We start from the raw sequence: 71,107 nt of genomic DNA, 5'->3' as shown, positions 1-71,107 counted from the left end.
CATACTTCTCTTATTTGTGTGTACCTTTGATGTATGTGGCTTTCATGTTCAATTACTGTGTTAAACACAGTGGTCTTCCTTTTCAGGGCTTTGTGTAGCAAACGTTGACTTTCATCCTTCGGTTAAATCTAATTAAGAAAATCAACTGAAGGAACTTCCCATAAAAGTGAGATGTTATTGTGTGCTAATGAAAGGCAAATTGTCCTCTTGTTACCCCAGTCATAAACACGAGGCTGCATTCCCATCAAAGGGTCATAATTATCTGTCCCCAGAGCGGTCCCATAAGTATGGCATTCTATTGTCAGGTGTCAATGAAGGCCCGAACACGCAGTCTGCCTGCAGAGTACCTTCTGCTGAATAGTTGACATGACAGTCTTGGTTAAGCTTATCCAACTTTAAGACCCTAAATGGCTCTACCTCCTTATAGCAAAACCATTTATTGTGTGGCCTCCACGTGGAAGGGCCCTTGCGTTTTTATACATCCAAGGATGTTCTTGGAAAAACTTTGGGAGGGTGGAGTGGGAGTAAGTGGCAACACAGAGTTCTGCTTACTGTCCCCACAGCTGGAGGGGCTCAGTGAGGCCAGCCAGTGGGTCTTCTCTCTCCACCAGCCCTAATCGCATCAACCTTGCCCTCCTTCACCCCAGTTTTCTCACCGAACGATTGGCAGTACGGAGTCCTTTTGTCCATCCCTCCTGCCTAGATAGTCTACCCCAGACCAAGTGCATCAGACCTTGGTGGTATCTCTTTGTGAAGAGTCAGCTGGATCTCAGAGCCATGGCATGGCATCCAAAACACCAAGGATGGAATTTTTCTTTCACTTGGTCACAAACCATTCTCTTGTCTTACCCGTAGGTGATGGGCCTTCCAGAGCTGAGTTCCTCAGATGCCCACTGTCCACCCTCTCTTATCTTGCTTTCTTCAATTCTCCTTTATCTTCTTACAGAGGGTTATTTTTTAAGTCCTCAATCCAGGCCAATCTCTTCTCAAAGAAAACCCTGCTATCGCTAAGACAGGGATGTGTGTGTGTGTGTGTGTGTGTGTGTGTGTGTGTGTGTGTCTATATGTGTGTGTTTCTGTGTTTCTCTCTCTCCCTCTCTTTCTCTCTCTGTGTATGCATCTATGGGTGTGTGAATCTGTATGTGTGGGTCTGTGTGTCTGTGTTTTGCATCACAAAGCTTTTCCTTTGTCTTATAAAACAGTGTCCTAGGCTTTAATCAGAGATGCTTTCTTGGCTGGGTCACAGCTGCCCCCAAACAGCAGGAGAAGGAGTGGTCTCTAAGTGAGTTCAAAACCAGTTAAAAAGAGCCTCCTTCATATCCTCCTCACCGTCTTCACTGGCATGAACTGGGGCAGGTTTCATCACCAGAAGCAAGCATTGCACCACAAGATAAACTTTTATTTTGAGAGAGAGAGAAAGAGAGTGTGTGTATGTGTGTGAGTGAGGGAGAGGCAAAGAGAGAGGGAGAGAGAGAGAGAGAATCCCAACACAGGATCCTGACACCGGGCTCAAATGCACAAACCATGAGATCATAACCTGAGCCGAAATCAAGAGTCAGACACTTAACCAGCTGAGCCGCCCGGGAGCCCCTGAGCACTATTTTTTTTTTAAACTGTAGCGTCCAGCCCTTCCCTGGAATTTCTTCCAATCTAAGAGTAACCCAAATTAGACTCTTTCCTTCTTCCATTCCCTTCTACCCGTAAGAGCATTTCCTCTGCTGGGGGGCACCTGGGTGGCTCAGTCAGTTAAACGTCTGACTTCTGCTCGGGTCATGATTTCACAGTCCATGAGTTCAAGCCCCACATTGGGCTCTCTGCTGCCAGCCTGTCAGCGCAGAGCCCGCTTCGAATCCTCTGTCCCCCTCTCTTTGCCCCTCCCCCACTTGCGCTCTCCCAAAAATAAATACTAAAAAAAAAAAAAGAGTTTCCTCTGTTCATCTTCATATAATTGTAATATCCACATATAAGTAATTGATCATTTAAAAGCCAGTAATCCTAAAGAATAACCTTCAAATGGGAAAAATACCAGAGTTAACCGGAATGTGTCTTTCCCTTGAATTCTTATATTATTACTTCTCAACCTTATCTGCCAACTTTGCAGTATTTGAGAAGTAACCTGTGACATGCCGATGAAGCATCATGTATTCGGTCGATAGGTACTCAGTGCCTGGCTGCTCAGAGGTCCATATCCCCACCCAACGTTTAGCTGGGGCTCATGGGCACCAGGGCCTGTCTCTGTGAGCTGCAGGGTGCTCTCTTCCCGAGAATCTTGTCTCCTTAACTTTTTCCTGAGCTGTTTGAGATTACGCCCATGCTCATCCCTCTCTCCTCTCCCACACCCGCCCCCTGGCAGGCTCTATCTCCTCCGCAGCTACTTGTAATTTTAAAAATATGTTATTTAGGGGGCACCTGGGTGGCACAGTTGGTTAAGCGTCCGGCTTCGGCTCAGGTCATGATCTCGCGGTCCACGAGTTCGAGCCCCACATTGGGCTCTGGGCGGTCAGCTCAGAGCCCGGAATGACACTTTTGCTACAGAGTGAGTTCCTCCAGGGTAGGGACGGTGCCTGACTGGCCCATGCTGTTTCCGTATCAGCGGACCTTAGTACTTTGCAAACATGTTCTAGATGAATAAGTGAACATTGAATGTACCGTCTGGTTTCCCCACCAACCATAAAGCCTCGCTTTATTAAAAACTTCCCCAGAAAGAATTCAAGGTCACAGAATGCTACAAAATTTGAAAATAAACAAACTTCATCATAGCTCTGGCAATACAATTAGCAGACCTCTAGCTTCAGAAACGATCTTTTGATTCAATTCACTATGTTTAGTTCTATATAAAACATACCGACTTTTTTTCCCCAAGATGAATGTTATTCTAATTATCTATCTAAAACTATGGTCAAGAGCAAACTTAATTATAAGTGCTCCTCTATGCAAAGACATCCAATGCTTGCCTAAGACAGAAAGAGAACCTTTATTCCAGAGGCAGAGAAAAGAATCTTGTCTGGGAAAATTACACACAGATAGTCCCAGCAACAATTGTGAAGATCTATGTCTTTTCCGTTCAATGCCTGGCAAGCAAGGCAGCTGAAGCTGGTCTCTGGGAGCCAAGAGCACCAACTTGGCTGACCTTGACCGGGACCCAGTCCAAGGCAGGGCACTGCCTGTAATGTAAGGGCTTCCAATGACAACCGATAAGTCTTGATACATTCAACAAGGAAAACTTACTAAATTTGTCCCTTTTTACAAATTTGTATTTTTAATAAATAAGGTATAGAAGACGATAATTCAGGAGCAGCTGGGTGGCTCAGTCGGTGGAGCGTCCGACCCATGACTTGGCTCGGGTCATGATCTCACAGTTCATGGGTTTGAGTCCCACATCGATCGGGCTCTGTGCTGATGACGCCAAGCCTGCTTGGGATTCTCTCTCTCCCTCTCTCTCTCTGCTCCTCCCCCACTAGTACTCTCTTTGTAAAAATAAATAAACATTTAAAAAAAGAGTATAGGGGTGCCTGGGTGGTTCAGTTGGTTGAGCGTTCGACTTCAGCCTAGGTCATGATCTCATTCTTCCTGAGTTTCAGCCCCGTGTCGGGCTCTGTGCTGACAGCTCAGAGCCTGGAGCCTGTTTCAGATTCTGTGTCTCCCTCTCTCTCTCTGCCCATCCCCCACCCATGCTCTGTTTCTCTCTCTCTCTTTCTCAAAAATAAATAAAACATTAAAAAAAATTTAAAAAAGATTATAATTCAGTTAGAAGGTTGATTTGAGAGCTGATTTTGAATATCAAAGACTTACTCTGTAGTTTAAACCGTAAGTTGCCTGCTGGTCGATGCTTACTCAAAAGTGAAACCCATAAAATCAAAGTTCTACAATGATAAATGAGACAGCTTCTAAACGGTGGCTCTGAAAATGAAGCTTTAGCAGGGCTACAAGATCTATTTGTTCAAGTGGATTGCTGCTATCTCTTCCCCCTGCTCCGAAGGGGAATCTTCTCTGTTCCTCTGCAGGACCGGCACTGGCCCCTAGAAATGGAGAGACTTAGAGCAAATCACAGCTAATGTAAAAATGCTTCCTAGAACCACTCACAACCACCCTGCATTCTTATAACGGTCTGTCCGGGTGTGCAGACTCCCAGGGTTAAACCCAGAACCCACTAGGTGGAAATCACCAGCCCCCTTGTCTTTCTGTCCCCACTCTGATACTTGGTGGGTGGCAGAAAGCCAAACAAAGGCAAAGAGAAGCCACACAGGGAGTGTCCTTCAAAGGTAATGAGGCCAGTGGGGAGAACAGAAGTGAGCCGGGGCTGTGTGCCAGGTCAACAGAAGAAATCGGGGTCAAGCCTGTGGGAATACTGGAGATGTGTGCTACGGCTCCAAAGGAAGAACTGAAAACATGAGCTCGTGTGACAAGAGAGACCGGAAACATGAGAAATAGAAGCTTGGTTTCTAAACGGGGACAGGGGAGGTCACAGTGGCTGCGTGAGGGCCCTAAGGCAGAGTTGCATTCCTTGGGGAACAGAGGCGTTTGGAAGCAACAGTACGAGAAGTGAGGTGCCTGGTCCTAGTCTGCTGGGGAACACGAGCGCCTTCGCTGAAAGTCTCAGTTTTTGCTTTTTGACTTTTCGATTTCAGCGAATCCTGCCTTTTTCCAAGCGGTTCCAAAGCACCGATGGGGACAGCACCTCACTCAGTTATTTGTTCCAATCCCGGCGATTTGAACCAACCTTGAGATTCCCAGGTTGAGGATCCAGGGGCGGATTGTGAGAAGTACAAAGTCCTCAAGCAAAAGATCCTCACCTCACCTCCCACCGAGTCATCTGCTTCTGCCACCTTTGGGCTGTGACATCCCCACCTTCAGCCCCCAGTCCTCCCCACGTCCCCTCCTGTCTGGGGATGGGCAAAGCACTGGCCTGAGCCATCAGTCAGAGCAGGTGGGGCAAACGCAGGGCCTGCGCCAGGAAAGCTGGGCTCCCAGCCCTGGACTTGCTACATTTTCTTCTGTGTGAAGAGGAACTACTGAAGTCGTTGAAACAGGGAGTGGTATTGTCACACCGTGACACGGCAGGATGACTGGCCGGTAAGAACAGGTTGGCCAGTCGTCCAGGCCAGGGAAAGGGCCAGTGGCAGCAGGGATGGGAATGTAGGCTCATGTGGGACAGATTAGGAATCAGCACACGCCCTTCTTTGGGATTCTGAGTTCTAGAAGTTCACTGCACTAAGAATACTTTATAGGGGGGCCTGGGTGGCTCAGTGAGTTAAGTGTCAGACTTTCGCTCAGGTCATGATCTCACGGCTTGTGGGTTTGAGCCCTGCATCTGGCTGTGTGCCGACAGCTCAGAGCCCGGAGGCTGCTTCGGATTCTGTGTCTCCCTCTCTCTGTGCCCCTCCCCTGCTCACGCTCTGCCTTTCTCTCTCTCAAAAATGAATAAATATTAAAAAAAAATTTTTTTAATTAAAAAAAAAAAAAGAATACTTTCTATCCTAACATTACTACCGCCTTGATTATCCCAGGAGGTCTAGTGTCATCACTGGGAGGATCCCCTAAATACCTGTGACCAAAAGATAAGGTCACTTGGAGGCCATGGGGAGGGCGAGTGCTTGAGAGACTCTCAGCCTGGCTGGCAAGCTCTCAACTCCTCCACGGACCTGGGCATGAGCAGCTGCATTTCAAGACAATCTCTTAGGCCACCGTACCTTCTTTAAGCCCAGTTGTGTTCGGTTGCCTACCGAAGTTAGGTGGTCAAAGAGATTTACAGGAGAAAAAGCACAAGGCAGGCACAGAGCTGCTCTTGCATATGCCGTAGTGTCCCTGGAATGTGGGGACAGCATGTCCTGCTCCCGGACGGAGCTCATGTTTACCAGAGGTGCCAGCAAAGGCTGGACTCAGTGGCTCTCCTTGCGCCTGACTTGCTTAGACCGCGGAGGATTTGCAGTCCCGAAGCCCGTGGACTTCCAGACGAGTCAGCTGCGAGGGCTCTCAATGTCCTCTGTGAGCTCAGAGAGGATTTTCTGCCCACAGTCTTAAAAACTGTCCTTTGGAAAGAAAATACAACCAGCAGTAATGATGAGGGCACTGTCTACCAAGCGCTCAGCCTGTGTCCGTTCTGGGCTAGGTGGCTTGGAGGTATTTTTGGTAAAACTGACAACAGCTTCGCAAGATAAGCCCTCAGTGTGCTTATCTGCTGCTGCTTAGCAAACGATCCCAGAGCTCGGTGGCTTCAAGCAACGATTGTTATTTATGTGTCTCATGATAGTGTAAAAAGGCATTTAGATAGGTACGGTCGGAGGACCTCACCTCTGCCTCGCGACGTGGGGGACCCCAGCTGGGGTGGCCCACAGGGCTGGGAGCCGCCGGCAGAGCTGGGGCGGGCTGGGCATCTCCCCCTCCACGCGCACACAGACCATCTCCTGGTAAACTCAGGAGTCTACCCATCATGGTGGCCTCGGGGTGGTTGTGTTCAGGGCTCCAAGACTGGCAGGAAGTAGTTGCTGCCTGGAACAGCACTGCCGCCTCCACGTCCTACTGGCCAAAGCGGCGAAGCACACCTCCCCACCCTGGGTTCAAGGGAGGAGGGGGCACAGACTCCACCTCCCAGTGGGAGGAGCGCCAGAGATTTGACTGCCATTTTGAATCCAACACGCTATTATTATGCTTATTTCATAGAAGAGGAGACTGAGGTTCAAAGAAGTGAAATAATGTACATCGTAGAGGAACACAGCTGAGACTGGCACGTGGAACTGCCTCGAAGCCTTTTCTTTTTCCAGTACCAGCCCTGTTCTCTCAACATGTGAACATTTGGTGAGCAGCAAAGAACTCTTCCGACCGAATCTAGAAGAAAGCATAAGAACTCCCTTCGCCACCGCCACCTTTCACCCTCTGTCACTAGCTGTAGGCCGCCGGTCCCAACATACAGCTGTAGAATCTAAAGTTTCCTTCAGTTTGAGAGGTTGTTCGAGGTAAAAGACGAGGAAAAATTACCAATGAGCAAAATCACCAATTGAAATGAGAACTACCTGGCGCGGGATAGGTTTCTCTCCACAGAGGATAGAAATATATTTACATTATGAAATACACTGCAATCCAATGGGAACCCCTTGTTATTATTAGATTTCCTCTTGAGAAGGATTCATAAGTGAAAACATAACTTGCTATTTTAGTATTTTGTTTTTCGGGGGAGAAAAAACCCTTTGCAAAAACAAATTTAAAAGGAAAACCTTATCCATTTCAAGCACTTGTTTATTTTTCTTATTTGCCATGCTAAAACCGTCTTCTTTCAACCTCTGATTTTGTTGGGAGCTGGGAGATGAGGTTTTGTTTTGTTTTGTTTTTTATCTTCTTCTTCTTTTTTTCTTCCCCCCCAAATCTGGAAGGTCTCCTTTCTAATGTGGGCATGACTAAAAAAGCCTTACCAGAGTCTATTTCTGAGCCCACGCCTTCCTCTGGCAATGGCTGTGGCCCTAGAGCTCCCCCCAGCGGGAAGAACGGGAACCGCGAGCAGAGGGGAGCTTGGTGCGGGCTGTGTAGGTTCACCGGGATTGCAGGGGCCCTACTGATGCCTGTGAACATGATTCGTCTCTGGAACTTTTACGTCTCTTTACTAGAATGTGTCCCACCATAGTGTTATTCTATCTTCACAGCGACACGAGAATCTCGAGAAAAAGGCTGCTTTTGCAACTCTAGTGCACTTTGTGGGCTTGGAATTTTCAAGTTTGAGTAAGCTTTCCATCATAGACTATAGGCACTTTTTTTTTTTTGCCTTCTTTATTACTATTTGTTCATTTCTAATCACACAAGCAGAAGGAAGCTGCCTGTATGTGATCAAGAGGCATATTCCTGAAGATTTTCAACCAAATCCAAACTTTGCCTGGCTTTAGATGGGACTCGACGGAGGAGGGGTGTGTTGGCTCATTCACTCAGCAGTTGGTCTTCTGCACTCCGATGGGGCCTTGGCATTGCGGGTCCCTTGTGTTCCCTGGAATAGGCCAGGAACACACCCTGCCACACCAACGTGCTGCTTTGCTTTATCTCTCTATTAGCCACGCTCCTTGACCGGAGAGCCCACTGGCTCAAGCCATCGTGCCTGCGTGTCTTCATTCAGCTGTCACCTGCCCAGTCAGGTAACTGCTCCCACCCTTGTGCGTGCACGGCTCCAGCTCTCTTCTTGCTTTATTTTCCAAGAAGCACAGATCCCACCTAGCATTCCAGCTGGTCGCCCAGGCCCCCACCCGCACCCTTCCCTCCCCAGCATATAAACTCTGAGAGCACCAGGCAAGTCTGCCGTCTGTTGTGTCCACAGCTGTACCCCCAGGGCCTGGAACAGTGCCTGGCACACAGAAGCCAGTCCACAAATATCTCTTGAATGAATGCCTAAAGAGTAAACAGCATAGGGGCGCCTGGGTGGCTCAGTCTGTTAAGCGTCCAACTCTTGACTTCAGCTCAGGTCACGATCTCAGGATTTGTGAGGTGGACCCCTGTGCCCGGCTCTGCACTGAGTGTGGCACCTGCTTGGGATTCTCTCTCTCCCTCACTCTCTGCCCCTCCCCCACTCAAGCATGTGCTTTCACTCTCTCTCAAAAATAAACTTTGAAAAATGTTTTAATGTTTGTTTATTTTTGAGGGACCGTAAGAGACAGAGCGTGAACGGGGGAGGGGCAGAGAGCTATGGAGACATAGAATCTGAAGCAGGCTCCAGGCTCTGAGCTGTCAGCACAGAGACAAATGCGGGCTTAAACCGTGAGATCGTGACCTGAGCCAAAGTGTGACGCTTAACCAACTGAGCCACGCAGGGCCCCCTCAAAAATAAATTTAAACAAAAGGGTCAATAGCATGAACTCAGTCTGCAACTCTTTGGTCCTGACAGGTTCAAATTGTGCAATTCTTGAGGAATTTTTAATGTGGAAGATGCATGCTATTTGTAAAATTTCATTGATAAAGTCAATGCTGTGTTACTTCAAATTTGTCTAATTTATATTTGCACAAAATGTAGCCACACGAATGTATTCTTTTGCAACAGTATTTAAATTATTACAATTGAAGGCTAAAGTCATCTTTACAGGTGTATCTTTGGGATGTAGTTTTAAAAAGAACATTTTCAGGATGAAATTAGGTTGTCTGCAAGCAGGCTAATAAAATATACAGTAGGACTCTACTAAGCCGATTTGGTAAATTGGTTTCAACTTTCATTCAAAGATAACTATCAGAGTAAGTTCTACATCTTTTCTCTTCTTACAAGTATTATTTATCAAAACAACTGTGTTGGTTAAGGGGGATTTTAAAAATCTGTTACTAAGCCCATTAATGCTGCAGATGTTTCTAGCTTTACTGTGCTCTGAACTCTTGGGAAACGCTGCCTAACTTTGTGTACAAAATAGTGAGAGGTATCACTTTTATGTGGAAAGTTCAGTTATGAAGGCAGCGTGTTGCCGGAGTCTGGCTCTGGACCAAAAGTAGCAAATCACTGCTGTTTGGAGGGCCCGCGGCTCTAAACGCCTGTGCGAGTGGCGCCACCGTGTGTCTACTAGGGAGAAGTACAAGACCACCTCAAGGAGGCAATGAACTCGGAAAGTCTCTGTAAGGTCCACTTACTGCCTCTGGCAGGGATGTTTCCTTCTCAGCCATTTGGCAACTTCTGTCAGTCGTATCTAATAAACTCCCCAATTTTTCAATGACTAGTGAAATTTCCAAACACTAACAGATATGTAGTAAAACGTGCTCCGATTTTTTTTTTCTTCAGAAATATTTGAACGTCTATAATTGATCCATGCGCCTAAGTGGGTGTATTGTGTGAGTTGTTATTAAACGACTACAAAACAGGTTCCATTTTTAAGTCCACTAGAGTGGCTCGGGTATAGATTTTGGAGTCTCATGGTTCTGGGTTCAAGTTCTGCCTTCCCATTTACTAATTGTGTGATCTTAGGCAAGTTACTTAGCTTCTCTGAGCCTCAGTTTCCTCATATGTGAAATGGGATCGTTATCGTGCTTCTGAGGTGGTGCACATGAAATGCTTCGTAGGGTTTCGGGGCAGATTTTAGTTGTCCTATTGAGCCGTTTGTCTCTCAGCTGCCAGGGACTGCCAGGGTGGGGGTCTTAGCGGCTGGCCTCCATCCGGAGCCTGCAGGGTCAGGCAATCCGGACAGAATCCACTGTCAGCACCGCCAACACCCATCTCCTCCCCACTGAGGCAGGGGCGACTGTGGCATCGTGGCTACATGGGAAGCTATGCTCCGGCTGAGGCCACACTGGTCTGCCGTCTTGTGCCGAGGTAAGAGGAACAGCACACAGGGTGTGTCTTTTTCCATTCTCACACCCTTGCCCTCTTGTTCTGTTTCTGGAATTCTTCTGAAGATATTAAGGCATTAACAATGATGCTTGCAACAGTTTCCTATCTATAAATCCATCTAGAAATCACCCCGGGGAGGAGCCACACCAAGGCTCTGGAGGAAGCAGCGTCTAAACGTCCTAACTCGTCTTTCTCTTCTTCCGCAGGAACGAGAGAATTGCAGAAGAGCGCTGAGTGAGCTCTGTTCTCCGTGCAGCCCTGTACTGGGTCCTGCAGAAGTCAGGGGCCCTGTCCCCCAAAGCTCACAGGTGAAGGGCAAAGGCAGATACTGCAAACCCTCAGACAATGCCAGATGGAGGCCCTGTGGCCACAGGGACAGGGAACAATTCACCAGTTAACCCCAGGTGTGCACATTGTGTGCCTCTTAAGCGTCAGGCATTGTTCTAAACACCAGCAAACAGACAATACAAAGAAAGCCAGCCACACAAGGCTTAACTTCCACCAGGAGAGATGAACAGTAAGCAAAAATCTTCATAAAACAAGAAAATGACATCAGGTAGGGAGATAACAGATGCTCTGGGGGGAAAGTAGGGCAATGCTGAGGACTAAAAGTGTGGGTTTCTTATTTTTCTTTTTTAAATTGTTTTTTAATGTTTATTTATTTCCGAGGCGGAGAGACACAGAGCATGAGTGGGGGAGGGGCAGAGAGAGAGGGAGAATCCGAAGCAGGCTCCAGGCTCTGAGCTGTCAGCACAGAGCTCAATGCGGGGCTTGAACTCACAAACCGTGAGATCATGACCTGAGCTGAAGTCGGTCGCTCAACCGACTGAGCCACCCAGGTGCCCCAAAAGTGTGGGTTTTTGAGTCAAAATAGTCAGAGTTCATCAACCAACCTCTCTCCCAAGCAGTGACAAAGACCCTTCATTTCCCTGAACATTCAGCTGAGGAAGGTGGGTCCAAGAATCTTGCTTTCTGGCAGCAGAGGAGACGAGGGGAGGGAGGTTTGTGCACATGAGGAGCCCGGGGATCCGGGCATGGGCACGAAGAACTCTCCCAAGACCACAGCCCAAGACCACAGCCCGCCATTAGAGAGCCGGGGGTAACAAGCTCTACCTCAGCCTTGTTCACCCTTTGATGGAAATCACTGTAGTCAGATCCAAAACCAGGACAGCATGTGGGAAGGTAAATTTTTGTGGAGGCAAGATAAAGAAGGAATTTTTAGAATAAGAGGAAAGGATGAGTTTGATGGGGTCACTTGAACCAGCAGCCAGCCTGGGGAATGAGTGGGACATTGAGCATCTGAAATTTTTTTTTTTAACGTTTTATTTATTTTTGAGACAGGGAGAGACAGAGCATGAACAGGGGAGGGTCAGAGAGAGAGGGAGACACAGAATCTGAAACAGGCTCCAGGCTCTGAGCTGTCAGCACAGAGCCTGATGCGGGGCTTGAACTCACGGACCGCGAGATCATGACCTGAGCCGAAGTCGGCCGCTTAACCGACTGAGCCACCCAGGCGCCACCAAGGGACATTGAGCATCTGAAGGGGTTCAGGAGAGGAGGTGAGAGATGCCCAGCAGGTGAGTCGAAGGCAACTGGGATATACCACCAGATTTAGCTTGAGAGACTACACTCTTTGCCTTTCCTCAGTTGGTCCAATCTTTTCATTTTTTGGCTCACCCAAGCTGGCTTCCCTAATATCCCTCCCTCAAGCCCTATTTCAACCCTAATGTAGGAAAGGATTGGTGGAGGCGGCGGGGGGGGGGGGGGAAGAAGAAGGTAGAATATTTGTGTACCCCCATTTACTGTCCCTGTTCTCCCTGCTCTTGCTCCCTTTCCTGTGAAGGAGAGTTAGCATGTACTTACACACCTTCCCTAGTCAAAGGTCTTTGGGAACATAGAACCCTCAGATGCCACGGGGATGTCCTAGCCTTCTTTCTTTTTTCCATTCTTTGTCGCTACTTAACAAAAGTAGGTTTAATATTTGTGTCCTCTCATAGACCACAAGTTCCATGTGGGCAGGCATTATGTCTTGATAGGGTTTAGAACAGGCTACCCCTAAATATGGCACCTTGGCTTAGTGAAAACTTTAAGATGAAGAAATTCGAGAAACAGCAGGTGCAGGATGTCTCTCTGACCTCGCCCTTCTCTGCCGGAGCAGGTCATAAGACCCTGCAGGAGAGGGAAGAGTTTTTCTCAGCTCTCTTGGAATCTCTGGCTGGGTCTGCAAATTAAACAAAGATTAACAGGAGAAAAGCCTACAGGTATATTTCATGTAAGTTTTACATGGCATGGGAGCCTTCATAAGGAAACAAAGACCCCAAGATCCAGACCTTTTATCCTAGGTTCAGTGAAGAGTGGAAATATGACAGGTTAAGGAGCAGAAATAAGGGTATTAAAGTGGCGGACGCTTAGCAAAGCCTGTTTGTTCAGCTTCTTCTCCTCCGTCTTTGGAGATAAGGATGTTGTTTTCCTCCAGGTGTAGGGAGGCAGCTCTCACGTGAGGGTTTTATGACCTGTTTTCAGAGCAGAAGGGCGGTGGGCAGAGGAATTCAGAGTGATCTTCCTGCTTGTACTGTTTTCTCAAACTTCCTCAGCTTAAAACATGCAATACGCCAAGGTGACATATCTTGAGGATCATGTCCTGAACCCATCAGCCCTCCTATGAGATGTGCCCTCCTTATACCTGGAAAAGAGGACCTTCCTTATCTCAGAAGGTGCAGGGATGCTGAGGGGACCCTGAATGATTAGTCCTTGCTAAGCTTCCCTCTGGTTACTACCCTTCACTCATACCCTTTGTCCTATTACGTTTTCCCGCAACTTTCCTTTCCTTCATCGACTCTAGCATCACATTCAGGTTTACCCACTTTTGCACGTCTTCATTTCCTGGGGAAGGCTCTTGTGTCCTGTGAAGCTTCCATTAAGCAGATCTGTATGCTTTCCTCCGGTTGATCTGTCTTTCCAGTCTAATTTACAGTGCCCCAGTTGGAGACTCTGAGTTGGGTAGAGGAAGATATTTCTTTCTCCCCCATGTTCCCTTGCTTACAGTTGTATCCTGTGGGTGTGGGCACGGTGCCTTGTGCAGAGTGGGTGCTCAGAAAATGTTTAATAAATGAATGTGTGAACAAGGGAGAATGAGGAGAAGCCTTTTGGTGCAGAAAAACTTCTGGGACAGTCAAATGGTTTTAGAGGTTGATAATGCTGGGTGGATGTTAAGTCTAATTTCCCTTAAAAATGTAAGACTTTCCTGTTTTCTGATAAAGGCCCCAGTTCTCTTATACTGAACCAGTCATTCCGGAGCTGTGGTGAACTGGAAGTCAGGGTCACAATATTTTGCAACTCCTTTATTTCCCCACCTTTTGAATCTGGACTTGCCTTGTGACTTGCTTTAACCAATGAAAGCTGCGGAGGTGATTTTGAGTTGGTCCCAGAAGGCCTAGATTTCCACTTCCGCCCCCCTTGGAATGCTGTGCCTTCATATAGGGAAGCCCAGGCTAGATAATGGGATGATGGTGGGAAGCCCCATGTGTGGGTGGTACTTATACCCAAGAAACTAAGTAAGGAAGTGAGGATAGATGAGAGGGGTTCACTGGAGAAAAGGCGGACTATTCGGGAACTGATACAGATAATTGGTAGATGGGCTGATGAGGCCAAATGCAAGATCTCTCTTCAATTGCTATTTCCTATTACACAAGAAGTTAAGAGTTGGCAGGCAGGCAGGCAGGACGATTGTGTTGGAATTTTGAGGAGAAAGAGGGTGTCAACAGCCATCCAAGTGAGTGGGTGAGTAATTTGACAGGAAAATAAAGAACAAAAGCACCAAAGATCTCCTTGATGCTTATGATCATTAGAATGAGTAATGTTGGCAAGCTGGTTTGGGTTTTTTTCTCCAGCCACATTTCCTTGCTCAAGAGCAGTTCCAGAGTAGGTAGAGAGTTGGGGGTTTTCTAGACAAGGAGAGAGGAGAAAGGGACGGCCACGGAGGTTGAGGTTTAGTTACCAAAGGGTAGCTAAAATGATAGAACACAGAATCTACGCTGGGCAAAGAGGGGGAAATGAATAAGAGTAGAAGGATAGGAAAAGGTGAGCGTTCTGTTGAAGGTGAAAAATTCCTGGCACGAGGAAAGGTGATGTGGAATGGCAGGAGGAGGTTAAGTGGAGGTTAGGTACGCAGTTACGAGTAATTAGTAAGGTCAAGAGTATGATCCTGGGAATGGGTGGATGAGTTGGTGGGGTTAGAAACTGAGAGGCTGCCTAGGCATTGCAGGAATCGTCTTTGTGGATATTGAAATCACCGTGAGTTAGCAATTGAGCCAAGGGTGTTACTGGCTATTATTTCTGCTTGAACATTGCAAGCGATCCTAACTCCGTTTCATTCAGAGCGCTCACCGTAGTTTGTAGCGGCTGGGTGATTATTTGACAGTAACCAGGACGGACAGTCTGTTTTGCTTACTGACTGACGTATAGTTGGCGCTCAAAAGGCAGGATGAGTGAATGAATACTCTTTCAGCCATGGGACAAATGTAGTAAATTATAGCACCAACGTATTTTCACAGGAAGAGAAAAGCAAGGCTCCGCGAGGGCGGGGGTTTTTGTCTGTTGTACCCCCTGCTGATTTCCCGGTGTTTGGAACCGCGCCGGCACATATTAGATGTTCAATAAATAATCATCGAACGAACGCCGGAACGAAACAACCACCGTCAGTGCCCACGGCGCCTGCGCTAGAAGCGCAAGGCTCACGCGAACCCTGGCACTCTGCGCCTGCGCGTTGTGTGCCTGCGCTGCCTCTAAACGCCCCGCCCCCAGCCTGCTTTGCCGCATTAGGTTTGAGCCCTACAGGCCCCTGTAGCAGCCGGGCTGCCGCGTCGTCCCGGCTTTCCCCTCGGCGTTCCCACGCCTCCTCAGCCGGGCTCTCGCCCTCCACGTCAGGGCCCGGACCTTCGAGATGGCGGCTCAGAAGATAAATGAGGGGCTGGAGCACCTCGCCAAAGCAGAGAAATAGTGAGTGAGAGACACTGACGTGGGCCGCTGTCCCGGCGGTGGGTCGGTGCCCCCACCCCCGCCCGGTCCTGGCACCTGCGAGTTGGAGGGAGGGCGCGGGGGAGCGAGCGGGGAAGGCAGCGGCCTCCCGGAGGGGCTGCGGCCTGGGCGGGGCCAGCTTCTCCTCCGGAAGCGGACTTGGTCCCCCCCTGCCGGAAGTCGTCTCCTCTGTCTTTTGGGGTCGGTGGGCTGGAGGCTGTGCAGCTGCTTCTGTTCTGGGCTCTCTGGACTGGATGATTGGTTTAGGAGACCGTCTTGTGCACTGTAGTTTAGCAGCGTCCGTGGCCTCTAGCTACTAGATGCCTGCAGCACCTCTCCTCCCTGTTCGAGCCGACGAAACTGACCCCCTGGGAGATAAAATCGCCTTCTTGAAAACCAGCACTCTAAAGTAGAGTTGAGAAAGGAGCTACAGATGTACCCTGAAAACTCCGCAGTTGTCTCTTCTGTCCCAATATACGGTTTTGGGGGGGGGGGGCTTCCTTAGTCATTTTATGTGTTCGCCCAGCTTCTGAGATGGTACTAAGTAGGCACCCAACAGACATTTGCGGAACTGAACTGATTCGTCCAGTCCTTGAACACTCTCCTCCTCCTCCGTGTCATTACTGCAACGAATTTCTGTCTAGCAGTTCTAGAACATGAAAAAGTCTACATGGTGCCGTGTGTCAGATGCTTCACATACCTGATCTGAGATCTTTACAACTTTGGACGTGCAGAATTTCATTTTACAGAAGAGGAGGCGAGGCTTGGAGAAACTTTATGGTGACTTGCCCGAAGCTGTACGGTTGAAAGGTGGCAGCGCCAGTTTTTGAACAGTGGGAAAATTCAAGATCTTTCCGGTGTACCATATCACTGCTTCCAGGCAGTGTGTAAGGTACTGGAAATGACCACAACAGTCTTGCTTTCTACTGAGAGCAAACGAAAGTATCATTAGAAAAGTGTGTGTACTAAGGACCAGAATAAAGCTGTGTTAACTTTGCTTTGGTAGCACAGGGAGAAAAGTTTATTCTGCCTGGGGAAATTTAGGAAGATTTCCCAGAGGTGATTTCTGAGCAGGGCCCAGAAAATAAGTTTTTAGACGGAGGGAAAATCCTGTGAGACAGCATTTATGCACAGGATGTAGTCTGAGCACAGCCCTGAAAATATGCTGGGGGAATAGTTAATGTAGAGTAGTTGTAGTGCCAGGGGATGAGCTAGAGCAGAGAATTTGGGGTCGGACTTTGAAGGGGCTGCTCCTCTGATGGTCCTGAACCTTAGCTCTTCTGGGGATCATATAAGGAGTGGGACGTGTTTAGGTTTATTTTTGGCAAAGAGGTGTGGCACCAACATGGAGAATGGGCAGGGAGAGAGAAAAGTGAGAACTTTGGCCTATTCAGTAAGCAAACATCTGCAAAGTTGTCCTGTGTATCTGTCCCAGCCACTGGGGTTATTGAGGTAATGAAAAGTGGTCCTTTGCTCAGGAGCCTAGACTTCACAGGTGGGCATATAAGTCAGATATTAAATGCTAGAATAGAGGTATGCAGTGGTTTCAGTGGATATACAAAGTAAGGAAAAGTTACTATCCTCGGGGTGGGGGAAATGGAAGAAGAGAGCAGGCAGGAAAGGTGACTTTCCCATGACAGGTTAGTAGACTTGACCGGGGTCCAAATTAAAGTAACTGTGCAGGGGGCAGGATTGGGCAACATCTGTCAGACAGAATTGGCAATCTTTAATGACTTGACCGGAGTGAAAAGCTTGACAAGAGTCAAGGTTTCGGAGAGTTTGGAGAGATGAAGTGGAAGAGAGATCTTCAGCTATTGACGCTTCTCTTTTTTTAATTAAAAAAAAAAATTTTAATTAAAACAATTTTTTTAAATTTATTTATTTTTATTTATTTATTGAGAGAGAGAATGAGAGAGAGAGAGAGAGAGAGAATCCTGAAAGGATTCTGCAGTCACAGCACGGAGCCCAATGAGGGCTCGATCTCCGGGACCAAGAAATCATCACCTGAGCCAAGGTCAAGAGTCAGATGCTTAACTGATTGGGCCACCCAGGCACCCTTCTTTATTGACTCTTGGGACCAAAATATCAAAAACACTAACAGGTAGAGCCATTAAATTAACCAGTGTGCCTTCTCTCTTTCTTATTAGATGTATTTAGTTGACTGGGGATGATTTGCTGTATTTTTATTTATTTTTTTTTTTTAATTTTTTTTTTTTTTCAACGTTTTTATTTATTTTTGGGACAGAGAGAGACAGAGCATGAACGGGGGAGGGGCAGAGAGAGAGGGAGACACAGAATCGGAAGCAGGCTCCAGGCTCCGAGCCATCAGCCCAGAGCCCGACGCGGGGCTCGAACTCACGGACCGCGAGATCGTGACCTGGCTGAAGTCGGACGCTTAACCGACTGCGCCACCCAGGCGCCCCGATTTGCTGTATTTTTAAATCTCTAGCTCTTTCCATGTGTAGCACATCAGACAATACATTCATACTGTGTTTGGGTTGGGATTTAAGAAATTACGTTAGTATACAGAATATAACGAACCCTTTAGTGTAGGGTGAAGGATTAGAATTTTGCCTTATTGGAGTACTTCTCTAGTGTTGTGGATTAGACTGCAATTTAAACATTTTATTTTTCTGAGCAATAATATTCTTGGTGAGCTTAAAAAATGGCTCACACATTTGGATCTTATAGCAGTGAATATGCAAACACAAATGTTAAACATGCTTATTTGGCAAAAAATATTGCTTAAAAGTTAGGGCTGACAAAATAAACATGTATTTCTGAGGGCTCTTGGGGATTCCCCCGTCTTTCAGTTAGGGTGCTCCTTTGAAGCAGCTTACAGTGTTCTGTGTAAGTAGACTTTCCTTATTGAATTGAAATTTAGAAACTAAAATGACATTTATTTAGCAGTTCTTATGCACACCCAAGTTTGACAGTCACTTTACTTTAGTGACTTTAAAGTGTTAAAGTTACTTCAAAGTGTGAGTCTGAGCTTATTTTAAAATAAAAAAGGAATAAAATATTGAAGAAAGGGCAGGTAAGGTAAGGACTCAAAATTGATGGTCCTTTGCTTTGGTATCTAAGGAACCAGTGGTCATCCTGGAATAGCTTCTGTTGTTTTCATAACATCCTCATCTTTCTTGTTATCCTCCCTGTTCACTGGTGTGAGTTCTCAACCCGTGTTGCTGACTCCCTGTGTTGTTCCTCTGAATGTTTATATTCTGTAGTCTTTCTGCTCATTCTCTAAGATATCCCTAGGGGATCTTACCTAGGCCCCTGGTGTGGCATAAGCCAGTGGCTCCTTAGTTAATAATACCTGTAGCCCCTCCTGAGCTTCAGCCTCATGAATCCAACTGCTTACTTGATGCTGTGCTGCAGAGGGTCTCAAGCGTTAATGCACCTCACGGTCTGTTATACTGTGATTGTTGCTGCCAGCCCGGGGTTTCTGGTTCTGTAGGTCTGGGGCAGGATGAGTTAGTATTTCTAGCATGCTTTCTGGCAGTGCTGGTCTGGGGACCCCACACTGAGAATTTCTGCTGTATGTGGATGTTATACCAACATTTCAAAAGAAGGAAATCCACATCTATGATAGTGAAAGGGAAAATGGCGAGGTTGTAGTTCATTGTGAATAAATTTGGGTAGAGGTGGGCAAGATGGTAACTTTGTACCTGGTGGCCTCCCCATGTTGTTGTTGGTATTTTGTTTTGTTTGTAATATGAAATTCATTGTCAGATTGGTTTCCATACAACACCTAGTGCTCATCCCAACAGGTGCCCTCCTCAATGCCCATCACCCACTTTCTCCTCCACCCTACCCCCCCCACCAACCCTCACTTTATTCTCAGTATTTAAGAGTCTCTTATGTTTGCCTCCTTCCCTCACTGTAACTTTTTTTCCCCCCTTCTCCTTCCTGCTGGTCTTCTGTTGAGTTTCTCAGGATCCACATATGAGTGAAAACATATGGTATCTGTCTTTCTCTGTGTGACTTATTTCATTTAGCATCACACTCTCCAGTTCCATCCACGTTGCTACAAAAGGCCAGATTTCATTCTTTCTCATTGCCACGTAGTATTCCATTGTGTATATAAACCACAATTTCTTTATCCATTCATCAGTTGATGGACATTTAAGCTCTTTCCATAATTTGGCTGTTGTTGAAAGTGCTGCTGTAAACATTGGGGTACAAGTGCCCCTCTGCATCAGCACTCCTGTATCCCTTGGGTAAATTCTTAGCAGTGCTACTGCTGGGTCATAGGGTAGATCTATTTTTAATTTTCTGAGGAACCTCCACACTGTTTTCCAGAGCGGCTGCACCAGTTTGCATTCCCACCAACAGTGCCAGAGGGTTCCCGTTTCTCCACATCCTCATCAGCATCTACAGTCTCCTGATTTGTTCATTTTAGCCACTCTGACCGGTGTGAGGTGGTATCTCAGTGTGGTTTTGATTTGTATTTCCCTGATGAAGAGCAACGTTGAGCATCTTTTCATGTGCCTGTTGGCCATCTGGATGTCTTCTTTAGAGAAGTGTCTATTCATGTTTTCTGCCCATTTCTTCACTGGATTATGTTTTTTGGGTGTGGAGTTTGATGAGCTCTTTATAGATTTTGGATACTAGCCCTTTATCTGGTATGTCATTTGCAAATATCTTTTCCCATTCCGTCGGTTGCCTTTTAGTTTTGTTGATTGTTTCCTTTGCCCTGCAGAAGCTTTTTATCTTGATGAGGTCCCAATAGTTCATTTTTGCTTTTAATTCCCTTGCCTTTGGAGATACGTCAAGAAATTGTTGCGGCTGAGGTCAGAGAGGTTTTTTTCCTGCTTTCTCCTCTAGCGTTTTGATGGTTTCCCCTGTCTCACATTCAGGTCCTTCATCCATTTTGAGTTTATTTTTGTGAATGGTGTAAGAAAGTGGTCTAGTTTCATTCTTCTCTGCATGTTGCTGTCCAGATCTCCCAGCACCATTTGTTAGAGACTGCCTTTTTTCCATTGGATATTCTTTCCTGCTTTGTCAAAGATGAGTTGGCCATACTTTTGTGGGTCCAATTCTGGACTCTGTATTCTATTCCATTGGTCTATGTGTCTGTTTTTGTGCCAATACCATGCTGTCTTGATGATGACAGCTTTGTAGTAGAGGCTAAAGTCTGGGATTGTGATGCCTCCTGCTTTGGTCTTCTTCAATATCACTTTGGCTATTCAGGGTCTTTTGTGGTTCCATACAGACTTTAAGATTGCTTGTTCTAGCTTCAAGAATGCTGGTGCAATTTTGATTGGGATTGCATTGAATGTGTAGATTGCTTTGGGTAGTGTTGACATTTTAACAATATTTATTCTTCCAATCCGTGAGCATGGGATGTTTTTCCATTTCTTTGTGTCTTCTTCAGTTTCCTTCATAAGCTTTCTATAGTTTTCAGCATACAGATCTTTTACATCTTTGGTTAGGTTTATTCCTAGGTATTTTATGCTTCTTGGTGCAATTGTGAATGGGATCAGTTCCTTTATTTGTCTTTCTGTTGCTTCATTATTAGTGTATGAGAATGCAACTGATTTCTGTACGTTAATTTTGTATCCTGCGACTGCTGAATTCATGTGTCAGTTCTAGGAGACTTTTGGTGGAGTCTCTCGGGTTTTCCATGTATAATATCATGTCATCTGCAAAAAGTGAAAGCTTGACTTCATCTTTGCCAATTTGGATGCCTTTGATTTCCTTTTGTTGTCTGATTGCTGATGCCAGAACTGCCAACACAATGTTAAACAACAGCGGTGAGAGTGGACATCCCTGTCGTGTTCCTGATCTCAGGGGGAAAGCTCTCAGTTTTTCCCCATTGAGGATGGTATTAGCTTTTCATAAATGACTTTTATGATGTTTAAGTATGTTCCTTCTATCCCGACTTTCTGGAGGGTTTTTATTAAGAAAGGATGCTGAATTTTGTCAAATGCTTTTTCTGCATCGATTGACAGGATCATATGGTTCTTTTCTTTTATTAATGTGATGCATCAACATTGATTGATTTGCGAATGTTGAACTAGCCCTGCAGCCCAGGAGTGAATCCCACTTGATCATGGTGGATAATTCTTTTTATATGCTGTTGAATTCGATTTGCTAGTATCTTGTTGAGAATTTTTGCATCCATATTCATCAGGGATATTGGCCTGTGGTTCTCTTTTTTTGCTGGGTCTCTGTCTGGTTTGGGAATCAAAGTAATGCTGGCTTCATAGAATGAGTCTGGAAGTTTTCCTTCCCTTTCTATTTTTTGCAACAGCTTGAGAAGGATAGGTATTAACTCTGCTTTAAATGTCTGGTAGAATTCCCCAGGGAAGCATCTGGTCCTGGATTCTTATTTGTTGGGAGATTTTTTTTTCTTTCAATGTTTATTTATTTTTGACAGAGAGAGAGAGAGAGAGAGAGAGAGAGAGAGAGAGAGACAGAGCATGAGCGGGGGAGGGGCAGAGAGAGAGAGGGAGACACAGAATTGGAAGCAGGCTCCAAGCTGTCAGCACAGAGCCCGACACAGGGCTCTAACTCATGGACCGCGAGATCATGACCTGAGCCAAAGTCGGACGCTCAACTGACTGAGCCACCCAGGTGCCCCAAGGGAGATTTTTGATAACTGATTCAATTTCTTCACTGGTTTTGGGTCTGTTCAAATTTTCTGTTTCTTCCTGTTTGAGTTTTGGAAGTGTGTGGGTGTTTAGGAATTTGTCCATTTCTTCCACGTTGTCCAGTTTGTTGGCATATAGTTTTTCATAGTATTCCCTGATAATTGCTTGTATTTCTGAGGGTTGGTTGTAATAATTCCATTTTCATTCGTGATTTTATGTATTTGTATCTGCTGTCTTTTGTTTTCAAGAAGCCTGGCTAGAGGTTTATCAATTTTGTTTATTTTTCAAAAAAACCAACTCTTGGTTTCATTGATCTGCTCTACTGTTTTTTTAGATTCTATATTGTTTATTTCTGCTCTGATCTTTATTATTTCTCTTCTTCTGCTGGGTTTAGGCTGTCTTTGCTGTTCTGCTTCTATTTCCTTTAGGTGTGCTGTTAGATTTTGTATTTGGGATTTTTCTTGTTTCTTGAGATAGGCCTGGATTGCAATGTATTTTCCTCTCAGGACTGACTTCGCTGCATCCCAAAGCGTTTGGATTGATGTATTTTCATTTTCATTTGTTCCCTATATTTTTTAATTTCTTCTCTAATTGCCTGATTGACCCATTCATTCTTTAGTAGGATGTTCTTTAACCTCCATGCTTTTGGAGGTTGTCCAGACTTTTTCCTGTGGTGGATTTCAAGTTTCATAGCATTGTGGTCTGAAAGTGTGCATGATATGATCTCAATTCTTTTATACTTATGAAGGGCTGTTCTATGACACAGTATGTGATCTGTCTTGGAGAATGTTCCATGTGCACTCAAGAAGAAAGTGTATTCTGTTGCTTTGGGATGCAGAGTTCTAAATATATCTGTCAAGTCCATCTGATCCAATATATCATTCAGGGCCCTTGTTTCTTTATTTATTTTCTGTCTAGATGTTCTATCCATTGTTGTAAGTGGAGTTAAAGTCTCTTGCAATTAACCACATTCTTATCAATAAGGTTGCTTATGTTTGTGATTAATTGTTTTATATATTGGGGGCTTCTGAATTCGGTGCATAGACATTTATAATTGTTAGCTCTTCCTGATGGATAGACCCTGTAATTATTATATAATGCCCTTCTTCATCTCTTGTTACAGCCTTTCATTTAAAGTCTAGTTTGTCTGATAGAAGTATGACTATTCCAGCTTTCTTTTGACTTCCAGTAGCATGATAGATAGTTCTCCATCCCCTCACTTTCAATCTGAAGGTGTCCTCAGGTCTAAAATGAGTATCTTGTAAACAGCAAATAGATGGGTCTTGTTTTTTTTATCCATTCTGATACCCTGTGTCTTTTGGTTGGAGCATTTGGTCCATTACATTCAATATTATTATTGAAAGATATGGGTTTAGAGTCATTGTGATATCTGTAGGTTTCATGCTTGTACTGGTGTCTCTGGTACTTTGTGGTCCTTGCAACCTTTTACTCACAGAGTCCCCTTTAGGATCTTTTGTAGGGCTGGTTTAGTGGTGATGAATTCCTTCAGTTTTTGTATGTTTGGGAAAACCTTTATCTCTCCTTCTATTCTGAATGACAGAATTGCTGGGTAAAGGATTCTTGGCTGCATGTTTTTTCTGTTCATCACATTGAAAATTTCCTGCCGTTCCTTTCTGGCCTGCCAGGTTTCAGTAGATAGGTCTGTTACTACTCTTATGTGTCTACCTTTGTATGTTAAGGCCCATTTATCCCTAGCTGCTTTCAGAATTCTCTCTTTATCCTTGTATTTTGCCAGTTTCACTATGATATGTCCTGCAGAAGATCGATTCGATTCAGGTTATGTCTGAAGGGAGTTCTCTGTGCCTCTTGGGTTTCAGTGCCTGTTTCCTTCCCCAGATCAGGGCAGTTCTCAGCTATGATTTGTTCTAGTACACCTTCAGCCCCTTTTTCTCTCTCTCTCTTCTGGAATTCCTGTGATGTGGATATTGTTCCGTTTGATTGCATCACTTAGGTCTCTAATTCTCCCCCTCGTACTCCTGGATTTTTTTTATATATCTCCTTTTCTAAGCTTCCTCTTTTTCCATAATTTTATCTTCTAATTCACCTATTCTCTCCTCTGCCTCTTTAGTCCGCACTGTGGCCGCCTCCATTTTATTTTGCACCTCATTTACTGCATTTTTTAATTCATCATGATTAGTTTTTAGTCCCTTGATCTCTGTAGCAATAGATTCTCTGCTGTCCTGTATGCCTTTTTCAAGCCCAGGGATTAATTTTTATGACTATTACTGTAAATTCTTGTTCTGTTATATTGCTTAAATCAGTTTTGATCAATTCGTTAGCTGTCGCTATTTTCTGGAATTTCTTTTGAGGAGAATTCTTCTGTTTCGCCATTTTGGCTAGTTTTCTGTCCCTTAGGCGTTTTAAAAACTTGTTGTGTGCTCTGCACCTGTGAGCACTGCTATATTAAAGGAGAGTGGTACACTGTCCAGGGCCTGGCCCTTCAGGAGGTGTTTTTCTGGAGATTGTTACTTGATCTCTATTTTCGTGTCCTTGGTTATTTTATTACCCTACTGGTAGTAATAATTTGGACCCTCCGCCAGATGTGCTTGGATTTGTTCCTTGGAGCAGCCCAAGAAGGCAGCTGGGTAAGAAGATAAATGCCGGTTTTTTTTTTTTTTTTTTAATGTTTGTTTATTTTTGAGAGAGGGAGAGAGCATGAGCAGAGGAGGGGCAGAGAGAGAGGGAGACAGAATCCAAAGCATGCTCCAGACTCTGAGCTGTCAGCACAGGCCTGACATGGGGCTCGAACCCACGAACTGTGAGATCATGACCTGATCAAGTCGGACACCTAACCGATTGAGCCACCCAGGCACCCTGTTGTTGGTTTTTTAAAATCACCTATAAAGTTATTAAAGCAGGGTTCTGACTTACACATGTAGTTGGTAACTTGTGTCTTCATTTCCTTTTAGCCTGAAAACTGGTTTTTTAAAATGGAAGCCAGATTATGACAGTGCCGCTTCTGAATATGGAAAAGCAGGTATGTGTGACCATAACCTTGTAACTCCAACGTGTAATCTTAACATAGGCTGGTAACTTCTCGGCAAAGTACTTAACACTCGATGCTCTAAGATTTTAATAGTTAAAAAAAACAAAAAACAACAAAAAAATAAACCTGCCCAAACCCTTGCTTTGTTCTCACTTGTTATTTTCAGATGTGTTGAGGACTGAGTGAGAGGTCCAGTTCCCTGCAGCTGTCTGTCCTGACGGCAGAGATGGGGAGGGTTGGTGGCACATAGCTGCAGGGTTTTTGCATTGTTCTTACATGCTTGAATTTCAGTCAGTTGTTTGCTACTTCCAGGAGTTTTTCTGTATCTCTCTCTTGTGCTTCCTATAATTGAATAAAAATTTTTCTTAACTTTTAAAAATTTAGCCTTAATCTGAATAGATCTGCCAATCTTGTGTTTGTTTGGCACACGTTTTTTTAAGAGCCGCACTTTTGAGATACACTGATGTGTTCATGAAGTATGAAGCTGTATAAATATTTGAATAAATTTATCTGTACATTAGATAAAAATGATCTGCAATATGCAACAGAGAGGGACTTTATCAAAAATTTAGCATTCAGTTATGGAACGATAGCTTTCGGCATATCCACAATTATTTTGGATATAAAGCCTAATGCGGTTTTTGAGGTGCTCTGAATACATTTGCAGTTGTGTTGCAGCCACAGCTTGGATCACGTTTGTTAGCCGAATGTAGAGACCACCTGTGTAATGTGCTTTTGATAGACTTTAGTTTTAGTATATCACCAAAGAATGCAGAAATCCGGTAAGTAGGAACTAATGAGTCTTTAACACTTTCATTTAAATCCTGAGTAAATTCTCTCTGTTGACTTACGCCAGTTATTTATGTTATACTTAAAAGGAAAATTATTAAAATCAAACCTCGTGTGGATTCTGTCGATACCTTGTACAAGAATGCTTTTGTAAGTGGAGGGCACAACGTTTGGCAAATCTCCTGAGGGAAATTTAACACAGATTTGTTTTATATGCATCCGAGACCATGAGTTGCTTTCACGGATAACGTATTTCAGGTCCTGTTTTGCCATTAAATCATCCTTTGTTTCTTTTCTTTAAGGGGTTATGCAAAATACATTTAATCATTAGAATAACTTTTTAAAAAAGCAAAATGTGGACGTCCAGGGATGAAAATAGTTCGGTAGTTTATTTTCAACATTTTATTGAAGAGAATTTTCAGAGTTTGATTTTAACAAATACTTTTTTTTTTTTAAACAGTATCCTTTTTTACTTATTTGTAAGCAACCCTTGGCAAGTTTTCCAAAATCTGTAAGATCCTATTTTAGGACCATTCCTAATTGTTTTACTCTGATGACACTTTATAACAGTGAGCAATATATTTTAGCTCTTTGGACAATAGAAATGTCATTTTCACAGAAACCTACTGAACAGTGTAAAAGCTTTAAAAGACATGCATTGTTAATGTTTTGGGCATTTATTTAAAGATTGTGACAAAAGGAGGGTTTATTACACAAATATTGAAGGTGTTTATTGGTCTTCAGTTTCTAAGTAACTTGAAAGATGGATTTAGCTATAACTACAGCACTGTTTTTATTATTAACGGTAAAACTGGTGAAGTAAGGTACTGTCTTTTATGACAGTACCTTATAAAGGTGTTAAAAAGTAGGTGTTAAAAAGACTTGGCTTTGAGTGAAAGTAGCACTGACTTATCGCCAGTAGTCTACAATTAAAAAAAAAGCAAAAACAAAAACAAACTTTTGAAAGTACTTCTAAGTTACTGGTAATCAAAAAAGTGACAAGAAAATTGCTTTTTAAAAAGTGCTGTTTTATAAAACTTCTTAGGTGTTTGATTAAAATAAGTATATTTTCTAATACTTCCCACGTGATACAGATTTTAGTAATGATTCGTTGGAAGTTTTGTCATGATGGATTAGAACGTCTGTCTTTGTTGTTGTTCCGTTTCAGCTGTTGCTTTTAAAAACGCCAAACAGTTTGAGCAAGCGAAAGATGCCTGCCTGAGAGAAGCTGTTGCTCATGAGAATAACAGGGCGTATCTTTTTCAACCTTTACAAAGGAGTTCGGGAATTAGAATGATACAGACTGAAACTCCTTTTGTTATAAGTTGGCTACGTGTGCAGAGAACAATGCTATTAAGTTAGAAAATGATCAGAAAAGTTCTGCATTTTTAACCGAGGGAGCATTTACAGAGACTGCTCATAATGTTTACACTGTTTTGCAGAACTGTAGTTGAGAGTTTATTTCTGTTGTTTCTGGATTTGCTCCATGGTGGTTTTACTTGGGCTGAAGTGAGGGAGATACACAGGTGCTGAAGAGTGAGGCAGGTAGTGGAAATTTTTAAAATACAGTCTTCCTTAGGTATTTGAAAAAAGATGAGTAGTTTAAATAAATTTTTCTGAGGTATTTGAAAATTTACTCTGTAAAAAGTGTCTTTTTTATCTACTTTGAAATTGCGGTTGTAATAACCTTGCATTTTAGTGAAACTTTACAGATAAATGGGCAGTGGAAAGAACTTAAAAATCTATGTGGTATTTTTATTTTTTCAGTGTTTTTTGTGAATTATGTAGTTTTAAGCGACATCAATAGGCATAAAATTACTGCTTCATCTGTTTGTAGGATTTGTCTTTTGGAACCACCTGGGGCAGTTGACGTTTTTTAAGTGGTAGATCTGTAGAAACTGTTGATTTGGTTTTTTTCCTTAATTTTAACTTTGTTACATCCATTCAGTCTTTTTCATGCTGCCAAGTAAGTAAATATTTTCCATGTTTTCATGTATTTGCAGTTTATGTTTTAAATGTTGCTGTTTTTCCATAGGTCGGTAAATTTTTCCTACGTTATAAATCCATAAATAGTGAATTATTTTGTATTGATTTAGATAAAATCATCATTTCCATTTGTTTCAGTCTTTACCTGACCCTTAGAAATGAAGTCACTCCTAAGATATACAGCGGTTAAGTTCAATTCACCAAATATTTTTAGGGCCATTTTCTTCAATGACCTATGAAAAAACAAGTATGTTTTCCCCCCTCTTCCTTGATAGTTAATAGTACTTGTGGAGAGAAGCAGGCTTTCTCCTGCTTTCGTGGAGAGTACATGTTGCAAAACTTGGATTTAGTTTTGTCACATAGAAAGTCCTTTAACCTGTCTGAGTTTTACTTAATTTTGCATCTGCAAAGTAAAATCCCTTTAACTCAGATGTCAGTTGTTTCCAAGGCATTATTGCCCTCAAAAATAACAAGAAGAAAAATGTTACTCAAGGCCTAAAGCAGCATATAGTGCCTGAGCCAATTTTAATTGATCTAACTTCTCCTATCTGTGGTAGAAAGTTTCTCCTCCTCCTTATTTCATTAAGATCTCATCTGAGAACTTGTATTCTCTTTGCAGAGCTTATGAGCAAGCTGGCATGATGTTGAAGGTCAGTACTGTGTCACAACTGTTCTGTAGGTAAAATGAATTAACTAAAAGGTGTTAAAGTAAATTTGTGTTGAGATTGAAAAGTCTCCTTGCTGTAAGGTGAGAGGTGCTGCGATTTTATTTCCAAAGTATATTCTGTGTGTCTTAAGATAGGGAGTTTTAAAGGTGAAATTTAAGAGAAAACTTAATGGAGGAAACCAGGAACAAATTTCTATGCTTTGTAACCAGGAGCTTGTTGATAAACAGCTCTTTGGGAGATTTCCCTACTCCTGAGAGCTTCATGAGATTTTAATGCAGTAAAAATTTACAAATACATGTTTTTTGTTACTCTTGGGCTTTATTTTTTTAATTTTTATTTTTAACTTTTTAAAAAATATTTATTTTTGAGAGAGACAGAGACAGAGCCCAAGTGGGGGAGGAGCAGAGAGAGAGAGGGAGATACAGAATCGGAAGCAGGCTCTGCTCTGTCAGCACAGAGTCCGACACGGGACTTGAACTCATGAACAGCGAAAGTCAGACACTTAGTGGACTGAGACATCCAGGCACCCCACTCTTGGGTTTTAGAAAGGAGAGTTTTGCTTGTTTTATAAAAGCTGGCATTGAAAAGAACCTTAGACTTAAGCAATTGATATTTAATTCTGATTCTTGTTGAATGGAATAGTTGGCTAATGTGCTTGTGCCGCTTTTCATATTTCTGCCTCATTAAAGCAGGTTGGGAAGTAATACACTGTTGTGGTCAGAAAAAACATGTTACTTTATGACACTTACAAAGCATGCCAAGTAGCAGTTGACATAGAACATTTCCTTTCCATTCTTATGTTTCCTAATACGGTAAAAGCTGTTTGAATTATTATGAAGCTTTAAGAACTCATGCTTTAGTACAACTATTTTTTTAAATTTTAATGACTTTTATAATCTTAACTGATTTTTTAAAGAATACATGCTCATTGTAGAACATTTAGAAACTGGAAGGACCAAAAAACGTTAGTAATGAGTTTATTTTTTTCTTTTAGTCATTTTTCTATGTACATACGTATCTTACTATTTACATTTAACTTTTTCATGCAGATTTTCTTTTTAATGCCATTTAAAAAATTACTTTCAAAATATATATCACGGGCTTTAAGAATTTCCATATCCTTTGACCTAGGAATTCCAATTCTGTGACTCTGTTGTAAAGAGACAGATAGCAAAGATTTATGTGTAAAAATGTTTATTGTAGATTGCTTAAGAAAAATGGCAGTTATCTAAATTTTTAATAAGATATTTAAATAAATTATGGTGCTTCCTTGTGATAAACTGTTACGTTGCCATTGTAGTAAAGCTTTTCTGGATAAAACCTGCAACCAGATTTGGTGATGCAGGTCAGGTTATCAGCAGTTTCTTAGCAACTAGAATTTCTCTTGTAGCCGAAGGAGCTGGGTGTCTGCCCTGACCTTCTGCTGTCCCAGGTCCCCCTGAGAAATAGGAAGCTCCCAGGTGGCTCGTGTCATCTCATTTGTGGCTATTATTAGGATCCACTCTCTTAATACAGAAATGCTAGACCACTATAATTTATAATCCTCACAGCTTCAGTTTATATTCTAACAGCTGGGCTAAGACTTGAGTCTTCATAAAAAGATATTATTTTGACATCATTTCCGTTGTGGTAGTATTGGTTTAATTTGAGGATTTGAAGGCACTGCTTTGAATGAAGGAAAAATAAACCTAGTAGGTAGGGGAAGAGACAAGAGAAAATGCTTTCTGCCATGCTCTTGTATTTAAATTAAATGCCTTTGGACAGTCCTTAGCAGCATTAGGGGTCCTGAGCTACTTGGCTCAGCGTTAATTCCGTGGGTTGAAATTTCCATTCATACAGACCTTCGTAATCATCTGCCAGCAAGGCTTAGGAAGTGACAATATGTGGAAGGATGCCGAGTGGAAGACACCACTTACTGGAGTCGCCCCTGGTTCTGTCATTGTACGACTGTTAGATTTCATATCCTGGTTGTTCCACAGAAGCAGTAGGGTGACTCAGGCACAAAACCGCTGAAAATAAGCATGTTTTTATTTTCCTTTTGATTTTGCCATGCTACAAGAACATGGGGAAGAGTATAAAATAGTGTAACTTTTCAGATGGCAGCCTATCCTTGTTTATTCCTTAGCTAAGGAATGAAAAAGTTATATGTGGACATCAGTAAGAATGAGACCAACAGGTTTTGTATCCTAAAGAATTTGCCAACTTAGTGAGTGACTGAACAGGCAGATTTGAAAACAACCCATGAAACGTCTGCATGGAGCCTACTTTAAGATCTAAGGATGTCAACCCTAAGTAGGACAATGCCACATAAACCTTATATCTGGCTTGTAAATGATTATTGTTCTGTTTCTAAAAGAGTTTAGATTTGGAGATAATAGATGTAAGGACCACAGGATGCTGAGACCTATGATCTCCTAGTGAGGCATGGAGTTAACGTGTTGGTGGCACTCATTGTGGAAAAGGGCTGCAGACTCTGATGAGCCCAGGGCAGTGGGGACTGAGGCAGGCCTGGGCGTATAGGACAGCAGGGAGTGTGGAGGGGAGTGCGGAGAGAGGAGGTCACTGTAGGAGACGCCACGCCTCCCGGGACATCCGCTCAGCCTCAACCCACTCCTGCCATGTGGGAATGAAAACCTGCTGATGCCAGAGCTTGTGATACTTTTTTAAAATAGGAAGCTGTAAAACAGAAAATTTGTGAAAGTTTCTGATTTAAAACTACTGAATGGTTCAAGCAAGATGCACTTGGAAATGAGGTACAGCCCTTGAGCTGCTGGTTTGCAGCCTTTGGCATAGGCTTCACAGCTGGTAGGGACTCAGTAAGTGTTCAGAGAATTATAAATCCTACAAAACAGTCAAGAGCAAGGGTTTTGGTTTCTACCGTTGGTAGAGCTTTTCTGAAACTCTAAAGTGGTGATGAACTCTGTAGAGCTCAACTGATAACGTTTTTAGTTTGGCAAAATGAACTTGATGGGGGAGAGTAACCACGTGAAGGCATTTCATCTTAAATCTATCTGTTGTATAACGTATTCAGACGTTAAAATTAATAAATTCTACTTTCATGAATAAGGAATAAAATGAATTTCTGATTGTTAATTCTGTGCTTAAGCTGATGCATTTATCCTTTGCCTAAAGGAGATGCAGAAACTACCAGAGGCCGTTCAGCTGATTGAGAAAGCCAGCATGATGTATCTGGAAAACGGCACCCCTGACACGGCAGCCATGGCCTTGGAACGCGCTGGAAAGTGAGTGTGTGGAACACAAGTCTGCATAGGAGCCATTGGCTTTTTGTCTTAATAAAGTCCTTGGAAAAACAAGTTTTCTATCTCTCATAGGAGTCCAATTTTCTTGTCTCATAGGCTTATAGAAAATGTAGATCCAGAAAAGGCTGTACAGTTATATCAACAGACAGCAAATGTGTTCGAAGTAAGTCTGAATTTTACTTTTTTCCTTTAAGTATGCTTAGAATGTTTAGGCTCATTTTCTGTAGGAAAATAGAGAAATGCAGTGACTGCTTTTAAAGTTTTCTGTGCTCACAGTTGAACTGTAGTTTTTTATTAGACAGTTAATAAAATGGATTAACAGCTTTGACATTTTCCCCCTGCCCACTTTGGTTGAGTGCTGTTACTTTTTTATCAAATAATTATTGGGAGGAAAAGAAGATTCCTAGATTAAAGCAGCCAACTGTCTCTTTTCTCTGATTCCTTCAGAATGAGGAACGCTTACGACAGGCAGTTGAATTACTAGGAAAAGCCTCCAGACTGCTGGTCCGAGGACGCAGGTAAAATTTCCAAAACTGTGTTGCTGTGTGTCCATGTAAACCTTCAGTCCACATTTGGAACCGTTAAGTAATGTGGGGAATGGCTTGTTAATCTATTTGGTGTAAGCCACAGGCACACCAGGCCACCGAGTAGAAAGAGTAATGTCTATAAGATGGAACATGGAATTAAATATTAAAAGATCTGCTGTTTTTGTAAATCTGATGCCGAAATGTATCATGCATTGTGGTTTTATTGGTTAAAACCTGGCTCAGCAGTGTGGGAGAGCAGTTGTCTTGATACGTTATTTGGTTGGGTTATAACATGTTTCTCTTGAGGAGAAATTGCTGTACAGGCATAAATAACAAGATCCCCCAATGTTCACCCAGGGAAATTGACCAGTTCTTGACAGTCAAATATTGTGATTAAATAGGGTATTTGCTTTTTTATCCTTTAAACATATGACTTAATGCATATATAGCTGGACCCCAGAAACCTAGAATGCTACTGGATTTTCCTTTATTTTTATTCATTTACCTTAATTTAAGCTTAGTAGGCACTCTCTGTCATTAATAAAATTGTTTGCCAAGACACTGTTTAGTACTATTTAAGGTGAACACACTTAGAAAACTATAAATCTGAAGGTAGATAACCTCATTAAATTTGCCCCTACTTCCCTCGTAACAGAAAAGACCCAAGATCTATTCTGTGAAGGAATCAAAAAACAAATGACTAAAGAATCAGTTGACCTTTTTCTGAGACTGAATTAAATGTTTTCTTCATGAAGACAATAGATTGTAAAATATAATTCAAACAGGTTTAAAGTAGCATCGGAATAAATTAATATAGAATTAATAACTTTGGTGTGTTTTCATTTAGATATGCTACTTTATAGGACCTTCTTTCATTGATTAGGATTTTTTTGTTGGGCTAAACGGCGTAGTATTTTTGTTGTGATTTTAAATTAAGAGTTTTGTATTAAACCGTGAGGCAAAACTTAACATATACATAAGCCTTGGGTCATTACATTTATTCATTTTACTTATCTAAGCTTCCTAGAGATCCAAACAACTGGAATGCTAACTCCAACGATTCCCAACTTATAAACGGTGATATAGTAAGTTGAGGTCAGTCCCTGAAAGGGTTTCTTATAGAAACAGAGCTGTCTGTGGTGATGGTCCCAGGTGGTGCAGCATAGCTGAAGTGTACCTGGATTCTGATTCTCTGAGCAGAGCCTCGCACCTGGAGAGACGGGCAACGGTGCCCTGGACTCTTCTCATCCCAGGGCAGACAGGCATGCCCTGGCATACTTTGTCCTCTTCTCATCCACTCCCTGACAGTCCTCCCCGCAGACCTCCAGAGCCTTCTTAAGGCCCGACCGAGGTCCCTTAACCACTGAAGGCATCCGAAGCGAAGTTGGAGCTAGGGACAGAAAGTCAGGCCTGCTCTGGGCACGAGTGCGCGCTGCTTCAGTCTCCCCAGGGTATTTCTGCTTTCACATCTGCTCACCTGTTGTCCAGACTGAGATTATCTAAAGCTGGTTTCTAGGGGGTGGAGCAAAGGGAAGGAGGGGGCCAGGAGGAGCTCCCCAGGAGGGCAGCTGAGCCGCCTTTTCTAGCTACATGTACATGGTCCCCGGCCAAGCAGTAGCCACCACCATTCCCAGAAGTTACTAGTCAGCTGTAGCGTGTGTGATGAGAACCATTATTCTAGAACAAATACGGAGTTTTCTTCACAGTCCGAGAAAGTGGTATGGAGATGCTGGAAGGGGGACATTTATATGTCTAGGGCAGCCAGTATGTCTTTTATTGACTTCATGAATGTTTTATTGCTTTTTTTCTTCCTTTTTAGTAAAGGTGCATTGAAAGATAGTATTTTATGTAGTATCTTGAACAAAAATGTTATGGCAATACTTTCTTTAAGTTTTATAAGAACAGAAAGATTGACTTGAATTTATTCAGGAGTGGTAAGGAATTTGATGTTTTGAAAACTATCCCTGGGTATGGATAGTATGAAAGAGTTACAAGTCAGCTGTCACAGTACTGCCGTCAGAATTTCAGTAGTATGGAATGAGAAAAACCTGGAGGATATATGTTAAAAAAAGATAGCTGTGAGAATTTATATGATATTTGAGTATTTTGAATATATACTTTGATTCTAATCTCAATTGGGGCTGTCAGTTGTCCAAAAGAACTAAAATAGTAATTTTATATAATTATAGAAAGAGCATCTAATAGAGTATAGCTTGCAATTTTAAATTTTATGTTTGTTACATTTAGAATAATATTTTTTTACATTAATGTGATTCTGTAATATTTAGTCACAACTTAACAGTAGTTTCTAGGGGCGCCTGGGTGGCGCAGTCGGTTAAGCGTCCGACTTCAGCCAGGTCACGATCTCGCGGTCCGTGAGTTCGAGCCCCGCGTCGGGCTCTGGGCTGATGGCTCAGAGCCTGGAGCCTGCTTCCGATTCTGTGTCTCCCTCTCTCTCTGCCCCTCCCCCGTTCATGCTCTGTCTCTCTCTCTCTGTCCCAAATAAATAAATAAACGTTGAAAAAAAAAAATAAAATAAAAAAAAAAAAAAAACAGTAGTTTCTAAGTATAGTGACATTAAATATCCTGTTTAATATATTGGTATTAGTCTCGTGCTCTTCCCACATTTCTGGAGAGCCATAATTCAGAAGTGAGTCAGAGTTCATTTAGGTTCCATCTGTGAGGCCTTAAATCAGTCCACACCGGTGCCCGTGTCCCCTCCCTGAACAGGCCCTTCCAGTTGGTTTGACTTAACAGACCATTCCTGTGCCTTCCAGAGAAGTTCTGAGGCAGCTGAGCTGGTTGGTAACACTGAGTGGTTGGTGCACAGTGAACCAAGTCAGAGTGCTTTCCAGAGCTTTGTCATAATTCTCAGTGAGGAGGAGAATCTGACTTCTGTATCAATTAACCACCCCCACCACTACCTGACTCCCCACTTCTAAGGCTCTCTCTCAGACTCTCCTCTGGTGGCTGAGACAGTCACTAGATTGTAAACACAGGGAGAACTGGGTGTTTGTATGTGGCGTAGGTACTAGTTGAACATAACTAGTTTCCTGTCCTTGTCCTGTCCTGTCCTTTGTGATGCCAAGGTTTATTAGGGTGATATTAAGCTTAGTTGGCAATGTGATGAATTGGCTGAAAGTTTTGTAGGTAGTTAAAAATACGTTCTGGATTTCAGGAGGCCGTGGAGGAGTTTTGAGTTATTGTGAGGGAGATAGATGTCCATTGAAAACCGGGTTGAGTGAAGTCCTGTGACAATTTCCTGCCGTATGCACATAATTTTTGTGGGGCTTACATTTTATTTTATTTTTGAATTGTAGGAAGATCAAAAACAGTTTATTCTCTTTTCAGCAAAACCAGATGCATTTTGTTTTGTTAGGAGTATTAAGAATTACCTCCATGTTCCTGGGGGCAGTCCTCAGCTCTAAAGGTACCCATAGTTCCTTGGCATGTGCCCTCTGGACGGTTCACAAGATAGTAGTTCTGTGGCTTCTTCAAGGTTGGTGAGAGCATGTCTCTTGACTTCAATCTCTGACCTTTTACGAGCTCTTCTGATTACGTCAGGCCCATCCAGACAATCTCTCTTCTTCACTCAAAGTCCGTTGATTAGTCACTGAGTCACTCCTCATAGGAGTGAGTTCTATCATATTTAGAAGTCATGCCCACATTCAAGGGAAGACTACATAAGGATATATATAAGGAGCAAGAATCTTGGGGAACAGTCTTAGAATTCTGCTACCATGTGCAATTTATAAACTGGCTTTGTTCCCCAGATTTATCAAGTTGGGCGTAAGAAATTCAGAATGTATTTGTCCAGTTAGCCTTATTTTTTTTTTATATAATTTATTGTCAGATTGGCTAACATACAGTGTGTAAAGTGTGCTCTTGGTTTTTGGGGGTAGATTCCTGTGGTTCATCGCTTACATACAACGCCCACTGCTCATCCCAACAGGTGCTCTTATTGTATGAGGTATTAAGTTGCCAGGGTAAGGCCCACAGAAATTCAGTTTAATTTATAAGAATTAAACCAAGCCAATACTGTGTGTGTGTGGTGTGTGCACGCATATGCGACTCAACTATTCAGGCGTAATTTTAAAATTATCTTTTTAAAAAGATAATTGTTAACATTTTTATACGTTAATTTGGGTTATGAAACAGCTCTTTGCCTCTGCATCCAAACAGTGCAGACTGCTTGCCCTTTTGGCTTTTGGGATGAGGCCTGCACACTTTCTTGAGGCAAGGGTTAGGTGCCAGGAAGGGAGTCCCAGGACGGGGCCATGGTACGCCTGTAGAAAGAGATGAGGAGCTGTGTACGGTGTGCTGGGATTGAGGCTGCGGAACGGGAAGGGCGAGGGCCTTGGGGGATTCGGGGGAACAGTGTTAGCAGTGCCTTTCCTCTTCATCCTGCCGTCTGAGTGGGATGGAAGAAAAGGAAAACGGATGAGAGTTCATTGAAACCGGTGAATGGTGAGGACAAAAGGGACATTTTTCCTGGCTCACTGGGCAGCAGTGGAGCGTGTGGTGGTGAGGACAGAGCTGGGGAAAGAACTCTCCAGCTGTGAGGCACTGCCCTTGGGGTGTCTGGATGGCCTTAGTGGAAGGAAAGAACTCTGGGGTGATTAAATCAGGGCTTGTCTAATGCTTTTCATGGAAATTCACAGAGCAGAGCAGTTGGATTGGATAGATGGCTCATTAATGGGTGATCTTTACCAGACTTAAACTTCTCTGTTTGAAGTAACTTATCCTTACGTGCTGCTTTTTGTCTGTCTGCTTGATGCCTGAACGGGTGAGTGGAGTGTTTCAAAGATAAGCCATGGGGCGCCTGGGTGGCTCAGTCGGTTAGGCATCCGACTTCGGCTCAGGTCATGATCTCGCTGTTCATGAGTTCGAGCCCTGCATCGGGCTCTATGCTGACAGCTCAGAGCTTGGAGCCTGCTTGTGCTCTGTCTCTGTCTCTCAAAAATAAATAAACATTAAAAAACAAACAAAAACATAAGCCAGATGTGCAGAGCTCATGGAAACTGGGTTACTGAGCTAAAAGTGCTTTATGTGTTATTTTCGCTAAAGTCTGTGCTATCAAATACAAAGGCGATCTTCCCTTTAGGTCATTTAGAGCTGCCTTGTTTGACATTTCTTTGTTTTGTCTTTAGGTTTGATGAGGCAGCACTTTCTATTCAGAAAGAAAAAAATATTTATAAGGAGATTGAGAATTACCCAACTTGTTATAAGGTATGCTTTGAAAGTGCTTATTTTGGCTTTATATTTGTTAATTTTTCATATTGGTGTAACTGTGTACCTAGGACTGGATTCCATGGATATTTTTAAAAATAATTTTGGGCAAGATGGAGTAAGCCCCCTATAGTTTGTCTCTCCTGCTGATTACAGCTAAAACTTCTGGACAAAATATAAAAATTCTTGGACTCTGAAAAATAAAAGCAGGGGGTGAGTAAGCACTTGGACAGGCAGCCAGTACAGGAGATGGTTTCCAGGGTTTTCCCTATTTTTCTTGTGGCATTGCTTGAGAGAGGCCCCCAGTCCTGGAGCTCGGCAGCCGAGGCTCCAGCAGCTAAAACCCATCTACCCCATGTTTCTAACTGGAGGGACCCATCTATCCCGTGTTTCTCCCATGGCTTTGTTCTGAGGGTGAGTCCTAGTCATGTCAATGGCTGTGACGATGGTGCAGGCAGATGAAACACCGCAAGAGGCTTATCAGTCTCTTTGGCCAGAGGAGCTGGGACGATGAGCTAAGAGCAAGGTAGAACGCCCAGGAAGGAGAAGGGAATCCCGAGTGTGGGTGTGAGCAGGCGCCCACACAAGTTCTGGGTTTACTCTCCAGCTCCGTGTGTGCCGGACAGACCCAGAGCAGCAGGGCATAGGCTTTGGGAGCTGAAGTAAGATTTGACCACTGTCCAGGGCCCACAGCACCCTGGCAGGACTCTTGCTTGGGGCCGAGCCACAGCGGCAGGGCAGAGGCGCTGAAGACCAGAGCCGCTGCCCGCCAGCCGCAGACGGAACCTGCTGTCTGAGCCTGCCTGCGGTATTGCCTGCTGAAAGCATCCATGCTCCCCTGAGAATTCTAGGAGAGTCTATGCAGCGTAACATCCACAGTGTCCAGGATACAGCCCCAAAGCGCTCCACACAGAAGGAGCCAGGAAGTCGGCCAGTTTTCAAGAGAAGACAGTGGACGCCCACCCAGAGGTGCCCCAGATGTTGGAATTACCAGGTCACAACTTCCCAACCTTTTTTTTTTTTTTTTTTTAATGTTTTATTTATTTTTGAGAGAGAGAGACAGTGCAAGCAGGGGAAGGACGGAGAGAGAGAGAGGGAGACACAGAATCGGAGGACAGGCTCCAGCCTCTGAGCTGTCAGCACAGAGCCCGACGCATTGCTTGAACTCACAAACCATGAGGCCATGACCTGAGCCGAAGTCAGACGCCCAACCGACTGAGCCACCCAGGTGCCCCACAACTTCACAACTTTGAAGGAGCTGTTGCAACTGGCCCATGAGGTGGAAAGGCAAACAGATGAATAGACAAAAGGACTGTTGTTTCCTCTTCTTTTTCTTTCTTTCTTTCTTTCTTTCTCTCTCTCTCTCTCTCTCTCTCTTTCTTTTTTTAAATAAAAACTAAAGATGAGCTAAATGAGAATTTTGGAACTGAAAAGGCAATGTCTGCAGTAAATATTGGATGAACTTAATCTGATAATGGAGATGATAAAAGATACAGTGAACTTAAAGATGGATCAGTAAAAGTTGTCTGAAGAATGGAAAAAGATTGAAAAACCCGTTTTGAAGAGCCGTTCTGCCAATAAGATCTTATCAGTCATATCTTTGGTCTTAATGATGCTTTTGTGGGCTTATAGATAGTATTGTTCCTATTACCTAAAGTTTTTATTCATTCATTTGTCTTTTTCCTACTGTCAAAGAATTCCAGAGTATTACTGTGGTATCTCAGGTCTCCCCTCTTTTTCATTCCTTTTTCAAGATTGAGCCTATGTAGATACCTAAGAGACATTTTCTTACAGCGTGTGGTAGTTGTGTTCTAAGTTGTGTTATTCAGTGTGGTCCTCAGACTGGCAGTGTTGGGACACCTGGGAGCAAGTGGGATTGCAGGCTTGCCTCGGACCCCCTAAATCAGCCTTCATTTAGCAAGACCGTGCGTGGCTTGTGGGCACAGTACAGTTTGACCTGTGCCGTTGTGTGTTTTCCTTCACGCGTCCTGTGGAAGCTACTAAGAATTTATAAGTCTCCATATGACTCCAGATGTCAGGGGATTGACTTTGCTAAACAGATGTAAATTTGGGCCGTAATCACCTCTTCTGTTTTAGAAGACAATCGCTCAAGTCTTAGTTCACCTGCACAGGAGTGACTACGTGGCCGCAGAGAGGTGCGTCAGAGAGAGCTACAGGTAAGACGGAGGCAGCGCTGCCCGGATGTGCGGTGTTAACGTCTGTAGTTCTCAATGTCAGACCACTGCTTAGACAGCTGCTATTGGTCCTGAAGCCATTTTTGGTTTTTAATACATTTCATAGTGGTGGGAGGGCTTCCCTAACCACTTCAGCAGGATTTTGACAAGTTGGAATCTTCCCTGTGTTTTTCTCCTGGGGATTTCGTGGGAGTGAATGACTTCAATGATTTTGTTCTATTTGCCTTCTAAGAAAAAAAGAACAACAAAAAAAAGGAGTAAAGAAATGTTCTCAGATTATATGTTACAGGAGGATCATGTCTTACTGAAGGTAGTTCAAATGAGTGGTCTCAGCCTGGGCACTGCTGACATTTTGGGGCGCATACATAATTCCTTGCTGTCTGGCCTGTCCTGTACCTTGTGGGGCGTCTGGGGCATCCCAGGCCGCCACCCACTTGTTAACAAAAATGTCTCCAGATATTGCCAAACATTTGCTGGGGGGCAGGATGGCGGGGGGGGGGACAGGTGGAGACGTGTGACTCGTGCTTGCCGCAGCATTCCAGGGTTCAGCGGGAGCGAGGACTGCGCTGCCCTGGAGCAGCTCCTTGAAGGCTATGACCAGCAAGACCAAGACCAAGTGTCGGAGGTCTGCAACTCGCCCCTTTTCAAGTACATGGACAATGATGTAAGTGGCCTCTTTTCTTTCCCCTTCAAAGGTGGAGGCTTCTAGTGAGATCATTTTTCTCCTGTGGGCGTGTGAGATGTTCCCCGTCTATTTTTCACCTCCGGCTACTGCCCGACAAGGAATGCGGCAGTTGCCCTGAATTTCACCATAGTCTTAGACTGTTGAGATGTCAGCCATGTGGGTTCACAGCCATTTATCTAGCCTTCTAACTGTTGACCATATCTGTAGTTTTTAATTCGGTTCCAGTTCTCAGCTTTGCCTTCCTCCCGTAGACCTCTGTAGGTCGCTTAGTTTGAGTTTTCTTTTAGGCTTCACCGAAAGAGCCTCCTCAGGTAGTGGCCTTTGTAATTCAGGGGCCTTGTCGGAGGCTGACACTTCCGTGTCACTTCCGTGACAGCTGGTTGTGTGACACGGGGTATTACTGAACTCCTGAACTCTGGAAGCCTCACTTAACTCATCTGTAAGAATGGAGCAGCAGGTCCCTGTCTTGCCCACCTGTCTCGAAGAATAGATATGCATGTGGGAAACAGCCTCGCACAGTGCCGTATACAGAGCGCGAGCCGTGTCTGTGGGTCTCCCTTGTGTGCTTCCCTTTTCAGTAGATTGATGAGCCCCTGTTCATTTGATTTGATATTAGAGCAGCTTGAGACCTTCGGTTTTTTGTAATGATGTATATAGGTTTTTTTCTTGATAAATTCTTCTGTAGGTTTTTGTAAGTTTGATGATTTTTGAAGAATTTGTCTCTAGCTTAACTTCTCATTTACTGCACAGATCTTTATTTTGTAGGTACCTGCCAGTATTACTTAGCGGGTCCCAATGATCTCAGATTCCTAGGTGTGGCAGAGAACTGATGTTTTTACTGGTTGCGTACCTGTCACGTCACGGTCATGAGCCATCCGCTGGCAGAGCAGTGTGGGTTGTGCTGTGGGTGTTCGTCCATCTAAATGGTAGTATTGGTAGAGAACTAAGATCTGTCTCGTATAGATAACTACTGTTGACACGTGGCACACTGAGATTCTGGTCATGCAGCTCCTGAGAACATGTTTTGTCGTTGACAGTATGCTAAGCTGGGCCTGAGTTTGGTGGTTCCAGGAGGGGGAATCAAGAAGAAATCTGCAGCACCACAGGCTAAGTCTGAAGGCGCCACTGCCCCTGCCACCGAGGAAGACGAGGACGAGTACGCCGGAGGCCTGTGCTAGGGTCTTGGCTCCGCGGAAAGGAAGAGGAAATTTCTGACGTGCCGTTCATGGACTTGGGCCTTGTCTAAGGGGATCCAGACTTCACTGCAGTCATGGTTTTGAAAATGCTAATAAAGACTCATCTTTAGTCATCATTTTGCGAAGTCACCCATTGTACCCACTACCTGAGAACTTTTTTTTTTTTCTGTCCATAAGAGCCTTTCTAAGACACCCAGCAAGAATGAACAGGTAAATGTATTGTCACATTTTAATACAGTTGATTTTGAAATTTGCAAGCCACAAATGATGTTCTAAACAAAAGGGACAGTAGACATAGAAATTCTTTTCTCTTGGGCTTTTTTAATTTATTGTTAGAGAATTTTCTTTGCATTTTATTTAATCATTGCTGCTAAAAGTAAAGTTTACTGGTTAAACAAAGTAGTATTTTAAACTTTTGTTTTGAAAAGGAGATTTATCCCCAGTGATATCAGATACATTTAAATTATTAAATCTAAGTCTTTTCCAAGGCAAGACTGGGGCAGGATGCTATTTTGAGCCTTACAATATTGTTTAGCCCAATGAAAGTTACATTTAAAGTCTTACACGTAAATTGAATCCTTTGAAGGCATATTTAGCTCCTCTTTGAAATGCATTTTTTCCACCTAAAAAAACACAGTGGCTCTCCCCAAATTCACTTGGTTTTGACTAAATGGGAATTAATGAGGACTGTTTTTATGCATTCTAATTCCCAGCAGTCTAGAACATTTCTTCCCTCCAAAATAATTTTTGATTCACTTAGAGCTGTAACCGGACGGTAACTAGACGTGGGAATGCCGTACCATAGACATTTAGCTGAGAGGGAAGAATGGTTTCTGAAGTACTTCTGTTTAAAGGACTGACTGCCAGCATTTTAGTCCTGGTGGGTATTCCTAAGAGATTATTTTTGAAGCATTCCTTTTTCACCTCTGTCTCCCAGTCTGCTAAGCGGAAAGAGGCACCGGTCAGCAGCAGGGTGCCTTCTGCGGGCAGGGTGGTTTCCTGTCCGCGTGTCCTGTCTTCACAGAGCCCGGCCTTATGCGAGTGCAGCGTGTGTCTGTTTGCTGCTCCCTGAAGACCCCAGGGCCGATCCATCACGATGTGTGGTGTTTAGCCATGGTTGTAGCCGAGGGAGAGGAGGGCTTAGCCAGGACGTTATCTTCATGTGGCAGGTGCTCTTGGGTGGGGGTGGGTGGGAGGGGAGACAGATTTATTGAAGACCCTATTTAAAATACTAACAAATACAATGTTTGGATTCCCCAAGTTGCTCTCCTAGTTCTGGTAGCAGCCCATTTTCACTGACTGTATGGAGATTAACTTTGAACAATCTCAGTAAAGCTGCACTTAGACATTTGTACTGAAGGACATACTAGAATGCTGCCAAGATCCCGCCATTGCTGCTGTGCCCTTTAGATCTAGTTGGAAACTTCGGGAGCCTCATATTAACGCTCCTGTGAGCTAAGTCACCATCTGTCTAAACAGATTTGGCAGCACTTAAAAGATACTTTAGACTATTTGTTTAAAGACCATATTACCCATTGCAGCCTTGGAAAAATCGGTAACTTTTACATTCTAAAAACGAGGAGTGATTCAGTGCATTCTGCATCCGCAGGGCAGCTGACCCTTAGCAATGTAAAAGGCTCTGTTTCTTCCAAGTGCAGCCTCCTTCCCCCTCCCTGCCCACGCTCAGGGACTGATGTGCAGGACGCACGCTGTGGTGTCCAGGAAAGAGCCCTTGTTCCATCCTCATGCAGTTTAGTGTTCCACGCACGGAAGTCTGTATCCTGAGTGTGGTCTGAAGCGGGAAACGTGTGTTTACAACAACAGGAAAACCTTTTGCAGAGCTCACGCCATCACTTTTACCAAAGTGGAAGTCTGCATGAGTATGCTCAGAATTGAATACTCAGTGTTCTATTATATTGTAAGTGAAGTTGATCTACAAATCTATTTAATATATTGAATTTCTTTGTACATAGAGTATGTATGGTATTTGTGTATGGAATCTGTGCTTCCTTCCTATTTTTTTCAGTTCTTTGATTAGAAAATATTAAATGTGTTGTTACGGAAATGTAGATTATTGCTTCAGTGGGAAGATATTATGAAAATAAAATCTGTAACTATGATATATATATATATGATATGAAAGTATGATTATTACTGTTACTCATTTCGCTTTACTTATTTCCTTTCTTCCAAGAACATAGTCTCATTTATGTGATTTCCAGCCATACATATACAAGAACAATATTTTGTTAGGTCCTGTATTCTGCTCTTTGGGAGTCAGTTTAAGTACCTTTAGGAGTTACTTTAAACTATTTTGAGTTTTTAAGATACTGATCCTCCAGTTAGTATAATACTGTACTATCTGCTGCTTGTTGAGGTAGAAGACTTTAATACATCTTCCAAGAGAGTAATTCTTTCACGAAGGGAGGCGGTGGAAGTTAAGTGCATCATTTCCAGGCCAGACCACTTACTGCTGGAGGGACACTCACGAGTTCCCTTTCCCCTGCCACTCAGATCCTGAATGCTCCCGTGTCCTGCCCTGAGAGCGGAAGCCGTAAGCAGAGCCCTCAGCTGACCTGTGGTGCACACAAAGCAGGAATGAACTTGGTTTCCAGTGCGTCTTAGTACGTAAAGACTGTCCCAGGATTCGTGCAGAAGTTGACTAATTATTCAAGAAATTTTTCTTGAAAAATGTTATTACTTCTATAAGAATATAAACCTGGAGTAAGGCACGTTTTGTTGTAAAGTGTTTTAGTTGGTCTTCGAAAAGCATGTATGACTTTACTGTTAAGAGTTGATGGAAGCTATATTGTGTTTTTTGTGCGGCGCTGGTTGAGCCAGGCTCCTGGACAAGCCGGCCCGCGGTGCTCCCAGCTGACTTGCTGTGGATCTTGGGCAAGCTGGCTTCCTCACTTAACCACAGGAGCCTCATGGCGTCTACTTAAAGGGGCTTGGGGGATTGAGTTCACAAATGCAAAGCACCTCACAGAGTAATTGACAAATAGCGGGTGCTCAGGGATGAATGAGATCATGAACTCTGGGAGAGAAAAGGTCAGTTAGTCGTTCCAATTTTGACAGCCAAACTTCCTTGCGAACTTCTGCATTTCAGACTCCGGCGTAAGTCATTTGATCTAAGACTTCATTTTATTCTCATTGTGGGCGGATGACAACTGAGGCCAAGTCTCTGCTAGAGACTTGTGTCTCTGTGCCTGTTGGCACCTCCCAGTTAGACTGACTGATGGGCCTCAGCCCTCGGGCTTTGCATACCCAGGATGCTGCCTGCCGGCCTCTCCCACAGTTCTGTTTGCGTCCTCTACTGCCCCGTGATCTCTTGGAGGCTGACCTCTGCTTGCCTTCAGACCAGGACCAGTGGCTCTGAACCTGGGGGCGGAGTGGGGGGACAGCCCAACATCTCCCTCCTCCCTCTGCAGGCTGTGTGGTGGGCCCTCAGCAGTCAGGTTCAGACACTGTCCCCACCCTCCTGGCCACGGTGGTTTGGTCCCAGACTTGGCTTCTGACTCCAGCTGAGCAAATTAGGGTTCATTCCCTCCCAGAGAATGTGGGATTTGTTCTCACTCTCCAGATTGCCCTTTCTTCATCCTGTGTTATTTTGCTTCCTAGTGCTTCTCAGTACTTGGAATTACGGCATGTGTGCATGTGTTTTTTGTGTACGAATTGTGAAGTAAATGTGAACTCCATTAGGTTAAAATAGGCCGCCATGAGAGCAGGGCCTTCATTCTCTCCCTCACCTGTGAGTCTTTCAGAACAGTTTCTGGCACATAGTGGGCACGGAATAAATATTAATAGATACGGGAACAAAAGCACTCAGCAAATGTTATTCCGTTTGCTCTTACTGAAATCGGCTGGTCTCAGGGCGCCTGAGTGTCTCAGTCGGTTGAGTGTCCGGCTTCGGCTCAGGTCGTGATCTCACGGTTTGTGAGTTCGAGCCCCGCGTCGGGCACTGTGCTGACAGCTTAGAGCCTGAAGCCTGCTTCTAATTCTGTGTCTCCCTTTCTGTCTGCTCCTCCCCTGCTCATGCTCTGTCTCTCTCAAAAATAAATAAACGTTAAAAAAAATTAAAAAAAAAGAAAAAGAAATTGGCTGGTCTCTGGTCCTGTTGTCACTCTTAATTTGTATTAGCCAATATTTATCCAGTGCTTTCAAACCCAGTAGACGTAGCATTTCTAAGGTCATGAAATGTTAACTTAGGAGCTTCTCTGTTTTCCCTGTCCCTCCATGCCTCATTTAGAGGGACTGAACATTCCCTGCTAGATCTTAGGCCAAGGCACTCGTAGGACACAAGCCTCCTCAGGGAGGCTCTGAGAAATACCTGAGCACACGGAGATGCGTTCGGCTATTTGCCTTCCAGAGCCCAGCGAGGCCATGTTGGGTGAGTCTCAGGCTGCAAGTTCTCCAGATATCAGAGCCAAACCCGAAGTTGTTTTATTGCTCGAAGCTGAGGTCCAGTCTGGCTTTGATTTCACAGGGGCGATCCATCAGAGGGGCGGAGATTGGAGAATCTGAAAACAAAATTGGTTCGAGCTGTGCTGTTCAAATCTTAGAACTTGTACACAGAAACTTTGCCTTTCCTCTTCAAGCCTCTCTGAAGCTCTTTCTAGAACCTGGGCTTCCCAGTTCAAGAGAGCGGAACATCCTGCCTCCTTTGCACCTACGACCTTGATGGTGAGAACAGGCGACATTCCGATAGCTTATTGCATGGGCGGCTTGCAGAAGTCCCCCTGCGAAGATTTCTGTTCAAAATGAAACCAGGGTTTCACCTTTTTGGTGTGTTTAGGTTTAGTCCTTTGGCCAATAGCTCCTTTTAACTGTGATGTTAGCAAATGTTTCTTGAGATTTGATTGAATATGATTTTGATGAGGGAGGCTTTATAAAATGTCTGGGGCAGAGTGATACCTCCCAGAACCGTGCAGATGAATATTTCTAACTTCAGGGCTGACGTCAAGCATGCTACGTGAACTCACTCACAAAATTGAACTGTGATGTGTAGAGCGTTGTAGAATGAGCAACACGTTTTGATCTCTTCCCGTATTTTGGAAGTCGCTTTGTAGCTGTCTTGCGTTTTTCCAGCATCTTCCACGGCTCGGTCTCTGAATGTTTTCCTCTTCGTATCCTCCGCTGTCTCATCCACACCTCTACAGAAGCCGCTTAGCTCCGGGGCCATATCCGTGGCTTCTGTGGGCATATAGACAGATGAACACCCCAGCGGAAGCTGGACCGTCCTGTCACCTGGCAGACGTATGAGAGGCATGTCCGGACTTGTATCTTCAGAGCTGAACATTGGCTTAAACGTTGCAATGCGATAATCCTAACCAATTCTCTTGGCAAAAGCAGTGGGTTTCTGTAGCTGTGTTATCCGAGAAGGGTGCAGAAGGCACGAGAAGAAAGATGAATGGGACAGAAGTATTAAGATTTATCAGGACCCGACTGCCATTGTGACGCTGGCGACTTCTCCCACCACTGGTGCTTACTCAACCGGGATGTATGGGTTGGCACGTTACCGTGTGGCTACCCAGGATGGTGAGCGGTGGCCCTGCCCCCCCCTTTCCTGCATCCCCCTGCATCAGTGGTGTGCCTGTGGACAGCTGCACAAGGGAGGAAATGCAAGGATCCCCAAATGACCTAGAACTTCAAGGCTGCCACGAGTTGCCCCACAGCTGCTGGCGACCCATACCCAGCTCCAGTGAGTCTGGAGTTTGGAGGCCTTCTCTAGCCAGGGTCAACTGGATGATTTTTCTGGGCCCAGTGTCACATGAAAGAACAGGCCCCTTTGTTCAAAAACAGAAAAAAAATTTCTGTTTCTTTGCGTGTGTGTCTCTCTCTCTCTCTGCCTATCATAGTGTTTGCATTTGCTATTCAATGTGGGTGCTTCCAGAGCAGAGCCTCATGGGGCCTTGGCCCTGCTGTGCACCTCTGCACAGGGGTGCATGCCTGACGCCGACCCTTCCCACACCCAGGCCGCCCTCCCAGCAGAGGTGGCCCCAGGTCGGTGGGCAGGGGCAGGGAGCCGGCTGCTGAGAAGCCTTCCCATGACGATGGGGAGGTGGACCCCGCATGAGTCAAGGCTCCAAGGCCCTGGCACATCCCCCACTATCCCATCAGATTGGCTTACAAAAGACACCTCCAAAGACAAGATTATTGAGAAATTCAAGATGACCCCAGGCGTGGCGCCCTTTGCGCGTGGACCCTGTGCAATCGCACTGGTCGCCTGCCAAAGGCCAAAAGTGCCGGAGCCCAGCCCAGACCCGTGGCAGCTGGGAAGCAAGGGCTTCAGGTCAGGTACGCATTTCTCGCTCTTGGCATCCCAGATGTTATTCCATCCTGGAGGAGTTCCTCAGGGGCCCTGCGGATCTTCATTCCAGAAGGGGGCTTCATTCCAGAAGGGGGCTGGCGATGGACCCATAGGAGTGCAGATGTTGTCACTGTCATTAGCAGGAGGGGGCCAAGGCCTTCCAGGCTCTAGAGTGCAGAGTAAATAAACACAAATAGCACTTCTCATGCTAATACCGACCCCTTCTCATGATCTATCTTCCTTGAATTGTTAAGCTAAGAGACACCCCTGGGGGTGAGGGAAAAGTGGGGAGGTCTAAGGGGACCCAGACTTTATCAGTCTGCTGTAGCCAAGCCCTAGACCCAATGGGAATTCCAGGGAAGGGCTGCTGGGAACAGGATTCTCGTACTTTACCAACAGACCCTCGGGGGCTTCTCTGCCGGCTGTGATTCTGGCTTGCCTGTGTCCACGGTTTTCCCGTTGTGATTTCTCTTCCGCCTTCTCAAGTGCGGGGCACACATCGGCCTCTCTGGGTGCCCTCTAGAAATGTCCTCAGACCGGGGCGCCTGGGTGGCTCAGTCGGTTGAGCGTCCGACTTCGGCTCAGGTCATGATCTCACAGTTCGTGAGCTTGAGCCCCGCATCGGGCTCTGTGCTGACGGCCCGGAGCCTGCTTCGGATTCTGCGTCTCCCTCTCTCTCTCTGCCCCTTCCCCGTTTGCATTCTGTCTCCGTATCTCTCAAAAATAAATAAACATTTTTAAAAAATAAAAAAAGAAATGTCCTCAGACCCAGTCTGTGCACGCCATTTATCTGATAACTGACACAGGAGCCGGAGGCCTCCCACTTTAGAGATGCAGTGGGGGCAGCAGGGCAGGGAGAGCACATGGCCAGTCCATCTGGAAGGAGCCTTGGAAAATGGATGGAGAAGCAGAGAGTGAAGAAGACCTCCAACCAGGGCTGAGGGAAGCCACCTACCCACATGAGAGGCAGGAAGCCCATAGACCCAAATCAGACCGAGCCCCGGTTTTTCCCCGGACCCTGGGGATGGGAGGTGGGGGGCGGTGTGTTGGAGGTGAGGACGTCCTCCTGGGGAAGGCCTGCTGCAGGGTTCATGCTCTCATGAAGACGCTCCTCTCAAACCCTCCCCAGATTTCACCTGGGAACAGAGCTCTGAAGACACGCCTCATGCCATTTTCCGCCAGAAAACATTTCTGGAATGGAACCTTTATTTATTGCTCATTTCTCTCCTCCCTTTGGGGGGCATAATAATTTAGGTTTATCAGGACAGTTCCAGGGCTCCAGGGTTAGAATTTTCAAGCCACCAGGTGGCGCTGCAGAGCAAGCTTAGAGCGGGCTTGAAGGGAGCCTGCCGGTGGGGGGCGGGGGGGGGGGGGGGCGCCTGGGTCTGTGGCCTAGGGCGGGCCCTGCTTCGCACAGACCAACTCCAAAGTTACTGCTCACAGGGACTGTGAACAAACTATAGGTTGGCTGATTAGGATTCAAAGTTACCACTCAGATGAAAACTTGCAGCTCTGTGTCTCTCTGAATCGTGCACTCTGTAGGCAAACCCTTGGTTATATTTATTTACGTGTCATTACTCTTTTAGCATAAAATTATGTAGTCGACGTGAACAGGACTGGGCCTTCCTGAAGGCTCTGTCCTGGGCTACTTTCAGTTCTTCCGGTGGTGGTGAGGGGAAGGTTGGGGGGGGGGTGTGGAGAGTAAGGAGGCATTAACTTTGGCCAGGGAAATTCTTTGTATGGACCTGTTCCCCCTCACTGTAGGTCACTTAGCTTTCCTTGACTCTCGCCCGCTAAATGCTGGCTGTGTCCCCCACGCATTGTGACCAACCAGTAATGTCCTCCTACATGTGCACGTGCCCCGCCCAGGGTTGGGTTAACGTCCCTTGTTGTGAACCCAGACCGCTTTGAGAATACAGTATCTCTCTGCCCTACCTTCTAAATAGACCTACCGCCAGAGCATCAGCAACACGGCTCTAGAGCGTGTTGCCCTACATAATCCCCACATGGAGCTGCTCAAATGGAAAGAAATCAAAAGGAGATCCAAGTAAAATTCCTCTCTTCGGCCGCGCTAGTCACACCCCAAATGCTCGATAGCCCCACGGGTCCAGTGGCTACCGGACCGGGTGTGCACAACAGAGCATGTATTTGGCTCCTCCTGTCCGACCCCCCTTGAGTTTCACATACGCCTGATGCAGGGGACCTGGTATCCAGGCCCCCAAGTAACTGTTTTCGGTCTCACCCCACTGGGTTTATTCCTTCTCCCGAGAGAGTCGCAAAGTTGCCTAAATGCAAAGTCCTTGGCCCCTCCTCTTTCTCCTTTCAGACTGGATTACTGGATTAGAGGAAGGTTTCCCAGGCTAGCAACCTGGAGACATTTAAAGGTTTCTGACAGAAATACCCTCTTCCCCAACAGAGGACACGGGGGCTCAGTTCCACAGCAGGCACCAGGCGGTGGCGGCTTGGGAGCAGGGAGCATGGAGCCTCCCCAGGGAGGTCCTGTGAGCGTGGGTTTCAGCTCCGTGTTAGGTGGGCTTCTAAGTTGGCTCAACAAGTAAGAACTGTTAGCAGAGAGAGACGTACTTTAAGTAAAATAAACATCTCCTCACCCCAGAGAGGAAGAGACGCTCTAAGCGGCATCCTGGAGAAGCAGTGAGCCCCTCTGACACTTTTCCATCTCAACTAGCGGTTTCTGAAACCCTTCCAGCACGTAGCATCTCCCAGGGTGTGTCTCAGACCATGTTCTCATGAGATGCTCCTTGAGAAAACAGTTCTAAGAAAACAGCTCAATGTTTAAGAAAGTCTACATAGTATTTTCTGGAATGCACTATAGCATATTAAAGATTCAGAGAAGTTCTGGGGCTCCTGGGTGCCTCGGTTGGTTGAGTGCCTGACCGGCTCAGGTCACGATCTCACGGTCCGTGGGTTCGAGCCCCGCGTCGGGCTCTGTGCTGACAGCTCAGAGCCTGGAGCCTGCTTCGGGTTCTGTGTCTCCCTCTCTCTCCGCCCCGCCCCATCTCAAGCTCTGTCTCTGTCTCTCAAAAATAAGTAAATGTTAAAAAAAAATTTTTTTTTAAAGATTCAGAGAAGTTCTGGGCAAGGAAATAGTTACAAATAGTATACCTCCGCGTTTTCCTGATGCATTTGACCCTGAAGACCTTCTCTCGTCAAACCCCATCCACAGCCAGCAGACGTGGTCCCTCAAGGACACAGCTGTGAGGTGGAAGGTTCTCTGCAGGTGGTCAGGCTCGGCCCCAGCCCACAAAGGCAACTCAGATGTCCATCTGAGCTCAGGCTTCCCCTTCTGGGGGACCATGCTGAGTGCCAACCTGCTTGAGCGCTGCCCCCAGAAGCAAATTCCACCAGAGTGAGAAATAGCCATTTTAGAACCTCACAGCCCTGGTGATAAAAAGACATCTTCTTGTCACCGATGAGCATGACAGCAGCAGCAATGATAGCACATTTTACAGTAACAAAAGGTTTCGTTGTTTTTTGTTTTGTTTTTTAAAATATTTATTTTTGAGGGGCGCCTGGGTGGCTCAGTCGGTTGAGCATCCGACTTCAGCTCAGGTCACGATCTCACGGTTTGTGAGTTCGAGCCCCGCGTCGGGCTCTGGGCTGATGGCTCAGAGCCTGGAGCCTGCTTCCGATCTGTGTCTCCCTCTCTCTCTGCCCCTCCCCCATTCATGCTCTGTCTCTCTTTGTCTCAAAAATAAATAAACATTAAAAAAAAAAATTTTTTTTAATATTTATTTTTGAGGGAGAGCCTGCAGGCAGGGGAGGGGCAAGAGAGAGGGAGACACAGAATCTTCTGGTCCAGGCGGTGGTGGTGCATAAGCCGTAGCTAATTCTCCCCAACTTCGTCATCGATAACTTGACCTCGGTAGCTTGGAACCAGCCATGGTGGGAGTAGCGCCACCATGGAAATTGACAGAAAGCCCTAAGAATCAGGGCTTTTTCCGCTCTCTCGACTTTTTCTTTTCCCCAAAGAGTTGATGTCAACCACTGTGCCAGCACACCCCGGGGGGGCCACCAGCTTTTACCTGTGCAAATGCAGTGGCCTCCTGGCTCCCCGCTCCCGTCCATTTTCTACCCAGCGGCAAAAACGGGGCTCTGGAAATACAAGTGGACCCACGCCTTGCTCTTCCTTAAAGCCTTTTGATAACCTCTCCCTGCACTTGGAAGAAAATGCAGGCTCTTAAGATGCTTTACGAGGGTTGTCCATGTGTCCCACCTCATTCTGTGCCAATTGCTTGCAGAGGTCAAGTGCATTTGGACTCGGATGAGTCAAGTCCATCTGGGCGGGCTTTGCCAGGAGAGCTGAATAATGAATGCCTGTGTTGTGAGATTGAATTTTATAGGCCTCATTCCCAGGGCGCAGCACTGACACTTTCTATATTTTGTAGAATTTTCCTTTCTGACTTTGCTGCCTTGTTAAGTCTGATGAGGAAAATAATCTAGACCAGCGCTGTCCGATAAAAATATAATCCGGGTCACGTATGTAATTTTCAACGTTCTAATAGTCATATATGTGAAAGAGTAAAAGGAAACAGGTGCGATTAACTCCAATAAAACGTTTTCTTTGGCCCAGTTCGTGCTGCTCCAGATATGACTTGTTCCCACTGGCCCTCTTCTGTGCCCTGGTTCGCTTCCACCCTCCCAAGGTGCACGGTTACCCTGGCTCGGACTTGGGGCATTTGCCTTCTGTCCTGTGGCATCCAGGGGGCCCTCTAGGGTGCCATCCCTGGAGACAGGCTCACAGGTCACTCTGGGTGGCTTCCCAGTCCTGATGGCTAGTCCTTCTTCAGGACAGCCGGTTTCCCAGCTCCAAGGCCCTACTCTCACACTCCCAGCAGACTGGAGACTGTTACCAAGGCACTTGCTGTGATCATTCCTTTGTGGCAAAGCAGCAAAGGCCAGGGGTCAGGACGGGCCACGCGAGGCCAGACTCCAGACTCCCCTGGGCTCTTGCATCCTTCATCCGGTTTGGGAAACCCTCTCCTTCCATGTAGCTTGGCGGGGGGGGGGGTGGGGGGTGGGGGGGTGGGCAAGACACCTACAGGTGGGGTCCAGGTTCTCTCGCCTCCCGCTTCCAGGTAGGGGGATTTATCCTGTCCCAGGGGCGGTCCTGGAGGGGGTCGGGCTGGCACTGGCTGGCATCTTCTTTCACGTATTTTCACAAGGGCAGCCTTGCTTCCGGCTCCCCTCTTCCCGGGGGTGCTGGCTCGGTTGGTGTCCAGGGAGACCTCTGCTGACACCCGTCCCCACAGGGGTGCCCAAGGCACGGATGGGAAACAGGGTCAGAGATGTGCAGACATCTGCTCAAATCTTCTTATATTCATCCCTTAACGCAAGTTTTCACACACGAGTCAACGTTTTCTCACATGAGTCTGCCTGTGCCTGTGCATATATACGGACATACCTGTGTATATATCTGTATTTACACCCATCTGCATGTATCTGAAAGGCAACAGTAACAAAATTTAACCAGGGCAGTTATTTTTAATGTCTATTTATTTATTTTTGGGAGAGAGAGACAGACAGAGTGTGGGAGAAGGACAGAGAAAGAGGGGGGCAGATGATCTGAAGCAGATTCTGCGCTGACAGTAGAGAGCCCGATGTGGGGCTCGAACTCATGAACCACGAGATCGTGACCTGAGCCGAAACCAAGAGTCGGACGCTCAACCGACTGAGCGTCCCTTAACCAGGACAGCTTTAATTAATTAATTTACTTTCCAAACACTCATATAGCCCCTGCTCTGTGCCGGGCACTGTTCTAAGTTGTTTACAAATATGGCCCCGATTAACTCTCCGAACAACTGTATGAAGTAGATACTATCACAGCTTCTGATGGGGACACCGACTCACAGTACCATTTCTGTTACCCAATTCATCGCTTACTGCTTGGTTATTGTTTTAGAAAAAAACCTGACTCACCTTGAGGTGCCCTCTACTTCTCCAAAATGTAAAAAGGACCACTTTGCATGTGTAAATAATGCAAGCTAAGAGCTTCCTTAGGATACGGTTCAAGACGACCTCATTGATTTTCCTGGGTGAAGATACGATGCGGTTTGTGGCAGAGTTTCATTACCATTGTAATTTCCACCAGGAAGCAAACTGTACTTTGATTCAGCGGATGGAGTAATTGACGACTGTTCTCAGTGCTTTCTCTTGGATTTACACATTGACTCGTATAGATCCCTGGGAAGCAGTTTAACCATCACCCTGACAAAAGAAAATAAAAGTAGGGAACAACAAATAATCCTGAAATTATCTGAAGCGTTAGGGTGACCAACCAAGTCGATTTGCTCAGGTCTAGAGGTTACCTGGGACCTGGGACTGTCTGTTCTAGAACCCCAAGGGTCCCAGGCAAATAGAGCAATTGCTGTCCCGACTCTCGGCATAAGGCTTCTGACAGTAACAGATGCAAAGCAGTGAGAAATCGACACCATTGAGGCTTATAATCCGGAGAATGTGCCCCTCGGACTCTTCACTTGGGACCCTGCAATGAACTCAAGAATGAGACTGTGTTAAAAATGGATTTCCTGTTTTATACAAAATTTTCCTGGCCTTTGCTGTATTAATGTATTAATGTAGCTGTATTAATGTAGCTGCTCTGTATTTTAGATGCAACGCATTTTTTAAAAAGATCTCTTCTTAATTATTTTTAAGCCTCTTGACATGATTGCCCTTTAATATGCGACTTTTTTTTTTCTTCAAAGTCTGTTTTTTTTCAATGTCTGGTCTGCCTCTTGGTAAGAAGGTGGATCTCACCAAATAGAGGGGTATAGCTTATCTGGGAGGATTTCTTTTAAGTCTTCTGACTTAAAGCTTTATAATTTGGCTATCCCAAGAAGAAGGTGCAATTCTCACCTGTCAGGGAAGTTGTTTTTAATGTTTATTTATTTTTGAGAGAGAGAGACAGAGACCAGGGCTTGAACTCACAAACCTCGAGATCATGACCCGAGCTGAAATCAAGAGTCAGATGCTTAACTGACTAAGCTACCCAAGTGCCCCTCAGGGAAGTTTTAAGAGTAAATTTTTCCACTTTACATCTGATCACATGCACGAAAGCTTATATGAAAAGAGTTCAATTAGTTGTTCTTCTAGAAGTACAGCCTTTTTTTTTTTTTAATGAGCAGCAGACAAAAGTTTATTAGGATATAAGATCAAAAAGTAAGAATAGCATGAAATCTCTCTTTACGGAGAGGGGGCATTTGAACACGAACGCCCGTAGAAGTAGAGCATTTTTAAGTTTGCTCAAAGGGAGCCAGGAAAAGTGAGCCACTAAAATCTAGATTAAAGATGACGTCCTGTCCCCTTATCACCAATGGCTCCATATTTCCTCTCCATCACTCTCTTCTCCAGGCATCACTTGCTTAAGACAAAGGCAAGTTCTATGCCAGTGATGGGCGCATAAAGCTAGAGCAGCCAGTCTCACTAGACAAAGAATACAGTCAAAGACTCACTGCATAGAGACCATCACTTTCTAATTTTCTCTATTTTTTTATCTTTATTTTTGAGAGAGAGACAGAGACAGAGACAGAGTGTGAGCAGGGGAGGGGCAGAGAGAGAGGGAGACACAGAATTCGAAGCAGGCTCCAGGCTCTGAGCTGTCAGCACAGAGCCTGACGTGGGACTCGAACCCACAAACCGCGAGTTCATGACCTGAGCCGAAGTGGGATGCTGAACCAACTAAGCCACGCGGGCGCCTCTGATTTTCTCCATGTTAATTAGTTGTTTTGGCCTCCTGCTGGTGCGGTTTTAGGTATTACCACATCCCCACCCCTACACCCCCTTGTCCTTCCTGACAGGGAAGCCGAACAGTCTTGCCGTCAAAAACAAAACCAATTAGTTTACTCAAATAAGTGCACAGCCCAGGGAAGATGCTTAGACTTCAGCTCAATCTGTGAAATGAATAAGGGATTCAAGCTGTGTTTTCATGGTGCCAGAATAATTGTTTTAAATGAGGATAGTCCAAATACACTGGTTGCCTTTAATTTTGTGTAATTGATTTTACTTTTTTCTTGAAGGTTCTTGTGCGGATTCAGTGGCCATATTGCTTAATTGTGAAGACCTAGCTTCTGATGTCACCTTTAAAGCTATTTCGGGGGGCGCCTGGGTGGCTCAGTCGGTGAAGCGTCCAACTCTTGTGTTGGGCCCAGGTCATGATCTCACCGTTCGTGAGTTCGAGCCCCACCTTGGGCTCTCCACTGACAGTGTGTGTGGAGCCTGCTTGAGATTCTCTCTCTCCTTCTCTCTCTCTCTCTGCCCCTCCCTCACACACACTCTCTCTCTTTCTCAAAATAAATAAATAAACTGAAAAACATGCTATTTCGTGCAGAGTCAATTAGGATCCAAATGTACTATTTCTGTCCTGGTCAATCAACCAATGACTCAGTGTCTTAGGGCAGCCTGGTGTGGCAGGAAGCAATGGCCTTGGGCAGTGCACCGCACTCCAGCTGTGACAGTGGCCAGGCCACCACACCCCTGGCTTTCATTTCCTCTGCTGTGGAAAGAGGGGCTGGGCCCAGGTGCACTCAAGGTCCCTAAATGTTGAAGACTCAGACTTTATGACAAAATGACCTAATGCCCTCTTTCCTCCAGGTTGGCCTTAATTTATTTTCCTCCTCGTCACAGATATAAAACTTCCATTTCTTAGGTCTCATACACTTACCACACCTGTAAGCCCTGCGAAGGGCAAGTAAGGTTGACATTGGGCGTCATGCCAAACTTCTCATCGTTGATGGCTATGGGAAGCCTGCTGTTAAGTTCGCTGCCTGGAAAGCTCCAGGCTCCCGCAGTATGACCGGGCTTCCGAGTGGCGGAAACACTCGGTTCTGGGTCAGGCTGGAGGAAAGGTCTCAACACCTTCGGTTAAAACGTTACGATCTTTTAAGGTCCTGGACTTCTGCCACTTTTTCCATGAAGCATCCAGCATCTACTTTCCACATCTGCCCCGTCCTTCCTTGAGCTCCGAAAGCCTTTACCAGCTACTTAAGGACAGGCACTACGCTTTCCGGGCAAACTGTCTTTTCATTCACTCATTCCTTCGCTTGCTCTGAGCATCTGTGTTTGTGGAGGATTTTACATTTGAAGGCTGTCATGTGAGTCCTGACAACCCCAGTGCCTGACGTGTGATGTGAACCTGGATGCTCCTGAGAGAAGGACGCTGGGTTCCCGGGCCGAGGGAACTGGTTGGTTCTGGAAGCAGCTTATGTCTCGGGGTCTTTCAGGACTGGGAAAGGGGCCAACCAATGAGCTTATGTAAATTTTTGTAAGATATTTTAAATATCTAAACTTTTAGATAGAACCTTTAGAGGAAGGTTTAGAGGAGTCAAGGAAAGGCAAATATAGGGGCGCCTGGGTGGCTTAGTCAGTTAAGCATCTGACTTTTGATTTCGGCTCAGGTCATGATCTTGTGGTTCATGAGTTCGAGCCCTGCATTGGGCTCTGCGCTGACATTTTCTCTCTCTGCCTCTCTCTCTCTCTCTCTCTCTCTCTCAAAATAAAGAAATAAACTTTTAAAAAAGATACTTTAAGTACAGCTGTGTTGGGCAGTGTCTTTCAATCCCAGCCTCTCTTCCCCTTCCCACGTGAGGAGTGAGTGGCCAGGATAATGATGGAGTCCGGATAAGGGGACAGTTTCCTAGTTTGTGCAGGCTGCTGTGACGAGGTACTATCAACTGGGTGGCTACAAACCATGGGAATCTATTCTGTCAGTTCTAGAGGCTAGAAGTGCAAGATCCAGGTGCCAGCAGGGCCGCCCCTTCCTGAAGATTCTAGAAGAGATTTCGCCATTGCTCCTTCCCACTTCTGTGGCTCCTGGAAATCTTTGGTGTTCTTGGGCTTGTGGCTGCTTCACCAGTTTCTGCCTCCATCCCTACGTGGCCTTCATCTCTCTGCGCCTGGACCTCCCTCCTCCCCTCTTCTCATAAGGACGTCCGTCATCAGATTTGGGACCCACCCTGATCCAGCATGGCCTGATCTTAACTAATCACAGCTTCGAAGACCCTGTTTCCAAATAAGGTCCATCTGAGGCTCCTGGCGGACATGAATCTGGAGGGACATGTTCAACTCGGTATAGGTTGGCTCTCCAGAAACCAACTCCGGGATGGGGATTTGCATATATGAGTTTGGCTGGGAAGGCTTTTAACAACACCTTCCCGGGCATGAGGGAAGCTGGGGAGAGAAATTAACAGAGGCAGCCGCACACGAAGAGGAGTGGAGAGTGTTAACACACTGGAGAAAGATGTGGGTTTCTTGCTGACTTGTCAAAACGCTGACATCATCCATGGAATCTGTAACGCCCCGTTACAGTGAGAACGTCAATTACATTAATGAACGTGGTTATTTTAAAATGTATTTGTGAAAATTTGAATTATCCCGAAATATTACGGTTAACATGTAGAAGAAACATGACAGAGGTTTCCTCAAATTTGACAAAAATTCAACCCACGGAAATATGACTAGTGAGCCGCTAACGCAAAAGAAACTTCCCTAAATTGCCAACGATAGAAAACAACATTTGCTCGATCACATTAGAGGAAAGCGGAATTAGCTTCTTCATAGAGAAAGGACAATATAAAACCGTTGTCATATAATAAAAGATGAGAGAATATGAAACCCCAGAATATTAGGAAAATTAAGTATTATAACATTACGACAGAGGGTAAGTTAATTCACAATTTTTTTCCCCTGGGTTTTGGAATGTTTATGGTATTTTCCAGCTTTCAACATTTTTAGAGTGCTGTGGTTTCTTTCTCCTTCTAAATAAACATGCACTTCTAACCTAATTTTGTTTTCCAATTTTTCTTAAGGAAGGCTCTTTAGACTGTACGCGCTTCAGGTTCCACGAAGGCTGGATCTGCCCTGGCTGTTGGGACCAGGAGGCTGTCCGGCTTGCAAGCAAGGGCCAGGAGGTGAATGTTTATGCCATGGGAACTCAGGACTCCCGGAACGCTACAGCACAGAGGCCCGTGCCGGTGAGGTGGCCCGTGAGCACCTGGGGGTCTGGCCCAGAGCAGAGCTGTAGGAATGGCCCCGAGGTCCTCCAAGGTCTGTCCCCTCCAGGACTCTGCCCAGCCCACTCTGGGAGGGTGAGGTACTACTTGACTTCTGGGCTTGGCTGCATTTGGGTCGCAGGTGTGAGGCTGAAGAGCAGGGGGAAGGGATAGCTTTTCTAGAAAGACTTCCCTGGAAAAATTGCGATCATATCCATCAAGATGGAGGCCCCAGAGGCACCACAGAACCGCAGCTGTGTGTCTGTAGGGTCACACCTCCCAGCAGACATTGGACCTCTGGCTCATGTGGGGGCCATTTTGTTCCCATCACTTCACCAGGGAAAGAAAAACCAGACCTGTGACCCCCTCCAGCTGGGCAAAGGCCAGAATAATGTGTATTCCCAGCATAGCATGTGATCACCAGGAAAATCTGGGTCCATCTCACCTATGAGCTTAAGAATGCAGCCTCCTTGGGTCCCAAGGGATTCCTTTGGAGAACAAGGTATAATAGAAGCTCTTTGTTGACACTGGCAGTGGGAACCCGAGAGCAGTGCGTGTCTCCACATCCGGGAGAACATGAGTCTCAGTAGGGGCAAGAGAGCCCCCCAGCACTCCTGGGAGCACACAGCCCTCCACCCAGGTTTCCTAGAAGCCAGCGCTGAGGATGGAGGGAAACTTCTGCAGGGTCAGGGAGGTGCCACAATTCTCTCTTCAGCCCTTGCTGGCCATGCTCTTGCCCAAGCCACTGACCTGCCTCTGGGAGACCCAGAATTAGTCCCTGCAACAAACCAGTCCCTGCTCCTCAAAGGGGCAGTGCCATTATCCAGTGACCCCATCTTTAGCCGGGGATGGATTGCAGGTGTGGATGCGGAGGTCCTTCCGTTGGGGCGGACCAGGATGTGTGTTGCTGGCTGCACATTTTAAGCCACACGTGCGGCTCCAGATGCGCAGGGACTTGGAAAAGAAATAATGGGCCAAGCACAGAGCTTGATGTCCCTTGGGCCCCCTCAAGCTCTACTCGGTTAGGTAAACATAATCTTGAGCTTTCTTGTCCTGAGTCGGAGGTACAGAGACTTGCTTTGACGCCGATCTCCCTTCTTGCTGGGAGTATTGCAGGACCTCCCCCCCCCCCCCCCATCCCGACAGGTCCTCTCTGGTCTCAGGTGATCTCCAAGTGGCTGCCTCCCACTCACAGGCTGGTTGTGCAGTGACACAGCCGAAACAGGGAGGCGTCAGGCCTCACATGTCTGCGTCACTAGACGTGGGCACCATGGCTCATGGCGTTCACCCTGGCAGCAGCCTTGTTCCTGTCTCCTCACTGTCTGGGTTGGCAAAGTCAGCAGCAAGTGTAAGGGGCCCGGAAGTGGACGTGAAGTAGCGTTGGGCTCCGATTTGCACGGTGGCTGGAAGAGCACGGGTGACGGTGAGATGGCCCCTGGAGGTTCCCCACTCTTGTTCCGGTCGGTGCTGTCCCCCGGGTGTGAGCTTTGGGGCAATGTGCCTTCCCCTCCCGCCCTACTCCAGCCCCATTTCTCTTCTGGCTCAATAATAGTCCTTGTCAGGGGGCGCCTGGGTGGCTCAGCCGGTTGTGGGGGAGGGTCCCTTGCCTGTGGGTACTCCCGCCCTGGCATGGTCCTCCCACAGTGAAGCTGGGCTGACCTGGAGCCATGCTGTCTGCCTTTAGAGGCAAGGTCTTAAAAGACACTGTGGCTTCACCCAGTCGGTCAGAGGCCACTCAGGCGGCTTTGTGGGGAGGCCCACATGTGTTGGGGTGATGGGGGGGTTCGTGGGGTCTGGAGCCAATGGCCGAGAAGGAATTCTAGAAGATGTCTTTGGTGCAAAAGGTGATTTTATTAAAGCAGGGGGACAGGACCCCAGGGGAGGAAGAACTGTGCTGGGGATGTTAAAGAGTGGCTCCTTATATATTATGCAGTTGAGGAGGTAAAGTCAAAAGAGAGGCCTCCAGAGCGACTTTGATATGCTAAAGAGGACTCCTAAGGTACCTGGGGCCTAGCTATTGTCAGGCTAAGGTTGTTTGCCCTCTGGTAAGGCACTAACATTCTGATGGCAGGGGGTTCCTGGAGAAATGGGATACTCTGTATTTGCCTCAAGTATTTGTCAATGGGCTGCAGGTTATGAGGAAATTTAATTTGACCCGCCATTTCCTTCTTGCCTTTGTTCCTCCCATCACTATGGAGGGGTGATGTCGGGGCTCCAGGAAACCGAGTTTATAGGTTTCTGGAGATTAGGCTATTGATAAGAAGGTCTGTTTCTTGTAATTTACTAAGGTATTTGCAAATTGATGGAGACTCCTGTCCCGTATGCCTGCGATCTCTATCGGTGAACCATTTGTTTTCTTTCCTTTGTTCTTGGACAGCCAGGAGTGCCCGAGGAATATCACACATATCCCACCTGGGGTGGGGGGGGGCAGTGGTGTTCATAGCTTGCATTCTGTCCTCACCCATCTCAGGCTCCCTCATCAAAAGGGTGCCTCTGCCCACAGCCTGCACGAGCCTTCCAGTCACGTGAGTGAGCCACCTTGGAAGCGGATCCTTCACCCCCACCCAGGCTTCAGACCTGCAACACGGCAACAAGTGAAGAATGTGAGAGCAGATAGGCAGAGGGAGCCTGAACCCTCTGCGATATTGTGAAGCCACCGTTTAAACCCATTCTCACTATGCCCAGACTTCCCTGTTACACAGAGAAATCAAACTAACCAGTTTGTTTAAGGCACCACGGAACTTGTTTGGCCTCATCTTTCCTGCAGAGCTTAAAGCTCTGACTTTGGAATAGAATGAGCATGAGGTCCTGGACTCCCACGAGAGAGAGAAGACCCTTTATCTTGAACAACTCAGGATTCAAGGGATACAGATGAACACAGAAGATGGCAAGTGTAAAAAGACAAATGCCGATTTTACTTCTTTGGCCCCTGGAGCCCATCACAGTGGAGGGAACTTGCTAGAGCAGCTGGGTGTATGCCTGGGGCCTCAGCAAGGGCTGCCTCCTCAGCACCTGCTCACAGCCCTTTGACCCTGGTTCTTTCTTTCACAGGTGAATGGTAGTGATAGGTTGTAAAGGCCCCTCTGTCTGAAAAACTAGGCTTCCTTTACGCATGTGTAACTTAGCTAAAAAGAATAATAGCCATTTCCCCTGCAATTTGCAGATCGTACACTCTTTTAAGAATCTTTATCAAAACCATCCAGTATATCCAGTTTGAATATGAGCACATTTTTTTTTTCAAATAGAACGTGGGATTATGAATGAAGGAACTAGAGAAATATCTTAACAAATCATAGCACCCAGGTAGGGGGGTTTCTCTCTCCCTGAGCTAGACAATATGGTAACATCCAGAAAATCGTCTTGCTTTTTTATTTTCCTTACTGAGCAAATCTATGATAAGTAAACTCAAATGCAAAAGTAAGATGTTTGGGCTATGCATTGCTGTGCTATTAGGTATTTCTTAATCTGTTGGGCTTACTAGTGATGTATATGTACATCGTGCGTCTGTATTATTTCTCATCTATTTATCTCTATATACTAATCTCATCACCATCACCACCACCACCTCTGTCTCTAGCTAAACTGCACAGAAAGACCCCAGGAATCTTTTGTATTTTCCACAGTGCTTACGTGTGGCCAGGGCTCAGACACAAAATAAGTACCAGTCAATAAATATTTCCTTTTAGGTTTTGTTTTATGGACATGAGATAACTTTTTATTTATTTTTAAAAAAAGAAGAAGAAGAAGTACAGCAAACAACCATAAACGTACAAGGTAAGGGCGCCTGGATGGCTCAGTCGGTTAAGCATCCGACTTCGGCTCAGGTCATGATCTCGCGGTTCATGAGTTCAAGCCCCACATCAGGCTGTGTGCTGACAGCTCAGAGCCTGGAGCCTGCTTCGGATTCTGTGTCTCCCTCTCTCTCTGCTCCTCCCCACTTGCTCTCTCTCTCTCTATCTCTCAAAAATAACTAAACAAAAAACTGTTAAAAAAAGTACATGGAAAAGGCAAAAACAAATTCTTGCAAATCTTATCATTCAGAAATTGATATTTCTTTTGTGATGATCATGCCAGTCCTCTGCACAACTGGTGAAAATACAAAAATATATAAATTATTTTACAGGATAGGACCTTATTTACTATTTTGAAATAAAATTGTTAATACTTAAGCTTCATGGAACTTAGTGAAAGGGAAGAAATTCAGATAAATGTTTCTTCACAGGAGAGATTTATTTCTACAAGATTCCTCCCCCATTTAAAATGGATCAGATTGTTTATGCTTTTATGCCTAACTCAACTGCAAACATTTTCTGTTGATTTCTTGCTTGGAAATGAGATCATTAGCATTCCTGGGGGCCTCACACTGTTTATTTTTTTTAAATATGCCCTGATTTTTTTAAATGTATAGGATTAACTTTCCATTTTCAAGGGTTAGAATATTTCCATTGTGTTCTTTTTTAAATGTTTATCTATATTTATTTTGAGAGAGAGAGGGAAAGAATGTGTGCAAGGGGGGAGGGGCAGAGAGAGAGAGAGAGACAAAGAATCCTAAGCAGGCTCCGAGGTCTCAGCACAGAGCCCTAGGTCATGAGATCATGACCTTAGTGGAAATCAAGAGTCCCACGCTTACCCCTTCAACTCGGCCACCCAGGCACCCCTACGTTGATTCTTTAATGACAATTTCCTCAGTTTTCTACTCTTATGTATGCATGTATGTATTTAAACGTTATTTATTTTTGAGGGAGGCGGAAAAAGCAGAGACAGGGAGTCAGAGGATCTGAAGTGGGCTCTGTGCTGACGGCAGAGAACCCTGAGATCATGACCCGAGCCAAAGTCGGACGCTTAACCGACTGAGCCACCCAGGCGTCCCAGGTTGTGTTCTTTTAATCTGTAGAGTTAACTATGTCATTATCTCAGGAATATTTAATTCTACCAAATGAATTTATTATTTTCATCAAGGTAATATACACACAAAACTTAAAGAGTCAAAGACACGCTGCCCCACACTTCCCCAAGCCCTAATCCTGTTTTCCAGAGCCGACCGAATTCAAATTTTCTGTTTCTTTTTATATGTACCTCTGTATTTCTAAATAACACACTTATTTTTTTTTATTTTTATTTTTTAATGTTTATTTTATTTTTGGGACAGAGAGAGACAGAGCATGAACGGGGGAGGGGCAGAGAGAGAGGGAGACACACAGAATCGGAAGCAGGCTCCAGGCTCTGAGCCATCAGCCCAGAGCCTGACGCGGGGCTCGAACTCACGGACCGCGAGATCATGACCTGAGCCGAAGTCGGATGCTTAACTGACTGAGCCACCCAGGCGCCCCTAAATAACACACTTATAATGCTGTTTCTTGATTTTTAGATTTTAGAAGTTATTTAATAACTTCCTTTGGTGGAAGGTAAGATTTTTCCTCCTACCCTTTCCTCCTTTTCTCAGCTAGCATAGTTTGATTGATTAATGCCTTATGATTTCATTATTTTAAGTGTATAAATGATGTTTATTGCCTATCTGATGTTGCCATGACTAACACAGAAATTTTCCTTGAACATCCGAGCGCTGTCCTCCTGTTCCTTACCCTGAGGTTTCTTTTCCATAACCCTCTCTTGTCCTTCCTCCCCTCAAGAATGTAAAGATTAATCTCTGTTGTTCCTGCTTTACCCCAGGGCTAAGAACCAAGCCTGTCATGAAATTGCTCCTCATTAAATCCTTGTTAAGTAAATAAATGCTGAGAAAATTAAGCGCTGTGATTATATATCCTATTTTGTGCATTTTTAATTTTTTCCCCTGAATGAATAATTGCCTAGAATTAATCATTGCCTCACATTTTACTTCCTTATATGTTTGGAATTATAATCAATCCTTTCCAGAATTTCCAAAAGAAATTGTAACCTTCATGCCTACCCCCGAACACTGTTTCTTGATGTTGTGATGCTAGACCCAGGGATCTCTCCCCTACCCCACAGCCTCCCTGGTGTCCAGACTGCTATAGCTGTCTGCCGGGGACCCCCGTCCGCACAGAGGGCGCTCCTTCCGGGTCCCTGCCTCCTGATTCTCCGTCTTCCTCTTCTTGGTTTTCTCCCTCATTATAGTGGAGCACATCTTACAGCAATTCCCTGAAAAATGCCACTGTGCACTGTTTTGAGCTAGTGCATGTATGAATGAACTGTTTCGTTCTAATATTTGTGATCGGGCTGAAACTAACATTCCAGGTTGGAAACCCTTAGACATTTGAAGACATTGCCCCATTATCTTCTAGATCCCACGTTGCTTTTGAGAAGTCCATTGCCATGACGGCAGCTTTTCCTCTGTATCTCTCTCTTTCTCTGGAATTATTTGGGATGTTCTCTTTAGCTGGTATTCTAAAATATCACGATGATGTGCCTTGGGGGATTCTTTGCATAGATTACACGGGGAATGCCAAGATCTTCATTTCTTTTATTTTTCAAAATAATTTCCACTCTTCTGTTTTTCCCTTTTTAGATTTTCTCTTTTCTATTTTTCTCTAGCAGTGGGGTGTTGCACATCCTGATTTAGTTCTCTGATTTTTATTATCCTTTCTCTCCTGTTTTCATCTTTTTTTTTTCAACGTTTATTTATTTTTGGGACAGAGAGAGACAGAGCATGAACGGGGGAGGGGCAGAGAGAGAGGGAGACACAGAATCGGAAACAGGCTCCAGGCTCTGAGCCATCAGCCCAGAGCCCGACGCGGGGCTCGAACTCACCGACCGTGAGATCGTGACCTGGCTGAAGTCGGATGCTTAACCGACTGCGCCACCCAGGCGCCCCTGCATTTTTCATTTAAACTCTCATATTTTTCATTTCCACCGAGCTCCCTTCTCTTACCTTGCTTACCAATTGTTGTTCTTCTCCCTCCTAACATGAACTGTTATTTCTTGAATGCAATACCGTATACCGTATTATCTTTTGGAGGATGTTACTGTGCTTTTGAAATTCAGCCCCTCAGTTCCATTTTTGTGTGTGTGTGTGTGTGTGTGTGTGTGTTGGCCTCTGCCCTTCCTGTCAGAGGCGCTCCCCACGTGTCTGGTGATACTCTGAGACCCTCAGTTTGAGGGGGAGGGGCTAAGCGCTTAGTAGGAGGAGCTATTTGTGGGCGGGCCTTACGATGAAGGGGCTGTGCCGCAGGCTGGTGTGCACAGGTGTTCAGAAGTTTCTTGGGAGGATCCCCAGATCGCCGGGAACTGAAGGTCTCTTCTCTAGATCTATCCGTTTTTGCGGAGAAGGCACCTCCAGCTTCCATGAGCAGGTGGAGGAAGGGGCCGGCCGTCTTGCAGCAGCCCGTGGACACTCCTGGCCTCCCAAGACAGGCCATCCTGCCTGCCTCGCACCAGACCCGGGGATCTGGGGTCTCACTGCTCCTTGGCCAGATTTGGCCCCATGTGCCTGTTTCCACCCTTCACCTCACTTCTCTGACTGCCAGCACCTCCAGCTCTCCAGACCCCCCCGGGGGTCCACAGGCACTTAAGGGGTAGCCTTCTCTGTGCTTCTGTTTCTTACCTTGCAATCTGCCCAATCTGTTCATGCTTTCAACCCACACAAGTCCAGCTCTTGAGGGTTCTCCTTTGTTGGGGTTTGAACCCTGCTTTCTTCCTTCCCCCTCCCTACGCTTTAGGGAGGGGGGCGGGGAGGGGGAGGGGTTGGCAGTGCCGGAAGTGTGCTTTGGGCCAGCTGGGATCAGTCATTATCTCTTCTGTAACTTCGAGTCTTTTCCATTCCGTTGGCTCTTGCTTCTTCCGTGGCAACGCCCTTGTAAGTAAGCTTGTTGGACTTCCCTCAGGCCCACTCGTGCCATCTTCTGCACGACCCCCTGGAGAACTGTCTTTGTGGGCCCCTGCCTCCTTTGTCTCCAACTGTGTCCTAACCCACGCCATTGTTGGTATGTTTGCTTCCAACGCCATCTTCATCTTTAAAAAATTCTGGTTGTGTCTTCTCTTTCTTCCTTGAGAAGATTGCCGTGGACCCCAATACCTCCCCCTTTCCACATCGCGCCATGTGTATGCACGGTTTCTTGAAGGCTCTGGAGAACTGAGGGCCACCTGGGCACCTCAGGAGGTTAAGCCTCGGACTCTTGATTTCAGCTCAGGTCATGATCTCACCGTTAGTGAGCTGGAGCCCTGTGTCCCTCTCTGTGCTGACAACGTGTTGCCTGCTTGGGATCCTCTCTCTCTCTCTCTCTCTCTCTCTGCCTTTTCCCCATGTGCTCTCTCTCTCTCTCTCTCTGTCTCAAGATAAATAAACGTTTCATAAAAAGACTACGGAGAACTATTTCTCTAAATCTGCCTCTTTCTTATGTGGCATCTCTTTTTTATGATTGCGTAGTGTTCCTTTTTGTTAAAATTTATTCGAATGTGGTTGACACACAGTGTTCTGTTCGTTTTAGGCGTACATCGTGGCGATTTGACAAGAGTGTGCACTGTGCTCGGCTTGCCACGAGAATCACTGCCGTCGGTCCCCATCCAATGCTGTTACAATACCACGGACCGTCGTCCTTATGCGGCATCTCTTGTGATACACCTCTGCCCTCTGCCCTCTGCCTTTCACTTATGTGAATTTCCTACTTCACATTATTTAGGTATAGACCCTACGTGCGATCCTTTCTGATCATCACTCGTGTTCAAGTATTACTCAAAACTTACATGGGGAGGCTGGTATCACCTCGCAAGACCTATCGTGCGCCCCTGCACAAGCCTGCGGTAGGTGAAGGAGAGAAGCTGGCATTCTTACGCGCTCCGAGGTGTGCGAACGCCCAGCATCTGCTCTCTGAGCTCTGCCGCCAGCCACATCCTTGAGCACTGAGGGTGATTTATTGATTCCGTTGGCTCGGTATTACTTGGCGGTCAATATTTCCAGAGCTGTCTCGGGGATTTGACTCATCATCCTTGAACTTGGGTGAGAAACTTTCACAAAGTACACAAAGTTCACAAAGTTCACAAAGTACAATGATGTGCAAATGTCATTGAGAGGAAGTAGTGTCACTGGGGTGGATTGGCTGACCTGACAGGAACCTGGGGCCTAGGGGCCTCACCCCCTCCTTCTTCAGGTGGGGCCTTTTCCAAAGAAAGGGAACCCAGAAAGGGGCTTACAGGAGAGATCAGCTCTGTGACCTCGGCAGAAGGCTGCTTCAGGCATCCTAGATGACCTTGGGGGGATTCACTCCTGGTGTGGTTAACCCCCCGAGCGGGTCCTCTGGCCGCGGGGCAGGGTAAGCTGGCTGAGCAACTTCCAATTCAGAACAGAATTGGAAAAGAAGTAAGAGTGTCCTGCCTGTAAGTCAATAGAAAGGGGGCCCTGTGGCAGGAAAAGATCCACAGCGAACGTGATCCTTCCAAACCAGCCATGCTCAATGAGGCTGCAGTGTTGGGGGGTGACCTTATATTCTGATTATCCATGGCTACATTGCAAGCCATCCTAAAACTCAGAGGCTTAAGCCAGCGTTTTATTGTTACCTCTCCTGGTTGTGTGGATTGACTGGATTCCACAAGGCAGTCTTAACTGGGGTCTCCTGGATTGCTGCTAGAAGGAGGTGGGGGGTGGAGTCAGAGAAAGGCTGAGCTGGCTGATTATCAAATATGGCGCTCTCCTTCTGGAGCTGGCAGTTGATGCTGGCTCTTGGCTTGGAACTCAGCTGCGGTTATCAACTGGACCACCTCCATGTGGCCTTCTGGCGTGGCTGGGCCGTCTACATCATGGCAGCTGTGTTCCATCATGGCTGTCTACATCATGGCAGCTGGCATCCCAAGAACAAACATGCCAAGGGACCCAAGTGGGGGCTGTAAGGCTTGTTACGGCCTAAGCTCCGAAGTCTCCACATGCCATTTCCTTCTCATTCTGTTGGTCAAGCAAATTGCTAAGGCTGGCCCACCCTGAGTGGGGGGGTCGGGTGGTGGTGGTGGTGGTGGTGATGCAGGAGTTAGATTCTACCCTCAGATGGAGAAATGGCAAGGCCAGCTTGCAGAAGAGCATGTGGCTACTGCCGGGTGAGCTAAGGAGGCAGTGAGGAAAGCTAACTTGAGGCCCACCTCTCACCTTCCCCTCTAGGGAAAGGGACAGCCAGACCACCCCTTACAGCTTTCATTCTGACACCTGCTGTGCAGAAATGAACTGGGGGCAGCTAGATATGAGCAGAGGGGCAGCTTGTGGAAGGATTATTATCCCTTCAGCCCTCCAGGATCAACACATGCTTACCTGAGTATCTCTGCCCCATGAGCACAAAGGAGAGTTTTGCCAGAACTTGGCCAGGAGTGAGCCAGAGGCATGGACTCTGCTCTCTGCCCTGGCTCCAGGAACACCGTTTCAATACCGCACTGCATCCTCAGGCCCCAGAGGAGGGAAACCACCAATGTTTGGAGACCATACAGGAATCCATGGATTTTCTGTGAACCCCTCCGCATGCCTCCCTGTCCTGTTTTGTCCTGATTCTCCAGTTCTATTGCCCACTGGAGAGCAGTGGCCCAGGAAGGCCGATGGCAATGGTGAACTCGACTGGGGCCTTTTCTCCGGGGAAGTCAGCCAGTGTGAGAATGCAGACCCAGCCACGAGAAGGCCCCTCCCCACAAACGGTGCAAATGGCAGACGTCTCCAGGCTTATCTTCCCAAACTTGTTTTGGAGGGTGGGCCCGAGACCTCTCGATACAGAAGTTTCCTACTGGGTCTATCTCTCAACCCAAAGATGAGTCTTTTCATTTTCCTTTATGAGTTGGCAGAGCATGACATTGCATTCGTAAAATAACACCTGCGGCCATCCCTGGGAGGGTCTTCCCTGGGGACCAGGATGTCTCCATGGATAGGGACTGGCCAGCCCATGGCTGCCAAGGCTGAAATAGGGGGACGTAGAGCTAAGCCTCTTCCTGGAACGGCACTCTGGAGCAGGGACAGGCGGAAAGCAGCTACAGGAACTGGGGTGCACTCAGGGCATAGGGGACCACACACGGGAGGCCCCCTAGAGGGGGTGGGCATGTGGTCAGCAGGCATGCACAGGAGGTTCCCTGTAGGAGCTCAGTGACCAGCACCGGGTCCTTGATTCCCGGGTGAGCCTAAGGAGAGGAAACGTCCCCGTGAACAGCTACTTGGTGCAGGCACATTCCCACATGCCCTCCTCTGTAGTCACATCAGCTACTGTCAGCGTACTTTTTCACCTCTTTTTACCGCAGGAAGGGGCAAAGGGGAGGAAGAGGGAAAAAGAAAAGTGGTCATCGCTGTACGACATTGCCTCCTGTAACACCATTTGCAAAATAAGTGTTACGGCTCTTTTGACAGATGAGGAAACCGAGGCAAAGTAATGCTCGCGACCACTGAGCTGAGAAGTGCTCCTGCTGTGCCAAGAAGGGGGGGGGGGAAGCCCTTGTCTCCCCTCCCCCCTTCACATTGTCTTAACACACTGCGGCCTCATCTGATGGCCGCCAGGGCGCTAAGTGCCAGGATTTGTTTACAGCCCCTGTGGCAAAGGAAGCGAGGAACTCGCCTGCGGGCTTCTAGGGAAAGCAGATGTAGAAGGGATGGGACAGGGCGAGCACCGAGCACCGTGGTGAGACCCAGAGGTGACAGTTCTGTGCCTCAGCACAAGATGGCTCTGTGTGGTCCACCGTGTTCACGGCTTCAGTTTTCTGGCGTGTCTCCTCACCAGGAAAGCAAGCGATGACAAGAACCCTGTGGGTTTTCTCTTCTCTCTGACCAGAATGCTTCCCTGCCCCTCATGTCATCCGCAAAGGAGTGATCCTGGGTGTCTGTGATGAGACCAGAGTTATCACATGCAGCTAAATCATTCCAGATCTTGTTTTGCACACCTTAAGGCCCATGAGTGCTTCCTCCACGTGGAACACTGAAAACTAATTTAGTTTACTCTGGACAGCTCCTGGAAATCGATGACCCCTGCCATGTGAGTTCTTTCTCTTCTCTGGCCAGCACTTTGGGACTTTACCTGAACATCTAGGGAAAATAAGCCCCATGACCAAGACGTAAACTTCCCTACCATTTTACCACAAAGAATCTCCTTCGGTTAATTTGGGCAAACAGAGATGAATTTTTTTTTTTTTCTTCAAACTCGAGGCAAAATAACTTGAGTTGTGCTGTCCAGCAAATGCAGTTTGGACTAACACCAGAGCGCATTAATAAATTTTTCTTTTATGTCTTAAGAGCTTTTTGATGGTAAATCCTGAGTTTGGTTAAAAAAAAAATGATTAATAGCTGGAAAAGGGTTGCGAATTATGTATGAACCCGTAGACTCACATATGGGGGGGGGTGTATGGAGGTGACAAGGGGAGGACACCACCATTATTCTCCAGAGCTTTTATCTTCCCAGCTGCGATCAAAGTCACTGAAGCTGAAACAGGGTGCTGTCGA

The 71,107-nt window shown here is 45.7% G+C and overlaps 1 protein-coding gene across 1 annotated transcript; it reads left to right on the top strand.

Moving 5' to 3' along the window:
• The first annotated feature begins 15,119 nt into the window (after nucleotides 1-15,119).
• NAPG (NSF attachment protein gamma) lies at nucleotides 15,120-41,597 on the top strand. The gene is made up of 12 exons (XM_047827877.1): nucleotides 15,120-15,274; nucleotides 24,819-24,886; nucleotides 26,853-26,937; nucleotides 27,633-27,650; nucleotides 28,290-28,320; nucleotides 31,471-31,580; nucleotides 31,695-31,761; nucleotides 32,046-32,116; nucleotides 37,276-37,354; nucleotides 39,452-39,531; nucleotides 40,084-40,213; nucleotides 41,272-41,597. The coding sequence occupies exons 1-12, from the start codon at nucleotides 15,219-15,221 to the stop codon at nucleotides 41,410-41,412; spliced, it is 936 nt and encodes a 311-aa protein (XP_047683833.1). The 5' UTR covers nucleotides 15,120-15,218; the 3' UTR covers nucleotides 41,413-41,597.
• Nucleotides 41,598-71,107: the final 29,510 nt, after the last annotated feature.

Source organism: Prionailurus viverrinus, chromosome D3, assembly GCF_022837055.1.
Source record: "Prionailurus viverrinus isolate Anna chromosome D3, UM_Priviv_1.0, whole genome shotgun sequence".
NCBI lineage: Eukaryota > Metazoa > Chordata > Mammalia > Carnivora > Felidae > Prionailurus > Prionailurus viverrinus.
Note: the sequence above shows the minus strand (reverse complement) of the source record. Positions and strands in the feature narration are given on the sequence as shown.

Excerpts from the sequence above, each read along its gene's own strand:
- NAPG (XM_047827877.1), top strand. The coding sequence starts at position 15,219 with ATGGCGGCTCAGAAGATAAATGAGGGGCTGGAGCACCTCGCCAAAGCA. Across the intron at positions 31,762-32,045 it reads AGACAGCAAATGTGTTCGAA|AATGAGGAACGCTTACGACA; the intron begins GTAAGTCTGAAT and ends TGATTCCTTCAG. Across the intron at positions 37,355-39,451 it reads ATTACCCAACTTGTTATAAG|AAGACAATCGCTCAAGTCTT; the intron begins GTATGCTTTGAA and ends CTTCTGTTTTAG.